Here is a 71155-nt window from a genome sequence, read left to right on the forward strand (position 1 = left end):
AAACTAGAATTGAACTTCACCCTCTAATTGGAATCAAGTGACCAAGGAATTAGCAGTTGATGAAGGTTAGAGGAGACTAAAAAGGTCTAAGAAATTAGGGTTTAGTCACATATAGTTTTCCATGAATTGAATCTTGCATGATTAAAATAGTTAGTAAGAAAAGTCAATCCGGAAGATAGATATCTCTGAAGCCTTAACTTTTTTTTCTCCATATATATTTCACCTCAATTTGCTGCTTGTTTTTTGATTCTCTAAACTACTGTTTGATGCACTTGAACTCTCAACACTCTTTTCTGTTTGTGTAACTAAGTAAATCACTTAACCATTGTTGCTTAATCCATCAATCCTCGTGGGATCAATCCTCATTCACTTGAGGTACTACTTGGTACGACTCGGTACTTTTGCTGGTTAGTTTGTGGTTATAAATTCCGCACCATGCTTCCCATAAGTTGACAAGGAAAAGTGAGATAATAACATACTAAATTTTTGTAAGATAATAACATACAGAATACGACATACATATTTATATACTAAGATGAGATGCATGATAGTAAGTTGGATGTTTTAATATTGGTATTGTTTTAATATTTTAATCCACTTGCTCATAAGATATTTGTGTATTTGTCTGTGTAAACTTTGGAGAGGAATTAATACCAATATTTTATTTTGAATCATTAATTTTCTTTTTTTTCTTAGATGCTGAAAAAGTTGTGGATACTGGGGGTTGCCATCGCAAGTGTGAGATGGAGTGGTTGTTCTTTCAGGTGTTGTTGCTTAGGAATGCAACTGTTTTGACTCTTTCATGAGAGCTAATACTCATTCTGTTGTGTTTGCTACCCAGTAAAAGAGAGGCTCAGCAGTGTTGGTGTTGCTACTGGAGTGTCAAGGCAACAGCTCTGTAGCAAGATAGTGATGTCGGAAAGCTAATATTGGGTAACTACATTTTCGCAGACCAAGCATTTTTATTTTCATGTAATTTCATATTTTTCGTAATTTGCTAGCAGTTTTAATTTGATTTGAGTTAGTTCAACATTTGTTGCAATCTGCTGAAGCCATTAGAAAAGATTATCCCAATGAAGATTGGTTACATTTTACTGCACTCATCCATGGTACATTAACCTGGATATTTTTTTTAAATATTCTTTTTGTATAAGTTTTGCTAAAAGAGTAATTAAAGGTCTTCATCATAAGCATACATATTTTTATTTCTTTTAATATGGTGAATCCCACTTGCTTGAATATTTTGGATTCCACTATACATGAAAACTAAGCTTTTTCTGTTTACTAAGAGAAACATTCCATTTTAGACCTATATAAATTTACAAATGATAGTTAATTTATTTCAGATCTTAAAAAGATTCTTCTCCTTTCACAATTGGGTGAACTTCTTCAATAGGCTGTTGTTGGTGAGCATTTCTTTTCTTAGTACTTCAAGAGATTTTGATAATTTTTTTTGTGTTAGCAGAAAATGCTAAAAGATCATAAGAGAAAGGTGGTTTTTTGTGTGTAATTTTTTAGCTGTTCTTTTTTAAAATTATACAATTGAGATTGGAAAAAGTAGTAATTGAAATTGTTCAAAGTAAACAGTAATTTTTTCATCATTAGAAAGTTAAACAAGCTTAGTCATCTTTAATGAATATTAAGATGAATATTATTAAATGTGGTGGCTTATTTGAGGGTAAGGAAGGGAGATGGGAGAAAAAAAAGTGGTGAATAAGTACTACTAATTTGATATGTTAAACTATATATTGATAATATGAAATGAATTTAATTTCATTGGTATCATCTTAAACCTATTGAATTCTTCAAACGATGTAAAAGAAAAATAAAGTCATTGAGTTTGGGGTTTAATTTGAAGTAGTTTGATTATTGATATATTCCCTATGAAAAATGTGAATATCTTTTAGATACTTAATTTGTTTTTATCCTTAATTTTTAAATATTGAATGGTATCTATATTATTTTTGTTACCATCTTAACAAATAAGCCGAATACTTTACTCTTATTATTTTATTTGCTCTGTCTTCAAGCCGAATACAAGCACAAGGTTAGTGAATTGAAAAAATTAATACAATATCGCTTATTACTAAATGAAATTTTGAAAAAAAAAAAATTGGAAGTAAACTTTTTTACAATTTAAACTTTGGAGTATTTATTTGTAATCTTAGACTCTTGGTATAAATCATTATCACTTTTTGTAAATAATATCTATTTTAATAGTTTGCTTACTTTGTAAACTATAATATTAGCCTTAAAGCTAAGTTGAAGAGAATGTTAATTATTTAAAAGGTTTAGTTGATACACTTGAAGATCTAAAATTTTATATAGATGATAGTTATATTATTGTATTGTCTCTAAAATCTATACAAAACTAAACCTTATATATTCAATAATTATTATATTAAAAAATTTCATAAATGCTACAAATTTTTAAAAAATTATCTTTTAAAAGTATCTCTAATTTTTAAAAATTACAAGTATAAGCACATGAGCTTTTGATTTATCAAATGCAAAACGATGTGCTTATACTTTTGAAAAGCAAAAGCATCTTCTCAAAAAATTTTACTAAATTAAGCTCAAATCCGTTCAAAATTATATCTTAAAAAATTTCACAAATAGAAAATCAAATTATTAGGATAAGTATTACGTTACATTATCATATGTTCAAATTCTTCCCATGATAACAAATAGATCTAAACAAGATATTGATAATGTATCGATTGATTCTTTTTATCTATGGCATGAATATAATTATATAAGTTATTAACTTTAACTCAGAATATAAGATTAAGTTTTTTAATAGAAAATGAAAGTGTCAGAGAATGAAAAGAATTTGTCTAATGAATTCTTGATTTGTAAGATAAAAAGCTTGCACATTCAAAAGATGAATACAATGTAGTCTCTATACGACTTTGAACTCTTAATTACAAATTTTGATGACTCAATTCATGCAATCGTTGAATTAAGCATGTTTAATTAATACATTATTTAAAATTATTAGTTACATCATTGTGATCATATTTCTCAGCTCAATAAATATATATAACAAATGTACTATTATCCAACTTCTATGTGTTTCTCTCATAATTTTGTTATTAATTTCAGAAAATCCATCGCCCACCGCGCGTATGCGCGGGCCTCTTGCTAGTTTAGTATAACAAAAGGATTGTAAAGTCCAGTACCAATACCACATTGACACGTTTACCACATATCTATCCATTCATATAACTTATTTGGAAACAAGATTCCTCCCATGAAATGAAAAAATATATATTTGTTAACTAGAGAATTGAATGCAGTGTATCAAATCACAGAAATCTTATCAGTTTGTAGTGCTTAATTCTGAAATGAAATTAAACTTTCCTCCAAATCCAGTTCCAAATGTATGATATAATTCAATTAGAACACAAAGGTATAGAATATACAATAAGTAAGAGAACAATTCATAAGCAAGAGAAGCTCACAAGAAGAAGTACTGGACTATAAAAACTGAATCAAGATAATTCATGCAAATTAATGAAGTCCCAACTAATCAAAAAGTGAACCACTTATCAAAAACAAACAACACTACTCACATTGCAATAAGAATATAAGATAGAAAACAGAATTCATAAATTAAACATCCAAACAAAAGAAAACAGAAAAACCCAGATAATAGAAAATCCAAAACTAGGGGTTCTTCAAACCCAGATTTAATAGAACATAAAAAAATAGAAGAAACGCAGATAATAGCAATAGAAAATAGAAAAAACTCAGAACTCAGAAGACATTTGATCCATCCCTATAAGTTCGGGCTCTAACGTCATAAGCTCGGTTTGACCAACAGCACAATGAGGCGATAAATCAGGGAGCCATATCTCGGAACCAACAAACCACCACACCCTAATCTTCGGGATACTGGCTCACAAAACTGTTACACTGCCTCCTTAAATAGAGGTCAAGTCCGATCAATAGCACATACTCAAAACTAACTTAAGCATCGAAGTCCCTTTTGCAAGTACTTCCCATTGCTCGGACGAGGCTCGCACTGGTGGTATAAACCTCAGCAGGAGTAGCCGCGCAAGAACCCTTGTAGCCATCTCCGACCAATACCTCGATCTGAGCATCAGACAGGAACATTTGGCGCCAGAAGGAGGGCCGAAGAGTTCAAATTCACCCCCACCCCATTATTTTAACTTATATCCATATTCTCTTTGTACACCTTTTTCATTACAGGAAGAGAAGCATGACTGATCACTCAGAAACTCAGCAACATTCCCGAACTAATGCCGCCCTCCTAGCAGAAAATCAACGGATGGCCGAGCTGTTGGTAGCAATGCAGAACAATGGGGAACAAAAGGTCGACAGCATAAAAACAAACACTGACCAGCACGAAGAATATCAGTCAGAGTCCAATGCAAAGATAGGGGAGACACCCCCCCAAATCCGGAAGACAATGAACCAATCCATTTTTCGAAGAAATAATGAATTTCAAAATGCCTAAGAACTTTACACTCCGTATGACTCTAACACCATACAAAGGGATCGGAGATTCTAAAGTTCATATCACAAAATTCGAATCTATGATGTTCCTCAATAGTGACTCTAATCCCATCCTATGCCGATCTTTTCCACCCTTTTTAGATGGAGCTGCCTTACTGTGGTTTTCTAACTTGCCTGCAGGATCTATAACCAGCTTTGACGAGTTTGCCAAGATGTTCATTAACCACTTTGCGGTGTCCAAAATCTATGTGAGAGATTCGGACTACCTCAGTACAATTAAACAAGGGCAGCACGAAAGCGTTAAAGACTACATGACATGTTTCACGACGGCGGCCATGAAGATCCCCGACCTCAACCCAGAAGTGCAGTTGCATGCAATAAAAAGTGGTCTCAGACCTGGAAAATTACAGGAAGCTATCGCTGTGGCAAAACCAAAGACGCTTGAAGAATTCCAAGGCAAAGCAACTGGACAAATCGAAATAGAAGAACTCCGTGAAACTCGGAGGAATGAGAGACTACCGTCTAGAAAGGAAGAAGAAAGACCGTACAGGTCCCAGAACAGAGATCCCAAAAAACCTTTCAAACTAGTTCCGAAGTTCGATTCATACACCAAGTTCAACACTAAAAGGGAAGGCATAATCAAAGAAATCCTTCACAATAAACTCATAAAACCACCGAGCCAAGCAGGTACGTACCAAGACCAGAGGTACGTTGACAAGGCCAAACACTGTGCCTTCCACCAAAAATTTGGCCCTACCACGGATGAATGCATGGTGGCCAAGGACACATTGGAGAGGCTAGCGCGACAAGGTCTACTGGATAAATACATTGGTAGGCAAGTACAGAAAGATCCGCTAACTTCGGACGAGGTAGAACACCCAAAAACAAACAACGAAAAGCCTCAATGGCAGAATAGTCAACCACCCAGGAAAATCATCAACCACATCTCCGGAGGATTCGCGTGCGGCGGAGAAACGAGCTCGGCCAGAAAAAGAAGTTACAGAACAATGTTAACAATGCAGGATGAAACACTATCTGATACACTCACACCCAGAATCCCTGATATAACATTCATGAGCAAAGGACTTCGAAACTAACACTCCCAACTTGGACAACCCTGTCGTAGTCTTGATAACAACGGGAGACCTCCTAGTCCAGAAAGTCCTAATAGACCAAGGGAGCAGCATTGACGTCATGTTTCTATCCACCTTCAAGAAGATACAACTAAACGAAAAAGTATTACAACCATCCTCCGGCGAACTAGTCAGATTCTCAGGAGAGAGAATCCCCGTAACAGGTTATGTATGGGTGAGGACGACCTTAGGGGAACACCCTCACTCAAACTTTGGACATACAGTATTTAATTGTTGACTGCTTTAGCCCTTATAATATCATTTTAGGCAGACCATCTTTAAATACTTTCGAAGCTGTAGTCTCCACTATTCACTTATGTGTTAAGTTCTGTTCAGAAATAGGAACTATAGCAACAGTACACTCTGATAGGAAAGAAGCAAGACAATGCTACAACGTAGGCCTCAAAGCGCAGCAGGCACGTACAACAAGGATAAACTCGGTATACAACACCAGCGACATACCAGACCTCACCGAGCTAGATCCAAGAACCAACCATGAACAAAGGCCCACACCAGCAGATGACTTAAACAAGGTAACATTAACAGAAGACAAAGATCAATACACTAACGTCGACTCCACTCTACCTGCAGGATACACACAACAGGTAGCAGACCTACTCCGAGCCAATGTCGATCTATTCGCATGGACCTCGGCTGACATGCCAGGGATACACCCAGATGTCATGTGCCATAGACTGGCTTTGGACCCCAAAGCTCGGCCAATCAAATAGAAGAAGAGATATCTCAGAACGGAAAGAGCCGAAGCAGCAACAAAGGAAACACAGAAACTTATAAGCGCAGGGTTTATCCGAGAAATACAATTCACCTCATGGCTGGAAAATGTCGTAATAGTCAAAAAGAGCTCCGGAAAATGGCAAATGTGCGTGGATTTCACCGATGGAAATCGAGCATGCCCAAAAGACTTGTATCCCTTACCGTGCATCGACAAGCTAGTAGACAATACTTCTGGCTATCAAATACTAAGCTTCATGGACGCGTATTCGGGCTACAATTAGATACTCATGCACCCTGCCGACGAAGAGAAGACAACCTTTATAACTGACCAAGGCAACTTTTGTTATAGGGTCATGCCATTTGGCCTAAAAAACACAGACGCAACCTACCAACGACTAATGGACAAAGTATTCCAGAGGAAAATCGGGAGAAATATGGAAGTATACGTGGACGACATGGTGGTCAAATCAAACACCAAGAAGGAACACCTGACCGACCTCAAAGAAGTATTCGACCGGCTAAGAGAATACAATATGCAGCTCAACCCAGAAAAGTGTGCATTCGGAGTTCAGGGAGAAAAATTTCTAGGGTTCATGCTCACTCAAAGAGGTATAGAGGCAAATTCTGACAAGTGCGACGCAATCCTGAACATGAAATCGCCATCAACAGTCAAAGAAGTGCAGCAAATCACAGGACGGCTAGCCGCCCTATCGAGATTCCTACCAGCAATAGCAACAAGATCAGATCACTTCTTCAATACTGTACGAAAATAAAAAAAGTTTGAGTGGACAGAGCAATGCAAAAACGTATTTGCCGAGCTCAAACGGATACTATCATCACCTCCCATACTAACAAAACATAAACCTGGCAACCCGTTATATTTGTATATTTCAATATCTAATAATTCAATTTCATTCGTGCTTGTAACAGAAACAGGTCGGCAATAAAATCCAGTATACTATGTCAGCAAAATTCTCTAGAACGCGTCCTTTATGACAGCTGAGGGTTATTCTATTCATGTGAAAGGGCTATCACCCAACACTACACCTTCCCTCCTGGAGAGTGTGTTCAAGAAGTTTGGACCTATTAAGAATGGTGGTATCCAAGTTAGATCACAAAAGGTATAATGCATATTCATTCAAAGATTTTCGAGTTCTTATTATCAGCTTCTAGCTAACACCTATATGCATATGGATGAACAGGGATTTTGCTTTGGCTTTGGGGAGTTTGAAGTAGCAAGTGCTGCCCAAAGTGCACTTGAGGTAAAAAAAAAAAAGATATAAAAAAATGAGATATACTCCTTGGATTTAAGAATTCCATATACAATTTCAATTTGCATAGCTCGTCATCATCTTCTAATACGTTTCGATATTCTTTTAAAATCATGGTTTAAAAGAATGTTCAATCAGGTTATCTTCTAATAATTTTTTCTAAAAATAATTTTAAAAGAAAGAAATGTTCAACCAACAAAACTTTGGGAAAACTTGTTGCATTATGAATTTATAACTTTATGTCTTTAAATGATTAACAAGAGATGCTTATAGTTTTGTCTTTTTAAGGTATTATTATATCCTTAAATGAGCTACTAGTGATGGTTACTTTTGTACAAAAGAAGAAAAAAAGTGGGCCACTAAAGTGATGAATTCTATTTCTACACAATCATATTAAAGGCTCTGTGTTTGGGTATTAAATTTACTTGGATCTCGTGTAAAAATTATTCTTTGTCCTCAAGAAAGAAAATATGCATAGTGTCATGTCACTTTTGCAACTTCTTATGCAGTTGCTTTGACATATTTTATTTTTGATATATCTCCTAATGAGCTTGGCTGGTATTCATTTTCCTAAGCTTGTTATTGTCTATGTTGAGTATGTCTAGTTAATATTGAAGCTCTGGCTTATTTGGTACTTCAATCAGTGAATTGACTCTGATTCAAAAGTTTGCCGTGGCTAATGCTGTCGTTCATGATTTATCTTGGGAGTAGATGGTTTTTGTTGTGGTAATAGCAGTGTCAATATAGCAGAGGTTAGCTTTTGACCTTTTGTTGCTTCCAGAGTTCTTTAAATATTTTTGGAAGCATGATTGCAATTTTGTGAGAAATCGTCTATTTATCATTTCTGACAGGACAGGCTGATAGTGGCATTATACGCAAAATTCCTTTGTGTAAAACTATCTAAGAATTAAATTTGATGATATTAGAACAAATATTATTGAGTACTCCATTCGTTTGGCATGTTATTTAGTAATGGTTCCTCCATTTGTTTAGGCGTTAAATGTTAAGCATTATGATCAATGTTTTAAGTTCTATATGCTGCATTTGATGATTAGCATTTTATGAAATACAAAACATCATTCATGAACTTCTTGTTAGATGAATACCAACCATAGCATTTCCTAGTAGAAATGGATGTAAATCCCATTCATGTAGGGGTGAAAATTAGGTGGCAACGTGGATGGGCAAGTTAATTTTGGATTGGTGAAAGATTGATAAAAAAAAAACTAATTTGTTATTTCATAAGATTTATTGAGATAATTATTTGGGCTTAGATATTTGTTAGTAGAACCTTTTAATTTATTAATTAGTCATTCAATTTATACTCAATGCACGCATTGAATTGAGTTTATTCGACGAGAATTGGAAAACAAATGGGTACATCAGAGTGGGTTTATATCTGATCGATTGGATTTGATGAATGATTGAACCATGTTATAAACTTGTTATGGTTTATGAGCTTTGTATATAATTAAAATTAACACTAGATTTATTTAAAATATACATAGACAAAAGAGTTGTTTAATATATATTTATTGATGTATAAATTTAGTGAAATTTGACATAGATGAATTTTGTTATAGGTTAGAAAATGATATTTGCACACTAAAGAGGTGTTTCTCATCATTATACTTTTTCCATCACCATGAAATTAATTATAGACTCCATTCAAATTTCACCCATCAGATATTTCTAAAAGTGTTTAAAATAAGAGTTTAATTTTGATGCATTCTTGTCTCAATGTAAAAAGTAGTTATTTTGATTGATGTAACATTACATAATTGAATGCACGTGTAAAATTATTATATTTTTTTTTTGCAAAATTAATGTATCTGATAGGTTATGAATTAAAAGGTCAGGGGTTTGAATCTCATCCTATGCATGCAGCAACTCATTGGCCAGTGACAAACCCTTAAATAGAGCTCAGTACTGCGGCAGATTAGTCCTTGACCTGCCGAGTTGGGGGATACCGTGAAAAACCAAAAAAAAAAAAAGATGATTTACAAAATACACACATATATATAGTGTAACTTTGGTTAAACTTAAATCAACAAATGCCGTTTAATCTTAAATCTACATGTGCGTTTGAACTCGTGTGCATGTGTATATGTCCGTATCTAATGAGATTGCATATAGAATTCACCATTTATTATACTATTACTAGTGGTACTGCGTAGCTGTCTCACCGTTATTCTATTTTTTGTTGTAGGGAGTAGAGACAAAAGTTTACATATTTTTTAATAATTTCTAAAATTGAGAACAGAAAAATGTCTCCTATTTTTTCTTTGGGTTAGATTCTCCATTAGTAATTTTACTGATTTTTTTACGGGAAAAAAATAAAGTTTTAAACAAGAAAATTAGGATAAGAAAAGAGAAAAAAAGAAGAAAGAAGGGACGAAGAAGATTATGGGTGTGAAACGGGTAAGAGAAAAGAAAAAAGAAGAAATGGTGGAGCAATTTCTTTTGGTAGAGAAGTTATTTCCTTACTTTTAGGGATGAAATAATGCGATGAGTTAATAAAAAATTAAGATCAGGAGTATATAAAAAATGATATTCTCATTATTATTTGCACAGATGACAGATCATACTTGTTACAAAATATCTATTGCTTAACACTAACCCTTGAGACCAAAACATAAGGGGCATATATGTTAGTAAAAAAATATCATGAATACACGAAAAGTTAATTATCAAATCAACTACCATATATCTTGTGTTGAATTGGTGATTTGTAGTATATGGCTGACCGCCACAATTTTGCCTAGAAATTTTTTCGGTTGGGGCAGTGGCACTTTCACTAATTTTGGTTTGGTTGAACTGTAACAAATATTTGGTTGAATTTGAACCAAATATTTTATGAAAAGAAAACACGAGATATAGTATGCTTTGAACTCCAGCAAAAGAAAGTTCCTTTAGTAAAAAGTTATATTAATCTTCTATGTTTTAGAGAGCATAAATCAACTCTAAAAAGCTTTCCACAAGAGCTCTCAAGATCACCATGTCTTTTAATGCCGAAGAAAGGAAGTATGTTTACCAAATAGAAAGTATCAACTTATACTGTTATACATTTACAAATGATTGACGAATGATTACTCAACTAAACACGTTAATATAACATTTTCACATTATTCTAGAAATTAATGAATACAATGCCTATAAGGTGACAAATGTGATATTTCTCACTTTGAGGAAAAACATTTCAAGGCCAATTGTAAGCTACAACATTCATTTACTTCAGAATCAACATCCTTTAAGTAACAATATTTCTTCTTGGAAAGGGGCATGGATTTTCCAGCCCCACCAAGGAATTCCTTTAACTAACTGTATAATATAAGCATTAGGGCATCATAATTCATAAAAACTAATAAGCAGATTAAGAGCTCTTTGTCGAAGAAGCCATCCTAACCAAATTTAGAGACCAAAATTGCAGGCTTGAACAAACTCTAACTCATAATCAACAAACTTTGACCAAAGTGGCTTAAACTGATTCATAGCAATGTCAAGCCATGGTTTCATGTTACCATTGAAGTGCACCACTGCTGCATTCTTGATCTCTTCCATGCTGATGCTTGGGTTATAACCAAGCCCAAGAACATGCCATGATTTCTCTAGTGGCTTTGTGGTCGAGTAGAATGTGATAAGACCCAGAGGTAATGTCCCTAGTTTCCATAATGTCCGGTTCTCATTCTGCAGCAACATCAGCATAGACCAACTTAAATATGGTAAAGAATCTTGTAAGGCATGATTCTAATGCAGAAAGATTAAAAACAAAATATTAATGTATCCTAGCTTCTGAAGATGCAACCTCTGGCACATTAAATAATATTCCAAGACATGGGATCACATGTAGTAATACTTCATTAGATTTGAGATTTAAGAATGCAATTGTTTTAAACAGTTATGGCATAGTCAAAGTAACAAATAATCTCATAGTCTTACCAGATTCTGCCAATAATGGTACTCTTCTGTGCACTTTTCCCTTCTCCAAGCATCCAAATCAAAGAAATTCATTCCATACGCCCATGCACAAGCCTTCGGATTGAATTTCGCTTTAATCAATGGGTGTGAGAAATTCATGTACTGTGCATATCTATAGAATGACCCAAAACATGTTTCTACAGCTCCATTCACCTTGCCATCCATATCAATCTTCCATAACCCGGTAAGGTCCTTCTGAACCACTATGTCATCATCCAAAAACAGAATCCTATGGAGCTTCGAATACATCTCTGGCAAGTAGAATCTCAAGTGGTTTAGTATAGACAAATACTTCGGATTCCTGAACTTCATATTTGTTGTGTCCTTTGTGGCATTCTCAAGCTTGTTTTCAAAGTAAAATTTCTGCAGGTTAGCAGACTCCAGCTGTCGAAGCACCGGCACATATGATGAATTCAGGAACTTGTAGTCTTCAACTGCCTTAACCTCGATATGCGCCCCATTGTAATTCTTCAGCTTAAACATCACTTGCATCGCTCCAAGATTCATCTTATCGGTCATAACATGAAATACATGCTTCCACGGTTCCTTTGCATTCTTTGTGGCTGAATTGACCACCACAGATGCTGCAACGACGTTGTCCGAGAATATGGCATAGTGATAAAGTTTAGGATCTTCGAGTTCTGGAGCAGTAGGCTTCCCCTCATCAGAATACTTCTCTGGATGTGCAATCCTCTCCTCCATCAACCTCATTGAGATACAGTGCAAGCTCTTCGGGATTGACTTAGCTGCAATCAAGCTGGAGAAGGCTCCTTGCTTCTTTGCCTTGGTCAACTGCTCATTCACGGAGAAAATTGTGTCCTTCAACTTCTGAATCTTGAGCTGATTATCAAATGACTCTTTGGCTTCGCCAATTACTTGGCGAGCAGTCTTAATCCGCTCCTTCACTTCGTTTTCCAATTGGCGAAGCACTGATTCATCAATTGCGCCATCAGAGCTGAAGAGGGCAGTGTATTGCGGTTTGTTCACTAGATCCGAGAAGTCCCTTGAGAGTTCGGCGAAAACTCTAACAACCTTGGAGCTCTCAAGCTTGAGCTTCCTTGCATAGGATGCATACATCAATGCAAGCATGCGGTGATCCTCGGCTTGCTTCTTGATGTGGTCCAACCGAGGCTTCAGTGGATCTGTTTTCAGAGCTAGAATGGATCTCCGTACGGATTCAAATCCATGAGAAACTCCATCAGAACCCTAGTTCATAATCAAGTCATCAGATTAGTTAAAGATCTCTTTTCATTTACCAGACAAATTGGAAACCAAAGGATTTATTTCTAAAAAATTTCCCCTATTTAGTGGCATTTTCTTTTCACTTGGATTTTCCATCTGTTTCTCGAGAAATATCCAACCAACAAAGGAATCTGGTTCTGCCTTAGCTGCCTTACACATCTCAAGTCAATTTCACCTCCCAAAAGTTAAAAGAAAGATTGCAAAAGAAGAAAAAATCTCCCCTTTTAGTAACATCTCCACTCAATTTCTGTTAGTTTCCCGAGAAAATAGCACACCAACTAAGAACTAATACAGAATACAGCTAGAGTCAAATCGTTGCTTCCACTTGAACTCATGTAACAAGATCCAACTTTCGGTTGAATGTCGCGAAGGAGGAGCATAAAACCAGTAACATAATCACAAAAAAGAACTAGAACAAATCCGTTGGTTTAAAATTACAAGGAAAATAGAGAAAAAAAAAAGAGAGAGTGTTAAAATAAATGAAGCTTACGATTGTGTTGTGGTGGTGGTGGTGGTGAGTAGTGAAGAAAATGCAGAGAGCAAGGGAAATAGCAGAGGCTAAGACTCTGAAAGAGAAAACGAAACACATGTTTCGTTTGGTTGGAGAGTTCACCATCAGCGCTTGCGAATTTAGAAGAATCGCGGCTTGAGTCTGAGTGTGTTAATTAATGCGTTTGTTTGGCAGCCATTCGGGAGTTAATAGCCAACTAGCGATGACGGTAACGCGGGATTAGTGGCAGTCAGACTCGGTGTCGGCGCATTACTTTAACCATTTTTTATTTTTTTTATCAGGCATTTTTGCTAGCAGAAGTGAAAATGATTGAGAATAAATTGTGTCAATTTTTGCAATTAAATTAAAACTGATTCTCATTTCTCATGAGGATTGTTTAGCGAATTAACCAAAACATTTGTTACAGTTTAATTGCAAATTTTGTTTTCTAGGGATTTTGTTACGAATTTGATCTTATTTGTGAATTTATTTTCATATTTATGTATTTTTTTTTTGTTATTCCGGTATTTTGCTGCATGTATAAAATAGAATGTAAATATTTTTTTTTGAAACCAAAGAAGCTCAACATCAAAGTGGAGCAAAAGAAATAGAAAACCAAATAAAAAAACAACACATATTGTAATTACATAGAGACCTGTTGAAGATTTCCTCAGCACCTACTTTAGTATTCTGAAACAACCTTTTGTTCATTTCCAACCAAACGTTCCAAACAACTGCGAAAAAGCTGATGAACCACTTCTTGCGCTCCTCCTTCCTCATTGTAGCACCTGTCCAACTTTAAAAGTATTCCTTTAATGTACCCGGACAGGACCATTGTCTACCAAAATCACATAGTCAAGCACACCACACCTGCCAAGTAAATTTACAGCCAAGAAACAAGTGGTGAATATATTCTATATCCTTATTATATAATACACACAAATTATCATTCTGATAAAAAATTCCAAGTCGACACAGCCTTTCCTTTGTATTCACCCTGCCTATCAAGATAAACCAGGCAAGCAGCTCTACTCTTGGAGGGACCAATCCTTTATAAATAGTTTTAGTGAAACTATAGCTTGTTACGTCATCCGGAAGCGTTTCTTCCTGTAACACCTGCACAAAAGAGTTAGTAGAAAAAACATCTTGCCTGTTAAAATTCTAGATAACTATATCCTCTTTGTCAAAGGCTAGTTTGACCGGCCTCAAAGTCTCATGTAATTGATTCACAAGTTCCAACTCCCATTGGAATAGCTCTCACCTCCATTGGAAGTTCTATATCCACTCTAACCCATCCCAGAACCCACAAACCCCTATGACAGAGCCTTTTTGAATTGAAACTGAGAAGATCCTTGAAAACCTATCCTTAAGAGAACCACAACTTAGCCAGTTATCTTCCCAAAAACGAGTTCTTCTGCCATCACCAACCTCTATGGACAAGCCAATTATCATCTTCTCTCTTATATGTTGCTCCTTGATCTGTATTTGGCAAATATCCTTCCATGGACCCCCTCTAGTAGGTAGAGCCAGATAATAAACCGGCAGGCTATTTAATATTGCTTTGATGAGCACCAACTTCCCCGCTTTGTTGAGAATCTTCGATTTTCACAAGCTGAGCTTCTCTTCCACTTTGTCTATAATTGGCTTCCACGTCTTGACCAGTCTCGGATTAGCTCCTAAAGGAATTCCAAGGTATCTGACTGGAAGAGTAGCTTCCTTACACCCCAATAAGCTACACATACTTCGAATCCACTGTTGCTCACAATTGATTGGGATCAGGTTGGATTTGTCAAAATTGATACTTAACCCCGATATCAACTCGAAGCATCGTAAGAGTCTCTTGTAATTCTTAATAGACTCCTCCTCCAGCGGACAGAACAACACAGTGTCATCGGCAAACTGAAGATGCGACAATTCTATATTATCTCTCCCAATAAATAAAGGGGCTATTCAGGCGTTTCTAACTGCCTCTCCAATCATTCTATGTAGGACATTAACAACGAGTACAAACAAGAATAGGGATAGGGGGTCACCTTGTCTCAGGCATCTTTCCATATTGAATGGCTTTGTTGGTGAACCGTTTATCAACACCGACATAGAAGTAGTGTCTATACACTCCATAACCCACACCCTCCACTTTCGCCCAAATCCCATCTTCTGTAAAACAATATCCATAAAGCTCCACTTGACCCTGCCGTAAGCCTTTTGAAAGTCCAGTTTAATTATTACCACTTTCTTTTTTCTCATTTTAAGCCAGTGTACAATTTCACATGCAATAAGAGCCCCATCTTGTATTTTTTGACCCTTAACAAATGCACTCTGGGTCTCTCCAACCAGGCCTGACATGACTGATCTCATCCTCCTAACCAATACCTTAGAAATCACCTTATACACACAGCCCATCATACTAGTTGGTCGAAGGTCCTTAATCTCCTTAGCTCCAATGAACTTTGGCGCTAATGCAACCCATGTGATATGTGATATTAGAATTTGTTGGTAACCTAGAAGTCTAAAAGAACCCCTGCACAGCTGCCGTGAACTCAGCCCCAACCTCATCCCATCACTTCTTGATGAAATTCATGTTGTACCTATCGCTTACAGGCGCCCTCAATGATTCACAATCCCACACTGCACCTCTGATCTCCTCAACCGACGGTAGCACTTCTAAAGCCACAACGTCCTCCTTAGCTATCCTATCTACCAGTCCATCCCGAAAACCCACCAAAGGAAACTCCTCTTGATGATATAACTTCTTGTAAAACTCTCTGATAGCTACTTTTATTCTTGCTTGATTTCTTACTAACCTTCCATCAATTACTAATGCATCAATCATGTTATTCCTCCTTCTTGTTGAAGCTATGTTGTGGAAGTACCTGGTGTTTTTGTCCATGTCCTTCGCGAGACGGGATCGTAGCATCTGTTTTCAATGCAATTCTTTCCTCACATACCACTTTTGACAACAAGTCACTAACGCCTTCCTCCTTGTCTCCATCGTTCCATCATATACCCCATTGGTAACCATGTCATCGATCTTCTTGATCTCTTCCTCCAACATCATAATATTCTTATCCATGTCGCCAAAGTTGTCTCTGTGCCATCTCCCCAGTGGAATCGTTAAGGCCTTCAATTTATCTGTGAACTGTATCTCCCCTAACCCCCTCCATTACTCTTTCACCATTGTTAGAAAATCTGTGTGTGTAAACCATGAGTCAAGGCTCTGAAACGGTCTTGGTCCACATCTCAACCTTGTATCTTCCATTATCATCGGGCAATGATCTGACAGACCCCTTGGTCATCATCTCAAGCGAATCTCTGGAAACTGCTCAACCCATTCCAGACTAAGCAGAACTCTATCAATCCGACTACATGAAAGACCTCTGAACCAAGTAAACTTCCGGTCATTAAGAGGTAAGTCCACCAGATGCATATCCTGTATCCAATTCTTGAATTCTTCAGTAGATACTGTTAAACTAGCAGCACCTTTTCTTTCCTCTACCTGAACAATCTCATTAAAGTCTCCCATGAAACAACAAGGAAGCTGGCATAAGCCAGCTGTATAGCTCAATTCTTCCCACACAACAAATTTCTCATCTCTAGTATGAGCACCATAAACTAGTAAAAAAGCACAGTTAAAGCTATTCTTTAATATAGCCCCTTCCACACACAACTACCTCTCTCCTTTATAACAATTACTCATTTTAAAAATCATTTCATCCCATATTAACAATAATCCACCAGATGCATCCTCAGCTTCAACAAATTCCCACCCAGCACTCTCACACCCCTAAATTCTAGCTACATGAAACTTCGTCACTATATGCCTTTTAGTCTCAATCAAACCTAACATATTCAATATAAATCTTTGCTTTAGGTCCTTAATCATTCTTAATTTTCCATCCCCACTCAATCTCCTAACATTCCACGAACTAAAGATCATTTTAAAAGATTGTTACACACCTTATTTTTATTCTTAGGTCTGCAACGTCTTGCTTTCGCTTTTTGTTTTGCCTGCCTTTTTCCTGAGCAATTTCTTCATTTTGAGCTTGAAAAATAGCCATGATATCTTCTTCTTCGTTGTACAACACTGCACCAGATTCCACTGCGAGTTCCCACGCTCTCCTGTTTTCCAGCATTTGCTCCTCCAAGGTTGAACTCTGGTCGTCACCAATTTCCTCATCATTTTCATATCCGTGTTTTCCCCTTTGAGTATCTCTGATTTCCTCCCCATCCTGCACCAATATCCTCCTACATACAGTCGATCTGCCATGTCCATATCCAGCATCATCAACCTCGAAATCCTTATTTGGCCAGCTTCTATCTTCGGCTTCACTTACAGCGTTCATCTCCTCTTCTAAACCATTTTCCCTGTCGATATCCCCAAAATTTCCGTCCTTACTATGCTCCCCAACACCACCATTTTTACCTACGACAGCATCCGCCGGAACCCCATTGTTTTTAGCCACCTCACTCCCTAAAGGCCTTCCTTCCTCCAGCACCGTCGCATCTGCCATTCATTGATGTCTCTATCACAGACCCACCTTTCTCCACCACCCCACGGACCTCGATGCCATGACACCCACGGATCAGCCCTCGCCCTTCTCCCATTTGCCGTGCTCGTGCCGCAAGGGAAGCTGCCTCGCCTCCATCTCTAAGCGCATTGCGCATTGTTTTTGCGCTATGACCGGGTCGGCTTTCCCTTAGGGGATCGCACTCCACCCGACCCGGATGACCACCCCCAGCTGCCCTGATCCAGCGCCCTCCAACTTTGCTCCAACTGAATGACTTGGGCTTGGCAGCAACGTGAAGCCCATATGAGGAGTACTAACAGTTTCGGGCCCTGTTCTCCTAATGTTAGTGTTTATTATTCTCCCCTTTTTGGCCTCCCCTTACAGCCCACAATTCAAATTGCCCAAAGTCCATGATATAGTTTTATCTGAATCTTCTTCATTACTCATAATGGCTTCTCCCACCAAATCAGCACTCCCTTCATTATCATCATTATTTGATTTGTATGTTACAAAATTAAGATGATTCTGTTTTAAATTTTCATTAATCCACTCGTTCAAAATACTTTCTGGAATTACCATCCTGTCCTTTGCTTCTTCACCATCCCGCGTCACCACCGTTAGCGGTTCTGTCGCCTGGTCTACGCATTCCGGAAGAGTTGTTCGCTCCGCCGATCTGACAGTCGCACCTGTAGAGTTACACGCAGCACTTGTCCTTCGTTGGTCGCAGCTTGTATCACCATCATCATTATTATCCAACTTACAATCTATTCCATATGTTTCGCGCCCCCACCTCTTTCACCAATACATCGAATCCGCTGATGCCTATTGTGATATGAATCCATTCGTTTATTACTTCCATAATACAGGTATCAATTTGCACTCGTCCAACACTAAAGTGATTGCATGATTCCGTCATCGCATCGCACCCAACTACTTCACCCCATTGACTTCGTATGGTTTTGAACGTTTCCACGGACTAGGCATGCAGTGGCACTCCAAAGCATTTTAACCACACTCTTCTAGTTTTACTTCCTTCCGATTCTTCCCATCTCCACACACTACGAAAAAATTGTAGAAGGCTATTCATTTTAAAAGTGTATGTCTCTTCAGCGCTTAACACACTATCAAAGGTCAGTAAAGCTTTGTATGCGCCCAATTCTCGTACTTGAGTAACTTTTTCGCAATCTGATCTTTTAGCGAGTTAAAATTCATAGCACTTGTTGTCCCTCCCACGAGGCTTCTTTGTAACCAGTCCAAATTTTTCTTTGCCACAGCTACTTCCACCTTTTTTGTCCATCTGTTTCCATGTGGATCTAGGTATTTTTCTCTTTTCTTTGTTCTATTGTATTCATCCGCGTCTCTACCTGAACCTCCTTGCGTTGTGGTCGGCCAGTAGTGTTTTGAACATCTGCTTTTCTCTGAGTTAGCTTCATCTCATTTGTACCCGACATTCTCCTGTACTTTGCTTCCCCCCACAAAAACCACTTTCCCTCTCAACCTTAATCGATTCATTTCCCTTATAGCCTTCAATGTTCCTCCTTTCGTCGTGTAACGTATGAACGCAAATATATATATATATATATATATTGATCACTTTTTTGTTTTCGTGATAAATATATATCATTTATACGTCCCGTCCAGTTGAACAGTTGAAACAGTTCTCTCTTCGATATGTCTTCAGGAAGGTTATCCACGAAGATTGAGAAAGACTCTCTCTCAAGCCTTCGGTATTCTTCTCGATTCCAAATCCTTGGATCTCTGTCTTGTGTTCTATGTTTACTCCTCTCTGTGTTTCCCACCCACGCTCTCTCATCCACGCTCTCTCTCTCTCTCTCTCTCTCTCTCTCTCTCTCTCTCTCTCTCTCTCTCTCTCTCTCTCTCTCTCTCCCTCATCTTTTTCCTTAATAGTTATGCGACATTGATATAGAATGTAAATACTTAACCAATCCAAATTGATAAATTGATTATTTTTATGAATGTCATGACTTATGACTCAGTTGACCCAGTCCGATTGAGAGAGGAAATGAAGGTTAGCCGGATAGGTTTACGCTCCACTCCTGTTCCACATTTTTTTGCATTGTTATCAAATTCGGCTCGATTCGACTGGTTTGACTAAAAATCCGGTCACCTAACCAAACCGAGTTACTCGTTAAATCGGCTGTGTATTATAGACCCAGTAAAATTCGATTTGACCTGACAGATTTTTATTAAATCTGGTAACCCGGCCGGTTAATTTAATCCAGTCCAGGTCGTATTTATTTATTTATTTATTTTTCAATACTGAAACGGGGTCGTTTCAGCCTTTCAGGTGCCCACTTTTTCCCCCTTTCCCTCTCTGAAGCCCTAATTGCTGAAGATCACCCCAGCCCCCAACGCTATCTCCTCTCTCGACTCCTTTTATCAGTTTTTCGTCACTCCCTCCCACGAGCTCAAGCTCTCGTCAGCTCGTCTCATCTCCGGTCTCTCACCTCTCGTCTCCGGTCTGTCAAACTCTCGTCAGCTCAAGCCCTCCCTTCCCTGCGCTCGCTTCGACGGCGGCAGAAGCAGACAGAACCTGTTCAGTAGATCGGTTGCTGAACGGTTCGGGTTATGATCTAGGAGGATGGTAGGGGCTCGTCAAGTCACATACTACAAGTTAGCGGTATGCGAGGTCCCGAGTACTTCGCGTGAGAGGGGGGGTACCACCTGCAAAGACACTCCGACGCTCTTGTCAGTAAGGTGTGCAGGCGGATAGGGTGATAAAGTATGTGACGTACCTTTGGAGGAGAGCAAGCCTCCCCTTTATATATCTGTCAGAGGTGGGCCCGATGAGGACAGGCCCATGTTTCCAGGGAGGTTATCCCATAGCTGTGCATGAGCTGTCCTGGACGCGTGTCCGGGTCGTTGCGGGGCATGTGTCCGGTTCGGGTGATGTTTGTGGGAGACATCGAGGGCGCGTGATTTCCTCGTTTATGTGTTGTCGTCGGATCGGTTGTTCGTGGGAATGACGTGCCCCCTGCGCGCGTGTCTCTTGGTTGCCAAGGCGACCGTTTCGTCACTTCGTTCTTCGCGCTGAGCATTGAATGCTCATAATGGGTCACTAAAATCCTACGTGCAAAGACCATTTTACCCCTGGCCTTTTCGCGCTTCGTGCAGCGGTTTTTAAACAGTTTCTTATTTCTTTTGTTTCTACTTTTGCTATTCCCATTTTCTTTTCTCCCTGATATCCAAATTTCCTCCGCTTCAAGCGTTTTTGTGCCTCTTCAACCACTTGTTCGAGCGTCTTTGTGCTTCTCCAACCACTTTCAAGTTTCTTCGACTAATTCAGGTATTTCTAGAATCCTTCTCTTTTCTGTTTTGTTCTTGCATGCTTGTTGTATGTGTTTGCTTCGCCATTTTTGCTGCTATGTTGCTACATGGCTTTCTGATGATAGGTAGAGTATTAGGGCAGGGGTACCATTCCAGGGTAGATTTTTAGGTGGGTTGCTTGGTTCATGCTTGATTTTAACTGTTCAGTAGGACGAATTATAGCTTCTGGGTATTTTCCGGGCTCCCGATCTCGTAGACTAACGGAATGATACCCCGCTGTAGGTATGCCTCGTGTCATCTCCCGGGCTTCCCCTTCCGCGGCGAGCTATGATCCGTACGCTTGGGTAACCTCAGATGTAAAGGATTCGCCAAACCAGATGGATCTGGCGGAGTTGACGGAGTTCCGGCAGGCCGGGTACTTGTGCGGGGGAACAGACGAAGAGGCCAATTATGAGACCTTCGTGCCTGCCCCCCATGAGCAGCTGTACGAGGTCAATCTTCATTCTCCCCAAATTGCCGACTGGATTTGGTTTTATAAATCCATGTTCACCCAGGTTGGGGTTCGCATTCCATTTTTCGAATTCCAGATGTCGCTCTTGAATCGGATATCCGTGTCTCCGTCACAGCTCCATCCGAACAGTTGGGCTTCCATCCGCTGTTTTGAGATGGTTTGCGAGTATCTCGAGCTGCCGGTGTCGGTGGATGTCTTCCTTTTCTTCTTCAACCTTACCAACCCTTCCAAACAAGGGAAGGCGAGGAAAGGGTTCCTTTCTTTCCGGTCAGCCCAGGGTAGGAGAATATTTGGTCTGTTCGAAGACTCCTACCATGGGTTTAAAGATAAGTTTTTCAAAGTCCGTCCCGTTAGAGGTCGCCATCCCTTTTGATTATCCTTGAAGGGGGAGCGCCTCATCCCCACTTACTGGAGCTTTGGGGCGGGGTCAAATTCTTTTATTAAGGTGACATATAAGAGGATGTCCTCGGTAGATAAGCAAATAGCCGATGTGCTATTTGCTATTTTTGAAAAGAACCCTGTAAATCCTCATCTCCTTATGGGTGAACGGGAGGCAGCCAGGAGCTATATCCGTGAGTCGTCTTGTTTTCTATTTTTGTGTTGTTTATTATTGTTTGCTTTACACGATCTAACGGCTGATGTGTTTGTTTGTTGCAGTGGAAATGTCTGCTACGGTGACGGGTCTCGAGAACCTGATGAAGACCTTCTTTTCAGAAAGTGACGACGAGAAAGCTGAGGAGAAAGATGCCGGGAAGTCGGTTGGACCTTCTGGGGAGAAGGAGGACCAGACTGAGCCCCCTCCCCAGGATACCGATATGTCCGGTGTGAACCCAGAGGGGGCGCAAGTTTCTCCCCCTCCCGAGGTCATCGTTGGCGGGCATTCGCCCTCTGCTCCTCAGGTAGATAACGATGTGGAACTCATTCACACCCCTAAGAGGCGGAGGGCGTCTTCGAGCCCGGAGGGGGCTCTTACCATCATGGAGAGGAATTTCGATGCCACAACTTTTATTGACTCGCAGCTGATCCCTGGGATAGAGGAGCATTTCCACGGGACCGACCTAGCCGGGCAGGCGAGATGGATGTACCGGACTTTGCTCCGGGGGGCCGTGATAGCTCGAAAGGCTGAGTTCGAGTTGTCGAGAATACAGGCCCTCTGGAGGAAGCTCGAGTCTTCTGTCAAAGCAAACAATGACTTCAAGGCGCAGGTTGAGCTGCTTCAGAGTCAGTTGTCTGAGATGGGGGAGAAGCTCAGGGCATCCGAGGAAAAGACGACATCTGCCGAGGAGAAGTTAAAGGCTTCTGACGAGACGGTGGCCCGTTTAGCTGAGCGAGAGATGACCTTGGAGAGCCAGCTGAACACCGCCCAGGGGCGTGTGGTAGCCTTGGAAAAGGAGCGGGACCAAGCTGTGTCGTCGGCTAAAGCCGATAGGGTCGAGGTCGAGGGGCTTAGGAAGAAGCTGAAAGCGACCAAAGAGCAAGGGAAGAATGCGATTTCTATGACTGAGGACGCTCTGAAGGCTCAGGTGAAGATCGTGGCACCAGACTTTGACACCTCGGCTATTGGGGTCTTCAAAATGATCCAAGACGGCAAGATTGTCGACATGCCCAGGAAGTGACTTCTTATAACTTTAAACATTTTGATGTGGATTTGTTGAACGTTTGTTACGTGTTTTGTAATTTGATACTCCGTAACATTTATGTTAGGTTAGCCGTTTGGCCGATTGGCCGTTACTATCTTTCGCCTCCGTAACATTTATGTTAGGTTAGCCGTTTGGCCGAGTGGCCGTTACTATCTTTCGCCTTGCTCGTCGTATTATTTTTGTTACCGCCTTTTTTGTGGTGGGCTTATTGCTTGTACCCGTTTGTCGTTTTTACGTTGGTAACGATTCGGACCGGTTTGGTCGTGTTGTCGCCGTGTTAATTATGGCAATGGTCCGCCTGGCTCTCGGGGTGATCAGTCCCGGGCTGCCGTTTTAGGACGCAATTGTGTGAAGCACGTATTGGGAAGTAACAGATAAGTAGGAGAATATTTTGACAAGTGAGAATTAATTGTCAGCTAGGCAAGCTTGTTAATATGGTGAGTATTCAATAAGAGTAAATAGCTAGAAAGTGATTAAAAATTAACATGTGAACAGAACAAGCATGCATAAGTCCGTTAGGCCTACTGATCGGCTTACCCATGTCAGGAGTAGAACCTTCTCAGGTTACCTGCATTCCATGTTCTAGGAATTTCTTTGCCGTCAAGTCTCTCGAGCTTGTAGGCACCCTTGCCAAGCACTTCTCTAATTCTGTAGGGACCTTCCCAATTTGCCGCCAGCTTTCCTTCCTCGGGGGTCGGCAGACCGACGTCGTTGCGTCGCAGAACGAGGTCTCTTTCCCCAAAATCCCTCCTGAGGACTTTAGCGTTGTATCGTAGGGCTATTCTTTGCTTCAACGCTGTTTCTGACAAATGGGCCATCTCCCGTGTCTCCTCTACCAGGTCCTTTTCTACCGCTTCGTCCACACCTGTGAGCAGTAGCCGCGGGCTCGGTTCACCGATTTCGACGGGTATCACGGCGTCGACCCCGTACGTTAGGCGGAAAGGGGTCTCCCCCGTAGCGCTTTGCTCGGTCGTTCGGTAGGACCATAGGACCGAAGCGAGCTCGTCGGCCCATGCACCTTTCTTGTTGTCTAGGCGTTTCTTGAGGCTGAGTAAGATGACCTTGTTTGCGGACTCCACTTGTCCGTTTGTCTGGGGGTGTTCCACTGAGGAAAATTTTTGCTTTACCCCTAGGCCGGTGAGGAACTCCGTGAATTTCTTGTCAGTGAATTGTGTTCCATTATCCGAGATGACGACCTCTGGGATGCCGAACCGTGTTATCACCTGTCTCCACATGAACTTCCTGCAATTAGAGGAAGATATGCTGGCCAACGGCTCAGCCTCTATCCATTTGGTGTAGTAATCGATGGCCACTATGAGGTATTTGACCTGTCCTGGGCCAACCGGGAAGGGTCCTAGAAGGTCGATTCCCCATTGAGCGAAAGGTCGTATAGTCGTTGGAAGGCTCAACTCGGAGGCCGGCGCCTTGTGGAAGTTGGCGTTTTGTTGACATTTTACGCACTTTCTAACGAATTCCCTGGAGTCCTTCATCATTGATGGCCAGTAGTATCCAGCTCGGATGAGCTTTGCCCCCGATATGGTGGCCGCAACATCCTTCGTGGACTTCTCTAAGTACGTAGTCCGTCTGGTCGGGGTGCAAGCACTTCAATAGGGGCTGGCTGAGCCCCTTTCTGAACAGTTGCCTTTGTATGATTGTATATCTGGCCGCCTCCCTTCTCAATGTTTTGGCCGCCTTCTCATCGTCAAGCAATTTGCCGAATTCCAGAAAGTTTATGATGGGGTCCAACCACGAGGGGCTTGACTCCGTCAGATGGAGGGCGACCGTTGGCTCCTTCACCATGCCCTGGATGAGAGACCGGTTACCCGCTCCTGGCTTCGTGCTCGCTAGTTTGGACAGGAGGTCCGCCCGTGTGTTCCTTTCTCTTGGGACGTGTTGGACCGTGACCTCTTGGAACTGACTTGTCATTTCTTTAACCTTTTCCAAGTATTTTTGCAGGAGGGGGTCCCAGGCTTGGTAGCTTCCGTTTACTTGCGAGGTGACGACCTGTGAGTCACTGCATACTTCGACCTTCGTTGCCCCGACTTCCCGAGCTAGTATTAGTCCGCTTAGGAAAGCTTCATATTCCGCCTGATTGTTCGATACAGGGAACTCGAACTTGGTCGATTGCTCGTAGATGACTCCTGCCGGGCTTTCTAAGATGACCCCGGCTCCCCCGGACGTTTGGTTGGAGGCCCCGTCCACGTGGAGCCTCCACCGTGTGCCCATTTCCTCGGGGGGATCACCCGTGACCTCAACCAAAAAGTCTGCCATTGCCTGGGCCTTGATTACGTGCCGGGGCTCATACTGCAAGTCATACTGGGAGAGCTCGATGGCCCAGGTCATCATCCTACCAGCCAAATCAGGTTTTTGGAGTACTTGGCGAATTGCCTGGTCCGTCCTCACGACTATACGGTGACCCTGGAAGTATTGCCTTAACCTTCGGGAGGAAGTTAGGAGTGTCAACGCCAGTTTTTCCAGTTTGTTGTACCTCAGCTCGGCTCCTTGTAGAGCCCTACTCACAAAGTAGACCGGCTGCTGAGCTTTCCCTTCTTCTTTTACAAGCACCGCTGCAAGCGCTTCCTCTGTTACTGCCAGGTAGAGGTAGAGTGGTTCTCCGGCCCTGGGCTTCCCGAGCACCGGAGGGGCTGCTAGGATCTCCTTGAAGTGGTTGAATGCCTCCTCGCACGCCGGGGTCCATTCGAATGCTATTCCCTTTTTCATCAGATTGAAGAAGGGTAGGGCTTTTGCTACCGATGCGCCGAGGAGTCAGTCTCCCCGCCAATCATTGGACATCTTTGATACAACCCGGGCTCTTCATCTAGAGAATCGCTTGGCACTTCTCGGGGTTGGCTTCTACTCCTCTTTGGGTGATCATGAATCCCAGGAACTTTTCGGCCTCCATGGCAAAGGCACATTTGAGCGGGTTAAGCCTCATGCCGTGTTGCTGGAGGGATGCAAATACGCCTCCCAGGTCGCTCAGGAGATCGTCTGGTCGTGTGGTTTTGGCGAGAATGTCGTCCACGTAGACTTCCACTGTCTTGCCTATAAGCTCACTGAATATCTTGTTCATCAATCTCTGGTATGTGGCGCCAGCATTTTTCAGACCAAATGGCATTACTTTGTAGCAATAGGTCCCTCCTGGCGTTATGAACGCCGTTTTTTCCTCGTCGGGTCGGTGCATCGGTATCTGGTTGTACCCAGAATAGGCGTCCATGAAGCTCAGATACCGGTACCCCGCCGCTGCGTCGACGAGTGCGTCAATGTTGGGCAGGGGGTAGCAGTCCTTAGGACATGACTTATTGAGATCAGAGTAGTCTACACACATTCTCCACCTCCCATTGTGTTTCTTCACCAAAACTACGTTCGACAGCCAGGTCGAGTAGTCCAATTCTCGGATGAACCTTGCTTCAAAGAGGCTGGCCGCCTTCCTGGCCACCTTCTCTGCCCTTTCTTGTGACATCTTTCTCTTCCTCTGGGCCACTGGCCTGGCTTCTGGTTTGACGGCCAGATGGAGTGACATGAGCTGGGGATCTATCCCTGGCATGTCGGCTAGCGTCCAAGCGAAGAGGTCGGCATTGGCTCTGATCATCTCCATCAGAGGCTCCTTTAATTCATGGGGAAGGTTTCTATTTATAAACGTGAACTTCTCGTCCCCATCACCAACCCTGAATTTTTCCAAATCCCCTTCTGGCTCAGGTCTGGGCTTATCTTCTATCCTGGCGTCCAGGTCGGCGAGGAAAACTCCTGAAGCTTCTTTGGATTTTTTCCTGAGAGAGAGGCTGGCGTGGTCGCAGGCGACCGCCGTTTCCAAGTCTCCTCTAATGGATCCTACGGATCCGTCATCAGCAACAAACTTCATCACGAGCAGCTTCGTACTAATGGCAGCCCCCAGGTCGTTGATGGTTTTCCTCCCCAAGATAATGTTGTAAGCTGTGGAATCTCGTAAGATTACAAAATCGGCCATCACAGTCCTTCGCCTTTGCCCTTGCCCCACGGAGGTCGGGAGCGAGATGATTCCAACCGGCTTGATGAAGTGGTCTCCCAATCCTACTACACCGTGCTGGTGGGTCGCCAGATCGGTATCTCGTAGTCCCAGAGGCTCTTGTCTCCCTCCGTCCTGCCCTTCAAAGGTCGGGGTTTCGTCAGTATCCCCTTCTCTGCTATCTGTTGGTAGACTTCCGTGATCGGTGCCGTGAGGGGGTGTAATTGGTGAATTTTCCGACTCGGGGGAATGGCTTCGAGGCTTTGCTTGGGCCACCGTCCCTGGCGTGTTCCCTTGGTTTCTCTCTGCCTTCGTAGTGCCGGGCTTGGTTGTAGGCGGGCTGCCGTTTATTGGCAGCCACGACCCGGCTTACTTCCTCGTCGTTGATATACTCCTTAGCCACGCACTGGATCTCCTGCATTGTCCAGACTGGCTTTGTAGTAAGGTGCTTCCTGAAGTCCTCATTCAGGAGCCCATTCGTCAAGCATAAACTCGCCACTGAGTCCGTCAAACCGTCAATTTTCAAGCACTCATCGTTGAAACGGTCCAAGTATTTTCGGGTCGGCTCCCCGGCTCTTTGGGTCACCCCTAGCAGATTGATCGGGTGCTTGGCTTTTGCGATCCTGGTTGTGAATTGAGCCAGGAAGGCATGGCTGATGTCGGAGAATTGGGTCACCAAGCCCTGCGGGAGGTTATTGAACCACCGTATTGCAGGCCCCGCCAGAGTGACCGGGAAAGTGCGACATCTTACCTCATCTCCTACTCCTTCTAAGTTCATCCTGGCCTTGAAGGCCGTTAGATGCTCCAGGGGGTCCTGCGTTCCATCGTACCTCATGTCCGTCGACTTGTCAAAATGCTTTGGCAGCCGGACCTCGAGTATGGAGCGGTGGAATGGGGTGGCCCCTATTATCACGTGTCCCCGGGTGTTCGTTCTCCCTTCGTTGTTCTCCCGACGGGCGTCTTCGTCCCCTCAGTTCGTGGTACGCCGCCCTTCGCGCCTGGCGTAAATGACGGGGTCATGACGCCTTCTCGCGCGTCCTCTCTCTCTAGTGCTTTCTGACTCGCCCTGGGGGCTAGGCGTGCGCCGGGAGCGGCTCTTAGAGCGAGAACGGGAGTGACTCTGTTCTGGGGTGCGCTGGTCGCGTTCTCTGTCTGCTAACCGGCGCTCTAAGTCTTGCATTCTATGGCGTAGCTCTTGCATTATCCTGGCGTGTTTGTCGCCAGTCCCCCCGAAGGGGCGTCTCTCGTGCGCCTGGGTTGCGTCCCTCAGAGGGGGATCTCGGATGTTGTTGGGTTCCCGTCCCGGCGGCGTCGCCTCCAGGTACGGCCTCGCGGCTCGCCTCCGTTTCGAGTAGCACGAAGTCCATGGACGAGTCCCCACAGACGGCGCCAATGTTCGGTAGATCGGTTGCTGAACGGTTCGGGTTATGATCCAGGAGGATGGTAGGGGCTCGTCAAGTCACAGACTACCAGTCAGCGGTATGCGAGGTCCCGAGTACTTCGCGTGAGAGGGGGGTGCCACCTGCAAAGACACTCAGACGCTCTTGTCAGTAAGGTGTGCAGGCGGATAGGGTGATAAAGTATGTGACGTACCTTTGGAGGAGAGCAAGCCTCCCCTTTATATATTTGTCAGAGGTGGGCCCGATGAGGACAGGTCCATGTTTCCAGGGAGGTTATCCCATAGCTGTGCATGAGCTGTCCTGGACGCGTGTCCGGGTCGTTGCGGGGCATGTGTCCGGTTCGGGTGGCGTCCGGGTCGGGTCGACCCGCAGGGACTCTGGGCCAGGCCGTAACAGAACCGCATCTGGTCCCTCGGCCGTAACTATAGTTGAATTTATTGTTGAAATGATGTTTATGCTCTCTGCAATTGTTTAGTTAAATTGTTGTCCCACACTTTCTGTTTGTATTATTATGAATTATTTTTGGTATTGATTTGTGAAAGATACACAAATGTAGATATAGATGCAAATCAAAATGAAGGAAATGTTGGTCAAGCTTCAAACTTGATTTATGAAGATATAGATATCGACTTTTAGATCACCTCTTGAATTTGATTTACTGATTGTGTTACCTTTTGTTTTTTCTTGTTCTTTAAATTGAGAAAGTATTTTGTACTATTGACTAGTTTATTTTATTTTTTTTGCATCATTTGTTACGTCTAAAAATTGATATTTGATTGTTATTAATATATTTATGAAGACATATATTTGAAGTTTTAACTTTTGATTTTAATTTTATTTTTATAATTTTATATTTTTATTTAATTATGACCGAGTCAACCGAGTAAATTAGTAACCCACTGGTTGAACCAGTGATCCGAGAACCCAGTCGTATGACCTGGTCAATTACCGGTTTCTGATAACTATGTTTTCTTGTACTTCTTCATACTGCACCTGCCTGAAGCCTTAAGGCATACCTGAATCTCTCTGACCTTCTTGTCGCCGTCAAGATCTCACGCCATCTCTCCGAGCTCTGTTGATATCTCTATTACAGCGTTGCTTGCCGTCATCTGCCACCTCCTCCATCCAGGTCAGAAAACCCTTGATAGTAATAAAAAAACAATGCACTAGTCTCTGCCTCCATGAGAAATGTAATTGTTTGTTATGTTAGTTCTTATGACCAAATATTTTAATTTTGAAATACTAGAGAGTTGAGAATGAGTTCGTTGAGCAGTGCGGTGCGAGATCTTCAACGCGAATTAGAGAACAAAACCAATGATCTCTCCAAGCTTCAAAAGGGTATTCATTCGTTATTCCTTTGTATCCCCGTCTCTTTGGTTTTTGATATATTAATATTCTTCCAATTTCAGATATTGCAAAGAATCACCAAGTTAGAAAGAAGTACACTGTCCAACTTGGAGAGAACGAATTGGTCCTTAAGGTATAACCTATCCCTAATCCATTCCTATTCCCAATTACCTCAGATACTATATTTTTCATTTCTTTTCTAACTTTATGTTTGTTTGTTTTGTTAATTAAGGAATTGGATTTATTGAACGAAAATGCAAATGTTTACAAGCTGATTGGTCCAGTGCTGGTTAAGCAAGATTTGGCTGAGGCCAACTCCAATGTCCGCAAGAGAATCGAATACATCACTGCTGAATTGTAAGATTCTTCTCTCTTTAATTTTTTCTCATGTCTATTCCTATTGTTTGCGTTGCAATAAAAAGATTGGATTGGACTGTGTTTTTATAGCGTTTGTTAATTGTATTTGGAGATACAAGTTAGCTATCCATCAAGTTTATTATTTAAGGAACTCACTAGCTAGTTACATAATCAACTTAGTTGTATAACTAACTCGTATCAACAATACATTGCAGTTATTGGTTGATATCTGCCAATAGCATTTGATTGTGAAAACTGGAAAGTGGAAACCAAAATGTTGGGCAACTAAATACCAATGTACAACAACTACCATACCAGATATGTGTCTGTGCAAATTCACTCATCGATCAAAGATATCCAAAATATGGTGTCCAACCGATGTATAATTCTATTGCTAAACTGAAAATTTTCCATGTAAACACCATTTATCACTTTTAGCAAGTTCGGAAGTGAAACAAGAATTCTTTGAAATGCTGTTCAATTTATTATTTTATTTAGCTGAGCGAGAGTAAGTGGTGAAATTTTGTTGTAAAAGTTTATCGATACCAAAGCCTGCCATATCTGATATCTGCCAATATCTATTCTCTCTGCTTCCTCCATCAACTTCATTTGTGATGCTGCTTTATTGTTTATGGCTTGCCGCGTGTTTTCTTCATCATTTTCACTTTGTAAATATTTCGATTGGGTTATCTAAGTTAGGCATTTTATAACATTACTTTTGTGAAATATAAGTGTTAAATGGTCTCTGCTTGACAGGAAGCGTCTCGATGCAACTGTTCAAGATTTGGAAGAGAAGCAGAATAGCAAGAAAGATGCGGTTTGTACTAGCTCTTCCATGCTTATTTGTGTAGTTCTAGTTTCATCTTCCTTATGGTTTCTTTTATTGCACTTGGATTGTGATACTTAACTCAGATAAGTTGCGTAGCCTCCATCTCAAGATCATAAAGTTACATTTATTTAAACCCCTTAAAATTGCCCTTGATTAATACAGCAACAACTACATTAGTTGTTGAGAACTTAGAAACTCTGAAATAGTATTTCAAAATAACAATGTTTTGTCTCAAGGACTTGTGTAACCAACACTTTTAAACACTGTATTGGTAGTTTAAATTTCTCAGTCCTCAGAGTTCCGAGACTAGTGTGTCTGATATTGTTTTATTATTCAGGGATTACTCTCTTACATGACTATTCCCGTTCTTTTATAAGGAATGATAAAAATTTCAATTATTTATTATATGTAAAATGATCTTTTGCGAAAAGAATAAGAGATTCTAGTAGTTAACAAAATAATATTTGGTGATTCATCCACCTTATCCAGTGGGAGTTCCAACCCTGTTACTTTGAATTGGGAGGCTTAGTGAGAAATAAACTAAAATGAATAATGCTTGAGGATTATTTTCTGGATGTGATCATTCATTGCTACTTAAGAGGACGGACAATAAATTGTGTTTTATTTGTGTGTGAACATGCTTGGATTGATTTGTTATTGCTCACTTGATGTTATATGGATTCTAAATAATGATTGATTGCATATTTTTCTTCATTTGCCATCTTGTTGTAGATACTAAAATTGCAACAGAGAATTCAGTCCCTTCAGACTTCGAAAGCCAAGGCATAATCCTCGCCGACAGATTGTTTTAGCGTTGTAATAATTTTACTCTGCTAGGGTTGTATGTGCTTTTGTGACTCTTGTTTTGGACTGAAGTTGCATTTTAGGGGTGTTTTATAAATCCTTTTGAAGTGCTGTTGTTAGTTAATACGATATCCATATCTTTGTTACTACGAGAAAAAAGTTCCAACCAATCTATACAATCGTGATCATCACAATAGAAGAAACATCAATGCTAACTTAGTAAGGTTGTTGATCGTCGATGATTGGATTGAACCGGCCAGTTTGACAAAAAATCAACAGTCTGTTCTGTTCGATTTTCTGTCAGGACCAGACCTAGATATGATGAGGCTACTACGAAATATTTACTCATGGATGGGGCAAGTTTTTTTAATCTGGTTCATGGTTTCTCTTGGCTCTATGGTTCATCTGGGGGACAGATCGAACTTCAAGAAATAGTGAATGGTCTTATCAATATACAAATGTATAACTCTTCCGGAATCCTAATTGTGCTTATATTCATCATTCTAGAAATTGGGTGAATCGGTCATTGAGGGTCAAACCTAGTAAAAATCGATCAGTTCAAAGTGAACTGCTTGCAGACCCGTGCGGGTCCATGGTGCAAGGGTGCACCTCTGCAAGTTCACTGATGGAACCGAGACGCTTACGCTATTGCTGCAGTGCACTTTGTCCCCTCTCAAGGCTGTTATCTATCATTCTATTCTATAGCCTTGCTTCCAGACCAAGTTTACACTTATTATGATGTGCACTAATATACATATTTTTAAAATCTTCAATCAAATGTTATTTTTGATTTTTTATTTTATATTCATTTTTTCTCAAATCAATAGTATTTTTTAATTGTACACAATTCTTCTATTTTTATAATTATATGATATTTCTTAATATTTATTTTAATAAATACTTGAAAAATAAACTAATTATTTATATAATTATTTAATTATAATTAAGTCAATTAGTTTAGATGACCTGTTAAAGTACTCTGATCAAATTAATTTATTTTTTATTTTTTTATTTTTATCAAAGATAGGAGACTCGAACCCGCAACCTCTTAATTGAGTATGGGAAAATTATGCCCGTTGAGCTATTATTCATTGGCCTCTGACCAAATTAATTACCAATTTAATTTTGATGATTATGTATAAAATTTTGAACTTGTTATTTATTTATAAGAATGTGAATGAATAAGGTACATAGAATTTAAACTCTATTCCAACCTTATTTGCATCTTAATTTTTTCAACCTGATCATATTCGATTCAATCGCTGAAAAAATTTATTTTCATTCAAATATAATTTTTAGTTTTTCAATATTTCATAGTATCAAATAATATTTATATGTTATTATTAAATTAAATTATTAATTCAGTCAGACTATGTTGTACAAAAGAAAAAAAAATTATAGTTTAAATTTTCACTTATTCATTATATGGGGAGATGACTGGTGCTCCACTCTGTTTCTTATTGTCTTGTTCACAAAACCTGTGTCACTGCATTTGGCACTGTAACGCAAAACCCGTGGAATCAACAAGAATTGCAGAGTATATTCGAAATGGGCGCTGAAAATGAAGAAGCCCCTGAGAGAGAGCTCAACACTTTGCCTCCTTCTAATGGATGGAAAAACCGCATCTTAATCCCAACCCTTCTTGCAGGTATCACTCTATTCTTATCTTCCTTCTATCATGTTCTCTATGATGAATATTTACTCACTTCTGGTTTAATTTTATATTTATTTTTGATATTTGGAGTTTTACGTGTTGTGTGAGAGAGAGAGAGAGAGAGAGAGAGAGATCCTATTTATTTCTGTCAATCCCAGTGCAACCTATGTGTTTGATTGTGAACTTTTATCATTCCTTTTGGGTGTCTATCATGCCTAATTAATTAATTAATCTAAACTGCTTAAATTGGAGGATCATGCCTAATAGTCTATGATGAATCTTTACCCATTTCTATTTTATGTTTAGTTTTAATGGGAATAGATAGAATGCTACAGAGTGTTGATACTGGTCTCTATTTGTTTTTGTTTGTTACCTTTATGATTGTTTTTGGGATTAGGGGTTGCTGGTGCTGGAACTGGATTAATCTCGAAGCATCGGAAGAGTCTTGGTCTTGCAAATATTACTGCCAGCTACGCTGCTAATTTTGCCATCGTCACTGGTTGCTATTGCGGTAATTGTTTGATTTTCTTATGATCAGATCCTTATCAGTTAAGAGTTTTGTAAATATGTTTTCATGTATTGTGTTTGATTATGTTGTTATCATAGATTATGACAGTTTGTTGCATTATACTATCTTATACTATTGTATGGACTTCGATCCTTCTTAATTTTCACATAACAGTATCATGTGATAAGAGAAAAAGATAAAAGTTTCAAGTTTCATTGCTAGCAATACCATTACCTGTGCAAGACAACTTATTTGTGTATTTGTCACTTTATTATATCTTCTTTCTATGATCAATGTCATTCTAAATGATGGTGCTGCCCTCCTCTGCTTTTGTCAAATTAGTTTGACTTCAACTATCAATTTCAAGGGCTCAAATTTGATACATTTTTGTAAAATATCAGCATGTTTGTTTTCAGTAAGAATAAATATCGTAAATCTTCAATTATCTGTGTTAGAACTACATCTTTTAGTCAAATATCAACATTAGAAGTGTGGATGGAGCATGAACATTTGATAATTCAGGTCATTATTTTGGATTAAATTGCAACTATGGTTTGTCTACATTGTCAGGGGCACGAGAATTTGTGACAGAAACTAGAAAAACAGGACCTGATGATTTATGGAACTCTGTAGTTGCTGGATTTGGAACAGGTGCTCTTCTAGGGCGTCTGCAAGGTCTGGTTCTGCTTTTTGCACTCTCCCTCTTGGTACATGCTGTTTTTTGTTATTGTAACAATGATATAAATTTCATGTTTGCTTGACAGGATCACATATTTTATAGAGAAAAAGATTTACTTTCAACTTTTCCACCCTATCCCCTTAACTCTTTTTTAACGATTCCAACATATTTATATAGTTTGGCTTTAATAACTGGTTTCAAAGATGATTAATCATGTTGCTCGTGAACATAGATTTGCGAGTATCACTCTATTCGTGCTTAGGGTAATATGTTTAGAATTTAGATTACATTCAAACTTCCTTTCACAGGGTTCATCTAATGTAGAAAAAAGTGTATATTAAAGCAGATATGTTTAAGTTTAGATGTTGAAAATGGAAATAAGGATGAACCAGTTAGACCGAAAGAGAGGAAATTAAAAAATAATGACACAATTCAATGTTGGAGAGTAGAACAAGAATCAGAGACACACTCAAGCAAAAGAACTCAAATTCAATAGATAGGAGCAGGGATAGCAGTTGACGTTGGTAGAAATCCCCGCCACCTCATTTGTTCATCCTTAATCTCCATTTCAGGATGTCTCTGAACTAGAAAAATAATGTTACTAAAATTTTAGAAAGTTAAACAAAGAAAGTAAAACGAATATATTTCTATAAGTGAGCTCGGACAGAGAGAGAGAGGGCTTGATGACGAGGACAGAGAAGACGAGTTCAGGGCCGACGACGGAGACTGGCTTGATGATGACGATGGAGACTGCGACGCCAACAACTTCGAGCAGACCTTCTGGCGACGTCGAGGAGAAGAGGATCCAGGAGGCTAGGGCCGATCAGACCTTCGAGAGGCGACGACGTCGACCGCTGTCTGTCACCGCCGGCGGCGAAAGTGGTGGCGTTCTGATAGGGTTTAGCATGGGCAGGTGAATTGTGAGAGAGAGATAAGGGGGGCTTTCGTTGGTGAATTGTGACTTGCGAGAGAGAGAAGGCGTGTTCTGCTTTTGTTTTTTAGTAATTCAAAAAATCGAAAATAAAAGTGTGTTCGAAATACCATTGAATAGAATTCTCAAACAAAAGAATTTTTTAGTTTGGAATACAATAAGCCGAAAACTCAGGTGAAGTTGATTATATCTGAAAATGAAAATTTAGTCAAATTAATTAAATCATTTAACGGTTCTTATATATCAACTATACGTAAAATTGATTGTATCTAAATTTTCACCATATAATAAAAATGTTATTTTCAATTTTTAAGAGAATTTTAATTTTCACGTGTTCAAAATAAATGAGACAAAAAAAATTGATTTGCAATTCTAGCATTATGAAAGATTGAAATATTAAAATTATTCTTAATAAATACATATAAATAAATAAAAAATTACACAAACAAAATAATAAAAAACACACTATTCATTTCATTTATCAAATTAATTATTTTAATTATGAATTTAAATCTAAAATAAAATTAAAATTTATTTTTAAAAAAATAGAATCTTTAATACTTTTTAAACACGAGGAATTGATTGGTTCAATCGGTTTGATAGATTTTTTTACCAATCTTTTCTTCTTTTGTCAGGTGATTTTTTTTTTTGTCTCACAAGAGACCCATTTACACTTTTTAATTTTAACATGAAGATTAGAATGGAATAGAACTCTGTTATGGAGACGTGTGGTGTCAGCGATGGAGTAATCGGATGGTGCAAGTTGGAGATGACTTATCGGACGGTCCAATTTCCTGGTGACAAAATGGACTATTCGAATTGTTCCTCTCCAGCCATATGTCGCATGCGCGTTGCTCCCCACAAAAAGGTGCCCCTTTAACCTAACACACTCACTTTACTACATTTACACCCACCTTCCGAGTCACTTTCACCTTCATCTTCACCCAATAGGCATTCTCTCTACTTCTTCCTCCTTGAACAAGTTCTGCTTCATCTACTTCATTGAAAAAAAAATTAAAATGTCAAAGAAACAAAAATCTAGAGATGTTAATCGTCCTAAACTTCATGTTGTAAAATATTTCAGTCATTCTGATTATATAAGTTTATTAATTAAATTTTTTTATATTTCAAAATTATAATTATTATTCTTAGAAATTTAATTATAATTGTTGTTGTTAGAAGCTGAACTGAAAAATAGATATATGGCAGAATTATTATTATTATTGATAGAAATTTAGGAATATATGTTTAAATAATAGTTAGAAATACGTATGTTTAAATGTAGTTAATTCTTGTTTAGAATTTTTTGTAATAATTTTATAAATTATAATTAATTAGTTAATTGTTATAATTAATTTTAGAAATTTAGGAATATATATTTAAATAATAGTTAGAAATATGTATGTTTAAATGTAGTTAATGCTTGTTTAGAATTTTTTGTAATAATTTTAGAAATTATAATTTTATAAATTATAGTAATTTTTCGTAACAATAAATAAACTAAATCGGTATATAATTTTTTTTGGAATAATGTTGATAACTTCGATTAATAATTAGGATTTGTAAAATATAATGTATTTGCTTTTTTGGTAATAATTATTTGTTTATTGTTAACTTTTTAATTGACATAAATATGTTATTATAGTTGAGGTTTTAATATTATTACAATAGAATATTATTAGTTAGATAAAAATTGGAAGTATCTATTAGTTATTATTATTTGTAGTAAGTTAGAAATAATCTCTAAGATTATTAATTAAATTTAGAAGTTAAAATATTATTACTTAATAAATTTGATTCAGTAAAATTATTTGTTTTAATTAGATTTAGTAAAATTATCTATGATAGTTGTGGAATTTTAATTAATATTTCTTGTTTAGTTAATTGTGAAATTTTTTCAATAATGTAGTTAATTAATTGATAGGTTAACATAGTAATTACTAAATTTAGTAATTAACAAAAAGTTTAGCATGAGATTAATAAATTAGTTGCTATAGTTAGAAAATTATTATATTTTAGTAGTAAATTAGTAATTGTTAATGATATGACCAATAATTTGTTATGTTTTTGACTTTTGTAGAGTTTATGGATGTTGACATGTGATCACTATGTCCCTTCGGATCGGTACAACGGCACTTCGTTTGCGAATGCATTTGCCACGTCTATCACATTTGGAGCCATAGTGCCGTCACCTTGATCTTCATCTCCGATTGGAGTAACAACTTCGTAATTGCTTTCGAACTCCTCCTCACTGTCACTATTGTAATCTTCCCATACAATATTTCGGTCGGCCTCAGATTGTTCGAATTCAATGTACAACTCGATGAACGAGATTTGAGCACGACTTTCAATATACGTTGAAAACATCTCTTGCATACTCGCTTCGTCCGTTATATATTTAGTTTGAAATTGAACGAATTCACCAAATACTGGTATGTGATATCTATATAAAATACATGATATTTTTCTTGACATCTCAGAATCTATCTTCTCACAAATCACACCTTTGAGCTCTTCAAATGAGATTGTGAAAGGAATAACATCTAACGGATCTTCACAAATAAATTTTACTCCTTCAGATGTTTGTAATAAAATCTGACCAAAATAATACACTTTTAAAAGAACTCTATCATCTATTTCTTTCACTCACCTAAACAGAAACAGAAACTTTACTATCAATTTTTTTTCTTCATACCAAAGAAGAGAGATACGGGAGCATAAGAAAGAAGAAGAACAAACCGAAGAAGAAGAGGGATCTGATAAGTAGTTTACGCGTTACACACACACATATATTTATAAATCGGACCAGCGATCATTAAAAAAAAATATAATAATCAATTCGAACCGTCCGATTTGATTTTCAAAAAATTTAAAAAAAAATTAATACATATAGAAGACGGATGGTCCGATTAGCTTCTTCTATCAAAATTCAAATCTTCCCTCCATGCAAAACGGATTCGTCCGATTTGTGAACAAAATTTTTCACCCAAAAAAATCAAATGGTCCAATTTCTTCATACCAAAACTCAGAAAAAGCTCTCCCACATATTTGCCTAGCACTTCCAAAATCCATAACAAAACATAACACATGCATAACTTCCATAACCAAAAAAATGACCCACCAATTCACACTAAACTTAATTGAATAGATCGGTCCACATCAATTTTCAGAAGATTATGAAAATCTTCGCGGAGTTTATTACGAAAAAACGTGTTCATCACTTCACCCAATCATATAAAGCATATTGCAATGACATTTATTGAAAGATGAAAAATAAAGTCTGACAAATAAACTCAATAATCACTGAAGAATAAATCTCCTTAATCACAAATCAGGCAAATAATTCAACTTTATCGTTCTTCAAGCGTGATCAATAATCACTGAAAAATAAATCTCCTTAATCACAATCATATACCAAAATAGCTCAAGAATAAATCTCCTTAATCACAATCATATACCAAAATAGCTCAGAAAAACTTTGCCAAAATTTGAAATTTAAAAAATTTAAAGGAAATAATTGATTAATCGAATATGAAGGTATCATAAAAGTAGAAATAACGTAATATTATTGTCACTTCGTAGCAATCATTTAATATTGTCTTGTTGAATCATTAGATACTTCTGTTTTTTTTTTCATTTATTAAAAAAAAATTAATGCAATTTCAGCCTGCACACCATCTTAAGTTTGCAACTATAAATGGCCACCCATCGAATACAAAAACATCAATATATATATATATATATATATATATATATGTAAAAATGAATTTGAACACTACACCTTGATCTGTGCTGGCATGTTTTAACACAACATATACTCTAACAGATATCTAGTGTAGATTACAACTCAGTAGCCTGTAGAAGGAATGTGCTTCCACGTCACTGGCACTGCTCCCTTGTAAACATTTATATGTACACAGACAGAATGCAAGTCTTACATGAGTTGTGTATGGAGTATGGACTAACCACCATGAACTGAACTAGCATTCATTGAAAGAGAATGAACTGTCCTCAGTGCTATACATAGAGTTATCACTTAAACTAAAGTTTAGTCGCTCTTGATTCCATTTTACAATCTCTAGCATATTTAAGTGCTGCATCAACTTAACTGCTATGTGATGGGACGCTAGCTGAGCAAGAGAAGAGTTATTGTTAATGCTGTTTTTGTTGTTGCCGGAACATTGACGGCTAATTACAGGGTGAAAATCAGCGAACCATTTGCACCGAGTTGGTGGAACTTGTTTTATTTTCTCCTCAAACTGATCTAGTTTGTTTAGTATCAGCAGGAAGTCCATTTTCTCAAAAGTTGGATGAGTAACAATGGTTTCAAAAAGCTTCCTGCTTGATAACATCTTGTTAGTGATGCAACCATTTCCTTCCGCAGAAAATTGATCGTAGTCACTCAAGGCAACAGAGAAGACGACCATGCCAACATCCTCTAACATCTCTAGCCACTTGCAATTTTCTCCTATTCCTCTTGCATGCGCTGTAATTAGTTGATACCTGTAAACCAAACAATGAATGAAAAGCACACTACAGATCAGAAAGCTTTCATATCCGCTCTGCACATGTCATTCTTTCCACTAAAAAACTTTTCATTTATGAGGGCATATTTAAGTTCATAAAAGTAACATTTTTCAGATGTTTAAAGATAGTTTTCCAAACATATGAATGCATCATTCTTGGAAACATATGTCAACTTTTACACAATAAACCTGACTGTTGCATTTTGATAGCATGCCTCTGTGATCTAAGCATCAATGAAGTAAAAGAAAAAACCGTTCACCAGATGTCATTTGACTATAAATACATTCATGTTGGTAGAAAGAACCTCCATTTTGTTTGATAAACATAACAACAGCAATAGCAGAGAACCAGAGCATAACACAATCACTTTCCGATGCATTTATGATGGGGATAAACTTTTCATCAACTTCATAGACACCCTACTCCTACAGTAGGTACGCTGTATTATGCTAAAACATGATAACAGCAATAACAGAACATTTCTCACATATCATAATTGGCAACTAGTTAGCCACAAAACTTTTGGCTTACCTAGCAAAAGAATCATGTAAACCGATGGTATCAACAGTTTCCTCAGGAGTTGATGTGGGAAATGAGAACTCCACACAAGCCAGTCCATTGGATGAAGTAACTCCTTCAGCATAGAGAGTATCTAAATCTGATGGCTCATAATCAGCCCTCAATATCTCAACAACCTTAACAAAGATTTTACATGTCATAAACATTGTCCTTGGGCAGCACAAGATTCTCAAGCCACTCATCAAGCAATAATTTTCAAAAGAAAAGTAAAGAAATATATGCAATAATTATAATAAATAGATAGAAATATGGCACAAGAACTTCATAGACACTCCTGATGAAAAAATATTCGCTTAAAAGGAGAATAAGTTTATTGGTTTGGCATCATATAGATTATTTAGCTAGCATAACTAAAAGCATAAAAGAAAGGGGTTGACGACCAGCCAAATAATTGACCTAAGAAAGTATAAAGCATATGCTAGGCTCATATAAACTCTCTATATGGAACTTAAATGCTTTCTATAGCACAACCGTCACTTCCCTTGATTAAGGTTCTCTATAATAGAATGTTCTGAATGCAGTAACCAAAACCTTTGATTAGAATTAACCTAAGCAACAAGTAAAAATCATTATCCCTACCCTCCATCAGTTTGCTCATTTTTTATTTGCACAGGGTCCTAATTGATTAAAGATAAATCTGTTTGATATAATAGATAGAATTTCCTAAACTACCAGAATCAGACAAGATATTTATATATTCAAATAAATAATAATTACTCTTTGGAACAAAATAAACATTACAAAAAGATTATGTTGTGAAAAGTTATTGACATTTTGAGATTTCTTATACCCAGAATTTTAACACTATCATCCATAAGAAATTCTTGCCTAAGCACAAATTTACCAGCCTGGAGTTCTTAAAGAGTGCCTTAATTAGCTGTTCCCTTTCATACATATCATAGAGTTAAATATTTATTTATCCTACTCAATAGAGGACTCCAGTATCTAGTCACAAAATCCACCCATGTCTTTCTTAAAGTTCTCTCACCGCCACCAACTCAAAAGACATCCTGCTCTTAGCATTTTCATCCATAAGCAAGCAATTATATAAATATGTAAATGTCAGCCATACGATCATATGGAATCAAAGTGTCAAGAGCACATGTACACGAAAAAAAAAACAAAAAAAAAAAACAAAAAAATGAGCTCATACCCGCTCTAAGAAATAACTAGCAACACTTGGTAGCATTTCTATTTCTCTTCTTCTTTTGTAGGTAGCCTTAATGGCTGCACTACTCCACATCTCCTCAATCAATGGTGCATATTCACGAGTAGTTGCAGGAAAGATGGCATCAAGTTTGCCCGAAGCCATAGTTCTCAGCAGCCAATCAGAGAAAGCTTTTAGCCTTGTGCCAATGGAATAGATCGTCTTGTTGTTTGAACTGTTGTTAACCACAATGGAATCATCCAATCTTTAGTACAAATGGACAAGCAAAATTTGATATTTCTCTGCTTGATATACAGTATTTCCTTTTTACAATTCTAAATTTAATTTGAGCAGCATCCCATAGTAGTAAAGTCCTATGTGTGTGTGTGTGTGACAATTTTCAATGTTCAGTCTACAGTTGTCACTTTGGATGGAACAAGGTAAGATATAACTATTTCATTTTAGTACACACTAAAAGTTGTGACCCATAATGGCACTTGAAGACATTTTAGACACTAATAATACACACCAATTCTGCACATATACAAGCTTGCTGCAAACCATTTTAATAGGGCTGAAGAAGGATTGAGTTGAAGCAAAACAGAAAGAATGTGAAGTTGAGATAATTGACAGAATTGAAGATTTTGTATATTGAATTGAATATGGGTTTTCAGCATATGACCTAGAACATTATGATGAATTTATATACAATTAGAGGTTACACACTCCACACGCATATAGTCTTGCATAACTTAAGTAACTACCAATTGCTCAAAACAGAATTGATAACAGATTGAAAACAGAATTATGGAATTGGTAAGCCTCAGTTGCTTGTCTGTGAAGGAAGTCTCTAAGCTTCATTACATTTGGATGACCAACTAGATGGTGACCATTTGATGCATATTAAACCATGTCTATGGTGCTTTAGAAGGAAGAAAGCTAGGCCAAGTAGTCAATTTAGTAGAAGAAAAAGGAGAAATTGAACTCATACCTGTAGAATCAAGTACATCAGATTGTCTTTTCTTCATATTCCACAGACTTTCTTCCTCAAAACGCTCACACCTTCAAGTAGTAAACCAATATAAGAATATACGTTCGTTTGAATGGTCAACTTTATACTTTCACGTTCTTCTTTTGAGAAAGGGATGTCTTTGTAAAGTATCTTGGCCTGCCATAACCATTTACAATTCTCTAACTATATTTATTTCTTAGCTTTTAGCAACAGATATCTTATTCGAGAAAGAATCAGTACAAAGTAGGAAACTGTTGCCCAATCAACTACACTACAACATATCACAAAAAGAATTATGACTAAGTTTGTATTTATGTTTAAACTTTAGACTACTACTCCCAAAAGCATTTCACATGTCAGTTTTATAAGTTACATGAATTATCATTTTGTTGAGCACACTTACCACCCACATTTGTCCAACATAATCTTCCCAACTAGTAACTAACAAATGAAAAATCACCTGCTTAAAAATAGCACTTGTTCCAGATCCACCATAGCCAACTAAGAGGAGCTTCTGAACTATTCCATGCTCAAGGTAATCAGGAACTCTTTTGCTAACTGGACTGGAGGTTCGTTCCCCACACAAAATTAAACATTTAGAAGGAACTGGCAGGGACAGTAAAGCACATACAAGCTTCGTTCCAGACTATACAAGCAACAGAATACTGTGTTATAATGAAAGAAAACAAACAAAATAAGACAAATAGTCTTCACAAAACAAAAAATAAATAAAGAAATAAAGAAAAAAAAAGGAACATCACCTTTCCCCATATATTCCCTCTTATATTTTTCTGTCCCTCTTCTTGGTATGAACCATCCTCATTAACCCAAAAATGTGGGTTACCAGCGCATTGAACTCCTGCCAACTGCCAAACAACAACAATTTTGTTCAACAACGAACAAGTTATTAGGAGTTTAAGGCACATCCTTCTAAATTCCTTCAAAAAATATTTTCCTTTCATATAATTATGGAATATAATTTTAACCTGCAACATTCGGAGCTCGACTTCTGTTATTTCCCTGCCATTGATGTAAACCTGCGTGTTCCCATTGCTAGCATCCGGCTTGATTGGACCCCCAACATTCAGATGGGGACTGATAATTCTGCAAGGCTTCTGTCCTTCCTGTGAAATTCACAGAAAACAATCATGATCCACAACAAATCACAAGCAGTTAACCAATAATCAATGATACAAATGCATATAAAAAAACAGAACAAACATACCTCTCCCCAAAGACCAGATACTTTATCATACCAATAACTCCCCGGCTTAAGCTTCTTCGGAGGAGCAGCGCAGTTCTGCAACGTAACCAGTTCCTCAAACGAAAGTGGCCTCCCATTGACACAAATATACTCCGGAGGAAGTTGATTCACCTCACAAAACCTCTCAGCCTTCATTATCTGCCGAACCTCCAACTCATTAAGCAACCTCCTGAAAATCCTAGAGCACTTCCCTAAAACTCTCTCTTTTAGACTCATCAATTGGATACCCAATACAATCAACACACTTTCTTCCTTCAGGCATTGAACCCATAGCATCAAGCACGCAATTCCCACAATACTTTGCAGAACAAACCAGACACACCTCTTTCTCCGTGAACCTGCTACCCTTGAAACACCGGTAGCACAAACCTTTGTTTCCATTAGTCACAGGAGCCGGCTTAACCGGTTCACATTCATCGACCAAAGCTTCATTACGATTACCATCACCATCAGCATCATCATTATCTGAATCATTATTAACAGTGAAAGTAAGAATAGGTGCACGTTTAACATCACACGCATATTCACGTTCGTCGTTAAAATCTGCATTCTTTGCAGATGAATGACTAGACGATTCGAAATCCAAACTCAATAAGGAATCGGTGAACGCCCAATTTGAATAGTTGAAATCTGAACTCTCCTTCACGCCATGCAAGTTTCTCAACTCGTGCGATTGTTCCTCGCTGCTGAACTCGCCCGCGTCGTTGCTCCGACCGGCGCCGTCTTCGAAGGCGATCACAGAGGTCGTAGACACGGTGGTATTGCTGTCGCCGGAACCGACATTGCTGCTTCGGTTGAAAGCTCTCATGGAAGCAGGAGAAGACGCTGGTCCTGTGCCGTGCGGTTTGAGCTCCTTGTTGAATCTCGTGCTGCAGTTCGCCGGCGCCGGCATCGGATGCGCCATCGGAATAGACATGTCGACGCTTAGCGACACATCCCGGGGAATATCGAGCCAAGATTGATGAACGTAACGGAACCGTCAACATGGAAAATAAAAAATGGAAGCTCTTCAAGCACATCTAAGGTTCGAACCAAAACCACAAATTAACATTTCAAAATAAAGGGAAAAAGTGAGTTTTCTTTCTTTCTTTCTTGCTTTCTTTATTTCTAAACCAAAAAAAAAAAGGTCGCCTAGGAGTTTGGAATCTGATGTAAACAAAGAAAAAGAACACCGACTGTAGTAAGAAGAAAGGTGATGAGTGAAAGTGAGAATGAGATTTACTAGCAATTGTTCCCCTAAGCCACGGCTTGATGGTGAAGCCAAATGCGACTCACCCCTCTGTGTGTTGTCCTCCGTAACAGGTAAATTGGTGAGTTGGTGAGTTTGGGTTATGGGTCTCTTTGTTCGTTCGTTTTTGGGCCATGGGGATAGTCTAAAAAAAGGTGTTGGGTTGGGTAGGAGGATAATTGATGAAGTCACCGTCGTGTTTCGTGGATTAAGCAGAACCGCCAGCATCATCGCCGTTCTCTGCAGGGGCTCTTCTTCTCCCTCCTACATGGATACACACCAGAACTTTCTGTGTCGGAGGAGACCATACCCGATGACTTGGAGCATCATCGAAAGACCCATCTTTTGTCATGTTCAACGTTGACATTTCCGGCCTCGCGGCGCAAATGATGAGAACAGTCAGCAAATGCGGAGCAGATTTGGTGGCAATGGAAACTAAATCAGAGCTGCTCCTTCTTCTGCGTTGTGAAGACTGACAGAAGCGCGGTGAGCGAGAGGAGCAAATGGAGTTGCCAATTGAAGGAAGAGCGAGCAGTCATTGGAGCGCATCAGAAGAGGCAAGGGGAAACTGATTATCTGGGTTGGGATGAGTTTGTTGGGGATGGGTCTTTTTGTCCGGGTCGGGTTCTTCTTTGAGTTGTGATCCGGTTCAGTTGGGCTTCTCTAATTGGGTTGTACAATTAATGCTTATTGTGTTTAGGGATGGAAATAGGGCAGGTCTTATGGTCTGTCATGTACTCATTTGGCCTAAGCTTGGTCTACAGCTTGTTATAGTTAATTTGTAAATAGATTGTACATAATAATAGTCAATTTGCAAATAGATTGTATGTATAAGTAATGACTTATCAACAAAATAATATCATACTTTAATTAAATTTTGCATATTCATACTTACAGAAGGTGAATATCATACTCTAAATCCTTACATTTAGCCATGAACATTTTACTCTCAGTCATTATAGTGAGTCAGCATGCTTGAGATCGAAATTAACTTCATATAATTCAAATTCTACATTTCAAATGGCACTCAAATTTATGCTATATGAACTTTTATCCAAGGAGGAGATATTATTGGTTTGCTCTCTTTATATAAAAAATGTTAATAATTTCAAATTCTTAATCATTGTCACCACCACAAAAAAATATGTAAACAATTTCAATGTCCATCCATATTGATTACCAAACGAGCTTTTAGAGAACATGATCAACAGGGAAGAATAAGTAATCCTAGCAAAGAATCATTGTTCAATATAGATATTCTACTTTCATCTCTCAACAAAAAATACTCCATTTTATGCAATTCCAATGAGTCTATAGAGAAGTAATCTCCACATCTGCACTGATAAAACAGTTCCAATGCTTCTCCGTCATCTTCAGCCATCATATCCTCTAAGCTTAAATCTTCTGCAACATCAATAGCTTAGACATCACGCCTTGAACTTCGAAGCTCATTATCATAAAATAAACAAGAGCTTGAATCGCCAAGAACTTCACACGCCTTTTGTACTTTGAGAAATCTATCTCCACTAGTTTGATTGCTGCCGGATGCATCAGAAGATTTCAATAGCTTATCAGGATGCAAACTGAGTATGGCGGAGCGGTAACTAACACGAATTTCTTATTATTTATGTAATTAAATTACTTTTCAATATTTTTGCTTCTATATTAAATTACTTTTAAATTCTTTAAAAAAAATACAATTTAAAACCATATAAAAGAGCCGTTATCGTTCTCATAATTTATCAACTATAATATTAGTTTCCAAAGACAATTAAAAATAACCTAATTATCTATTATGTAATGAATGACTACAATCGGTTACAAACAAATAATATAACCCGTCACAACACAAATAATATAAATTTTAAATACAATTAAAACTAATATAATTGTTTATTATGTAATAATATAATAAATGACTACAACGATTATAAATAACATAAAACAATATAAATATTTATATACCTAAATGTATACTTCTAATTCTAGAATATTCATTCACATTAATAGTATAACTATTTTAAAAAGTTAAACTTTTGATATATTAAAAAATCGTTTGAGATTTATTCTCAAATATTTAAATTTTTCTATTTTTTTACATCATATTTTTATCCAAAATGGTATAATTTAGGTTCATTTTTGTACTATAACTTAAATTTTTTCTTCATTTTCTTTCTCCTTCTCATGACATTTATTTTTTTTAGGTTACTCAATCAGATTTATATTCTTTTACTCTTTATTTTTATATAGGTATGCCTTCAATGTTAATATTATTTCTTGTTATCAGATATAAATTTAGCACTAAATTTTATTTCATTGCTTTCACCTACATCTGCATTCATTCACGGCACTACTAGACTACACTTAAGCTGTAACATAGTAAAATTAAGGATTTGATCAAAGGCTGAGAGAGTACCTTATCATCCTCATAAACCACAGTAGAAAAAATTTTCTTATTGATGATCTTGTCAAATCTGTCCATCGCAAAATAAAAGATAAGAATTTAACCACTTAAAAATTAAACCTCAAGCACAAAAATAAATTGATACAACGATATAATAACCTAAAATAATAGCATAATGATATACAAGTCCCAAGAAAGGAAAAGAATAAAGAGAACAACAAATTAAATCAATTAGTTTTAAATACAAATACAATTCATCTGAAACTATTACAAATTAAACCAATTAATTTTATATACAAATACAATTAGCATCAATACATTAAAACAGCAAAATTCTAGTATAAAAAATTAATTAAGAATAACTAAAAAAAATCTCACCTACAGTAGAAGAAAAAAGTCAGAAACAATCAGGGACGATTTTTCAACTTGGAGTCGTTGCCGTATTGCACCATTATAGATCATACCGCCGGCGAAAAAGAGCGGAGCTTCGACGGAGAAAGAGCTTCGAAGAGGACTAGAGCAGAGCCTGCAGAATAGCCAACACGATGACGATGGAAGAAGCAGAGCCAAATGAGGCACGAGGCTGAGGCTGAGGCAAAGACAGGCGAGTCACGGCCAGGATGACACAGTCGGAGGAGGCACATGCACGGAGGAAGCAGAGGCGAGCAAACATTGACGGCGTTTGAACAAGGCAGAGGAGCCGGCGAAGAGAGTGACGGGTGATGATCGGCAGCAACCGTGCTATGAGTGAGAGAGGTGAGAGTGAGTGTATGAGTAAAGCTCTGTGAGTTGCGGTGAGTGAGTCGAAGCTCTGAGCATCCGAGTGTGACTTAAGGTTGGAAATGATTTAGGGGTGCCATTGAATTAGGTTTCATTTATTCATACTAAAATGGCAGTCGCATTGGGGGATTTATAAAAAAAAACCAAAAAATTTTTTTGATCTGGTTTGGGTTTTAAAAATGGCCTCACCAGTTTTTCATGAAACCCAAATGGTTCAAATTGGTTCTTACCGGTTCTGATCGATTTTATGCAAGATGGTTGGATGAGAGATTTTTCGGTCCAATTTTATAATTATGATTTAAAATAATTATTGTCTTTGTTCTCCTTGTTATTAGCTTGGACGAGTATTGTTGATACTACTACTACTACTTTCGATTCGCCCGCATGCTCGTCTTTGGGTGGGCTCGAGAGTACTGCTACTGCTACAAAGTTCCATCCACCCGCGTCCTTTCACTGCCAGGGGGAGATGTACTTCTTCGGGTGAGCTCGATGGTAGTTTATTTTATTGTCTTTATTCTTGTTCATAGCTTGGATGAGTATTGCTAATACCACTACTACTACCCAGCTCAGTCGGCGTGCTCTCACTGCTAGAGGGAGATGCACGTCTTTGGATGGAGCTCGAGGGTAGTTTATTTTGGTGTCTCTGTTCTTCTTATTCTTAGCTTGGAGGAGTGTTGTTGATACTACCAAGTTCGAAGGAGATGCACGTCTTCGGGTGAGCTCGAGACTAGTTCATTTTATTATCTCTGTTCTTCTTGGTCCTAGCTTGGACAAGTATTGCTGATACTAAGTTCGATCCACCCGCGTGCTCTCACTCCCAGGGGGAGATGCATGTCTTCGGCTGGGTTCAAGGGTAGCTCATTTGATTATCTCTGTTCTTCTTGTTCTTAACTTGGACAAGTATTGCTGATACTACCAAGTTCGAGGGAGATGCACGTCTTCGGGTGGACTCGAAGGTAGTTCATTTTATTGTCTTTGTTCTTCTTGTTCTTAGCTTGGACGAGTGTTGCTGATTTTTTAATCGTGTGCGGAGTTGTTTAAAGAATATATGAAGTTTTGCCTTTAATGGATAAATACAAAAAATAAATTAGGACAATTCTATAAATATTTAAGGCAGCTCCATCAAATGTAACTCTCATAAAAATATGCATCAAATACTTTGTCCTCGTAAGTATATCACATGGATATATATGGTTCTTGTAATCTTTTCATTATTGACACTAGTTCCACAAACATTGGTGATAAATGACGGAGGAAAAGAAAAAGAATAACTACTAACCTCTATAAAGTAGTTAGGTTTATAAAGTTGGTCCATCTCCTCTGGCTCTTTCTTATGCATCATTTTCGACTTTCCTGAATTTCAAAACATGTACTCGATCAACCTGAATCCCTGGTATTCCAAATAACGGTCCGTTCTTCCATTCCTAAGGAATTGACGTTGCCGTGAGATGTGACATCCAAATTTTAAATAGCCCATAAATTATTTTTCATAACAAAAATAATTGCCAATTTCCATGAAGCTTCCATGTTAAGACATTTTTAGAAGTATCCATTATTATAAGTTCTAGCTCCGGCAAACACCAATGTCACATGAGCAGTATCTGCCTATTTTAGCCACTAGCTAACTACCTCTATATTTATAGGAGAATGCTGCACGGCTTCACCAATAGTTCAGTGTCCACGGGAACACCTTCATTGATGCAAGTAGTCCCATCAATCAAATTACACTAGTCAAGAAGACAAGAACATTTGCCTTGAGCCGCATTGTCCTCTACAGTACCTTGTGGCCTTTCTAAAGTGCTCAATCCTCATGTTGCATGTTGGGAGACTCTTATTGAGGACAGCCTGTCCTAAGACGTCCAAATGTCTCCCTCTCATAATTTTGAAATTGCTTTTGCTGAGCTGAAGGCCACTAAACTTACTATTTTTTGTTATGCATTATAATGTGTTCATGTATCTTTGCAAATAAATCATAAGCGTGTCTACACTTCACAGATAGAGTTTTAAACATATTTGCAACTAAAAGTGAAGCTATCCAACATGGGGGACAAAAATCTGCATTAAGATGCTTTTGGATTGGCTCGTATCTTCCTAATTAAGTAGTTCTCCAAACCAATGTCAGCATCCACTATACTAGTATGACCTGTTATTTCAATCTTGAAAACATGCTCTATAACATCTCTGCTCCTCACACCATCGTCCACTTCACATATTAAAGGTATTATGATCACTCAGGTATTCATATGAAGAGATTCCCCATTCTCAAGCGATTTGGTTAGAACTCCACAAACTTCTTCAATCTTACCAACAATGCAGAAACTGTTTACTAGGCCATGAATAACAGCAAAATTCGGAGAAAAACCTTTAGACAACAACTCCTTCATGTAGTTATTTACCTCATCAAATATTCCTTTGTCACATAACCCACCAACCAAAGTTCGATATGACACAACATTAGGCAAGCACCCATTGTTCTGCATATCAGTAATAACTCTACAGGCATCATGGGCACACCCATCCCTGTAGAACCCCAAAATAACAGTATTATAATATACTATGTCAGAATTGCACTCATTGATCTTCAACCTACAAAGAAGCTTGTAAGATTCTCTAAGCTTCTTCTTCCTACCCAAACTGGTCAACAAAGTGGTGTAAGTCAAAGAGTCAGGAACAAACCTTTTGTTCAACATATCCTCCAACAAATCTACAGCTCCATTCACTTGACTCTTCCTATACATCACCAGCATCAGAATCCGGTAACATTCGATATCAGAAAAAATATCTTTCTTAAACATTTTGTTGAACAGGTGGTAGGCAATGCTAATATCTCCATTCGTACAGAAAGCTTGCTTGAGAATATTGTAGGATTGAATATTGGGTGAGACACCGTGCCTATGAGCATCCCTGAAGAGATCGAATGCAGGTTGAACAAAGTTGCGGTGGGATACAAGAATCTCAAGAATGCGGTTGAGGTGTTTGAGCAAAGGCTTAAAACTGTATTGAAGCATAATGTAGATGGTTTTTAGGGCCTTGTCGGGTAAGTTAGCTTCGCCATAGACTCTCATCAAGTAGGAGAGCAGGGTAGGAGTGATTGGGTAGGATTCAGATTTGAGGTGTCAAACAAGGTCATCGACAAGGGAGAATTACCTTGAGCGGCCCAATTTGAGGATGAGAATGAGGTAGGTAGAGTAAGAATGGCAAAAATTGGGATGGTGAGAGGCACATTTGAAGATTTTTTTTTTGCGAGAAGAGGGTCTGATTGGAAATCTATGAGCTTCTGGACTCTAGATGGAGACCCAATGAGGAATTGGAGCGAGAAGAATAGAAAGATTGTTGGTTTGGGTTTTGTGAGAAATTGAAGGAGATGATGCGATGCGAAGACAGGGTTTTGTGCACTAAATGAGTTCTGCAATTCCAATAAACAAAGAAATGTCTTTTATTCAGTGGCTCAATAAGTTATGGTCTAATTAAAAAATTATTCAAAGTCAAACTCAAGTAGTTATTGTTGCCATTGATGATATGATTTCTGTATATACCCGATCATCCTCTCTTCTTGAATTCTTGTTTCAATGCCTACCATCAAGAAAGAAGTTTTGATCAGGTAGTGATTATCTCAACCAGGTTCACTAATATGAAGACTTAACAAATCCTCCTCAAAGACAAGTTCATCATAATTAACTAGACATATTATTAGAGAAGGAAAATTCACAGCAAAACAAGAGAACAAATACTACTCTCCAGTAACAGGGTTTCACAATAATTTTGACTAAATAGACTATTCAATATTCTAAATGAAGACTATAAAAACGTGTTATGCAGATTGCTTAAAACTTGTTGTTACAAAGTGCATCTGTTTTGCTTATCCAAAATTGAGAAATCAGAAGAAAAACAATAGCATAAATTAAAACCCATATACTATATCAATTAGGCTAATATCAAGAAGAATATGAACATAGATTCAAATTTCATGATAAGTAAGAACATTGAAGGTATTATTCCAAAAGCCAATTAATTTCATTCATTAAGATAGGAAAACAATAATAGTAATTTGAAAAAATTCTAAAGTATTAGAATTTATAAATAACTAAAGAAAAAATAGCTTTAAAACGGAGACTATGATCGACCCATGGATCGAGATTGACATAGGTACTACTACAACTACAACTACTAATGCACGTCTTCAGGTGGGCTCGAGGGTAGTTCATTTTATTGTCTCTGTTCTTCTTGTTCTTAGCTTGGACGAGTTTTGCTAATACTACTACTACTACTATAACTTTCGATCCTCCCGCGTGCTTTCACTGCCAGGGGGAGATGCACGTCTTCGGGTGGGCTCGAGAGTAGTTCTGTTTTTTGTCTCTGTTCTTGTTCTTAGCTTGGACGAGTGTTGGTGATACCACTACTACTATCCCGTTCTACCGACGTGCTCTCACTGCCAGAGGGAGATGCACATCTTCGGGTAGGCTCAAGGATAGTTCACTTTATTGTCTCTATTCTTCTTGTTCTTACCTTGGAGGAGTGTTGCTGATACAACCAAGTTCGAGGGAGATGCACGTCTTCGGGTGGGTTCGATGCTAATTCATTTTGTCTCTATTTTTCTTGGTCTTAGCTTGGATGAGTGTTGCTGATACTAAGTTCAATCTGCCAGCATCCTCTCATTGCCAGGAGGAGATGCACGTTTCAGTTGGGCTCGAGGGTAGTTCATTTCATTATCTCTATTCTTTTTATTCTTAGGTTGGACAAGTGTTGCTAATTTTGTAATCATGTGCGGGGTTGTTTAAAGAATATATGAAGTTTTGTCTCTAATGGATAAATACAAAAAATAAATTGGGACAATTCTGTAAATATTTAAGGCAGCTCCATCAAATGTAACTCTCATAAGAATATGCATCAAATACTTTGTCCTTGTAAGTATATCACATGAATATATATGGTTCTTGTAATCTTATCATTATTGACACTAGTTCCACAAATATTGGTGATAAATGAGGGAGGAAAAGAAAAAGAATAACTACTAACCTCTATAAAGTAGTTAGGTTTATATAGTTAGTCCATCTTCTCTGGCTCTTTCTTATGCATCATTTCCGACTTTCCTGAACTACAAAACAATATTCGATCAACCTGAATCCCTGAAATTCCAAATGCTAGTCCGTTATTCCATTCCTGAGAAATTGAAGTTGTCGTGAGATGTGACATCCAAATTCCAAATAGCCCATAAATTGTTTTCCAAAACAAAAACAATTGCTAATCTTCATTAAGCTCCCATGTTATGGCATTTTTAGAACCATCCATTATTACAAGTTCTAGCTCCGACAAACACCAGTGTCACATGAGCAGAATCTGCCTATTTCAGCCACTAGCCAACTACCTCTATACTTATAGGAGAATGCTACACAGCTTCTCCAGTAGTCCAGTATCTATGGGAACACCTTCACTGATGCAAGTAGGCCCATTAATCAAATTACGCTAGTCAAGAAGACAAGAACATCTGCCTTGAGCCACATTGTCCTCTACAGCACCTTGTGGCCTCTCCAAAGTGCTCACTTCTCATGTTGCTTGTTGAGACACCCTTACTGAGGACAGCTTGTCCTAAGACGTCCAAATGTCTCCCTTTCATGATTCTGAAATTGCCTTTGCTGAGCTGAAGGCCACCAAGATAGCTTCATTTTGTTCTGCATTATAATGAGTTCATGCATGTTTGTAATTAAATCATAAACGTGTCTGCACTCTACAGATAGAGTTTAAACCCATTTTCAACTAAAAATGAAGCTGATTCAACATGGGGGATAAAAGCCTGCATTAAAATGCTTTTGGATCGGCTCGTATCTTCCTAATTAAGTAGTTCTCCAAACCAATGTCAGCATCCACTATTCTAGTATGACATATTATTTCAATCCTGAGAACTTGCTCCAAAATATCTCTGCTCCTCACACCATCATCCACTTCACATATTAAAGGTATTATAATTCCCTAGTTTTCCATATGAGGAGCTTCTCCATGCTCAAGCAATTTGGTTAGAACTCCACAAGCTTTCTCAATCTTACCAACATTGCAGAAATCTTTTACTAGGCCATGAATAAAAGCAAAATGCAGAGAAAAACTTATAGACAGCATCTCCTTCATGTAGTTATTTGCCTCATCAAGTATTCTTTTGTTACATAACCTACCAACCAAACTTCGATATAACACAACATTAGGCAAGCACTCATTGTTCTGCATATTAGCAATAACTTTACGGGCATCATGAGCGCTCCCTTTCCTGTAGAACCCCGATATTATAGTATTATACTGAACTATGTCAGGATTGTACCCTTTGATCTTCATCCTACATAGAAGCTTGTAAGATTCTCTAAGCTTCTTCTTCCTACCCAAACTGGTCAACAAAGTGGTGTAAGTCAAAGAGTCAGAAACAAACTCTTTGTTCAACATATCCTCCAACAAATCCACAGCTCCATTCACTTGACTCTTCCTACACATCGCCTGCATCAGAATTTGGTAACACTTGATATCAGGAACAATATCTCTCTTAAACATTTTGTGGAATAGGTGGTAGGCAATGCTAATATCTCCATTCAAATAAAAAGCCGGCATGAGAATATTGTGGGACTGAGTATTGGGTGACACACCGTGCCTATGAGCATCCCTGAAGAGATCGAATGCATGTCGAACAAAGTTGCAATGGGATACAAGAATCTCAAGAATGCGGTTGAGGTATTTGGGCAAAGGTTTGAAACCGTATTGAAGCATAGTGTAGGTGGTTTTGATGTCCTTATCGGGTAAATCAGCTTCGCCATAGACTCTGATCAAGTAGGAGAACAAGGTAGGAGTGATTGGCTAGGATTCGGATTTGAGGTGTCGAAGAAGCTCATCGACAAGGGAGAATTGCCTTGAGCGGCCTAATTTGAGGATGAGAATGAGGTAGGTAGAGTGAGAATGGCAAAAGTTGGGATGGTGAGAGGCACATTCGAAGATTTTTTTTGGCGAGAAGAAGGTCCGATTGGGAAGCTATGAGCTTCTGGACTCTAGATGGAAACCCAATTGGGGAATTAGAGCGACAAGAATAGAAAGATTGTTGGTTTGTGTTTTGTGAGATATTGAAGGAGTGATACGATGAGAAGACAGGGTGGTTAGGATTTTGGTGGGGCAGAGAAATGATATAGGCAGAATCGGTGAGGTCATGGTGGTGGCTCAAGAAGGTGAACAGGCGAGGGCAAGTTAATGCTAATTGTGGTTGTCGTATTTTCGTGGTTAGTGTCCTTCATTTTTGTTGAGAAGATATGGACACTGTGGGTGTTCGCTGCACGGTTTGGTTTGGTTTTTAGGGGAAAAAAAACATTCGATCCTATTGTAAAAAAATTAATTGGTTTGGTTTCGTTTGATTTTTTCAAGGTGAACCAAATTGAAATGAAATTGATTTATTTGATTTGATTTTTCAGTTTTTCACCATGACCTTCGTCAACTTTACCTTCTGTTTCACCAATGCTGTCACTTTACTATTATCAAACTGCAGAAATATCACAAAAAAATAAGATAAGAACAGAAAACACTAAACTAAAATTAGAACAATACAAATTAAAATTAAAACAACACTAAAATTTAAACAGCATAATTTGAAACCTCAAACCACAAATTAAAATTAAATAATTGAAAAACAGCAACCACAAAAGTTAAGTTAAATGAGAGAACATTAATAGTGTTTCTTTGACCCTGTTTAGTAGAAGACTTGAATATTCAACAAAGCTTAAGGGGTAATAAAAGTATCCTTGATGTGCATTTTTGCTATATAAAGAATAATGCAAATTCAATTTAATGGGTAATCCAGCATGAAATTTGGACCTTTGTCCAAATGCCAAACCATAATCGGTGTTTATATTAAAGGAATACATAAATAAATAAACTTAAAAATACTTAAATAATAATTCCATTCTTTGAACTATGGTTATATTTGTGCACTAAATGAGTTATGCAATCCCAATAAACAAAGAAATGTCTTTCATTTAGTGGCTCAATAAGTTATTGTCTAATTAAAAAATTATTCAAAGTCAAACTCAAGTAGTTATTATTGTCATTGATGATATAATTTCTGCATATACATGATCATCCTCTCTTCTCGAATTCTTGTTTCAATGTCTACCATCAAGAAAGAAGTTTTGATCAGATAGTAATTATCTCAACCAGGTTCACTAATATGAAGACTTAACAAATCCTCCTCAAAGACAAGTTCATCATAATTAACTAGACATGTTATCAGAGAAGGAAAATTCACAGCAAAATAAGAGAATGAATACTACTCTTAGCATCAGAATTTCATAATAATTTTGACCAAATATACTATTCAATATTCTAAATGAAGACTACAAAAATGTGTTATGCAGATTGTTTAAAACTTGTTGTTACAAAATGCATTTGTTTTGCTTATCAGGAAATAAAAAATTAGGAGAAAAACAATAGCGTAAATTAAAACCCATGTTCTACATCAGTTAGGCTAATCTCAAAAAGAATATAAACATAGATTCAAATCTCGTGATAAGTAAGAAAACTGAAGGTATTGTTCCAAAATCCAGTTAATCTCATTCATGAAGAAAGGAAAACAATAATAGTAATTTGAAAAAATTAATTAATTGCAACATGTAATCTGAAGTGCTAGAATTTATAAATAATTAATGCCAAAATAGCTTTAAAATGGAGACTATGCGCGGCCCACGGATCTACTATACTTCTACTACTACCAAGTTCGATCCCCCACTTCGCCCGCGTGCTCTCACTGTCAGGGGAAGATGCACGTCTTCGGGTGAGCTTGATGGTCGGTAATTTTATTTTCTCTGTTCTTCTTGTTCTTAGCTTGGACAAGTGTTGCTGATACTACTACTGCTGCTGCTGCTGCTGCTACTACTACTACCAAGTTCGATCCGTCCGTGTGCTTTCACTACCGGAGGGAGATGCACGTCTTCAGGTGGGCTCGAAGGTAGTTTATTTTATTGTCTTTATTCTTCTTGTTCTTAGTTTGGACGAGTGTTGTTGATACTACTACTACTACTACTACTACTACTACTACTACTACTACTACTACTACTACTACTTTCATCTGTCCGTGTGCTCATCTTCGGGTGGGCTCGAGGGTTCTGCTACTACTAATAAGTTCGATCCACCCGCGTGCTCTCATTGCCAGGGGGTGATGCACGTCTTCGGGTGGGCTCGAGGGTAATTCTTTTTATTGTCTCTGTTCTTGTTCTTAGCTTACATAAGTGTTGCTGATACCACTACTACTACCCCGCTCTGTCGGCATGCTCTCAATGCCAAGGAGAGATGCACGTTTTCGGGCGGCCTCGAGGGTAGTTTATTTTGTTGTCTCTGTTCTTCTTGTTCTTAGCTTGGAGGAGTGTTGCTGATACTACCAAGTTCGAGGGAGATGCACGTTTTCGGGTGGACTCGAGGCTAGTTCATTTTATTGTTTCTATTCTTCTTGATCTTAGTTTGGACGAGTGTTGCTGATACTAAGTTTGATCCTCCCACGTGCTCTCACTCCCAAGGGGAGATGCACGTCTTCGGCTGGGCTCGAGGATTGTTCATTTGATTGTCTCTATTCTTCTTGTTCTTAGTTTAGACAAGTGTTGCTGATACTACCAAGTTCGAGGGAGATGCACTTCATCGTGTAGACTCGAAGGTAGTTTATTTTATTATCTTTGTTCTTTTTGTTCTTAGCTTGGACGAGTGTTACTAATTTTGTAAGCATGTGTGGAGTTTTTTAAAGAATATATGAAGTTTTGTCTCTAATGGGTAAATACAAAAAATAAATTGGGACAATTCTGTAAATATTTAAGGCAACTCCATCAAATATAACTCTCATAAAAATATGCATCAAATACTTTGTCCTCGTAAGTATATCACATGGATATACATGGTTATTGTAATCTTGTCATTATTGACACTAGTTCCACAAACATTGGTGATAAATGAGGGAGAAAAAGAAAAAGAATAACTACTGACCTCTACTAAGTAGTTAGGTTTATAAAGTTCCTTCTCTTCTGGCTCTTTCTTATGCATTATTTTAGACTTTCCTAAACTTCAAAACATGTATTCGATCAACCCTGAATCTCTGGCATTCCAAATGCTGATCCGTTATTCCATTCCTGAGAAATTAAAGTTTCTGTGAGATGTTACATCCGAATTCCAAATAGCCCATAAATTATTTTTAATAACAAAAACAATTGCCAATTTTCAGGAAGCTTCCATGTTAAAGCATTTTTAGAACCATCCATTATTACAAGTTCTAGCTCTGGCAAACTCCAATGTCACATGAGCAGAATCTGCCTATTTCAGCCACTAGCCAACTACCTCTATACTTGCAGGAGAATGCTGCACGACTTCTCTAGTAGTTCGATATCCACGGGAACACCTTCACTAATGCAAGTAGGCCCATCAATCAAATTACGCTAGTCAAGAAGACAAGAATATCTGCCTTGAGCCACATTGTCCTTTGCAGCACCTTGTGGCCTTTCCAAAGTGCTAACTCCTCATGTTGCATGTTGGAGTACCTTTACTGAGGACAGCTTGCCCTAAGACGTCCAAATGTCTCCCTCTCATGATCCTGAAATTACCGTTGTTGAGCTGAAGGCCACCAAGCTTATTACATTTTGTTCTGCATTATAATGAGTTCATGCAACTTTATAATTAAATCATAAGCATGTCTGCACTTCACAGATAGAGTTTAAACCCATTTTCAACTAAAAATGAAGCTGATCCAATATGGGGGACAAAAACTGCATTAAGATGCTCTTGGATTGGCTCGTATTTTCTAATTAAGTAGTTCTCCAAACCAATGCCAACATCCACTATTCTAGTATGACCTTTTATTTCAATTTTGAGAACTTGCTCCAAAATATCTCTGCTCCTCACACCATCGTCCACTTCACATATTAAAGGTATTATGATCGCCTAGGTATCCATATGAGGAGCTTCTCCATGCTCAAGCGATTTGGTTAGAATTCCACAAGCTTCTTCAATCTTACCAACATTGCAGAAATACCTTACTAGGCCATGAATAACAACAGAATATGGATAAAAACCTTTAGAGAGCATCTCCTTCATGTAGTTATTTGCCTCATTAAACATTCTTTTGTCACATAACCCACCAACCAAAGTTCGATATGACACAACATTAAGCAAGCTCCCATTTGTTTCTTATCCATTTTTATTCTTCTTTATTATTTTTTTTGTAGTTTTTTTAATACATCATTGTTCTAAAAATTTATTACCATATTATTACCATTTTCAAATTGTTTGTATCGATATCATTTTTTGTCGAATTAGACATCTCTAGTCAACAAGCAAAAAAAAAAAAATATAAAATGCTACCATAGTAAAAAAGTGATATTAAGATAAATAATTTAAAAAATGTGATATTTTGATAATAAATTTTTAAACGATGACATATTAAATAGAGTTTTTTATTTTTTCATAAAATTTTTCAAAATATAAAAAATAAAGATAAGAAATAGAATGAGATAAAATAAAAGATGTAAGAGAAGGAGAAGAAAATGACCCAAAAAAAAAAAAGAGAGAAAGAAAATAATACAAAAAAAATGAAGAGGAGAAAAAGAAAAAAACATGTAAACACAGTTGAAAAACTATGAATATGAAAAATCTTAGTTTTGAAAACTGAATCGAATTATTCGGTTTAACCGAGTTAATTAAAAACCGATCATTCGATTAGTTCGAGACTTCGAGTGATGATGAAAACTGCGTTGTAAAAAATTGGTCTAAGAATCGACTGAATCGGTGATTATCAATAAATTGTCGAAATCGATCGAATTTTTTTTTATCAATAAAATTCCACATTTAAGTGATTTAACCAATCAAGTTTAATCAAATCCATTAGATTCACGGGATCCTTTTTCATGCTTTCTTCTTCTTATTCACGCGTGACCCTACGTCTGCTTCTTGGATCTATTTGGTTGAACTTAGGATAACAATAATATTCGTAGCAAATTGTTTTTTGAGAGTGACGGATACGGCACCGTTTTGAATTTCAAAAAAAAAAAAAAATTCAGAAATGCCCAATACCCAACCCACCCCTCTCTCTCTCTCTCTCTCTGAAGAACCCAACCCAATACCCCAAACCTCCTTCGAAGTTCGAACGCAGCCCGCAGCCACCATCCATCTTCAAAGTCATCGCCGAACTTTTCTCCTCCGGTAGAGGGTGCTGTCGCCGCCGGCGGGGACAGACCGTGGGTGCCGCGTCGCGTGTGGAAGCTCTGCTCGTCCCGGTTCCTCTCCTGTCATCGCAGGAAGGTCTGCGTGAGCTCGGGGCGTCGCCGTCGCGAAGGGTTGGTCGGTCGTGGTCTCTTCGAGCTCTCTCTCTCTCCCTGTCTTTGTCCGAGCTCAACGTCCCTCTTCGATCTCTCTCTCGCTCTCTGTCCGAGCTCTCTTTGGTTCCTCCATTGCCGTCAGTTCCCATTCCTCCGTCGCCGTCACTTCCTTTCCTCTCTCGCCGCTGGTAAGCACTGCTGCTTGAAATTATTTTTGCTTGTTTTGTACTTTTGTTAATAATACTGAGTTGCTGATTGTGTTAATACCTTTGTTAATAAGACTAGGTTTACTGATTATCTGCTTCTGAGTTGCTGAGTTAATAGTAGTTAATACTGATTTTGTTATTTTTTGCTTGTTCTGAGTTGCTGTTTTTCTGAAATAATAGTTGAATTGAATGATTCTGTTGAACTTTTCTTGATACTCCAGTTATACACAACTATTAAGATTGTTGCTTCTTAACTTTGTCGAACTTGTGATTCACTGAGATGAAATTTTATTTGTATTCCTTTTTTCTGAAGCACAACAAATCTTTCATTTTAAGGCTCCTGCATTTTGACTTTGTAATCAACTATCATGGAATATTACGTGTTGGAAGTTAGCTTTTGCTCTTTCATATTAGTTAAGGCTAATATTAATATATTATCCTTCTAAATGTTTATTCCATTGCTGAATTGCCACAATGCATACATGATATATCTTTTGTTTATTAAATCTACAGGTCTTGTAGCAGAAGATATGTTTTATTTAATTGAATGTGAGGGTGCCTTGATGAAGATATTTATGCTCGTGATAGAATAGAAGTGTTTTTATTTCTGAAATCTCACTCTTTTGATGGATTGTTTAACACCTCAAAGCTCAGATATAGTTGTTCAATTCTAGATTCAAGCTTCTTTAAGCTTTTCTGTTACTGGAACAACGAACAGAGTTTTTCAAAATACATGTATTTGTATCACTATATGTAATCATTGGAAAAAATTAGGGGTTGATTGTTGATTATTGTTTTTGTTCTGCTTCAATTATTGTTGATTGTTGTTAACTTTCTTACTTAATTTTGTACTGTTGTTTTGATTCTGTGTTAATATTTTAGTTGTTGCCTTGTTGATTAGAAACTGATTAAAAATTTTTTGTTTTAAAGATGAAACATTATGCATTTTAAAATTATATATTAAATTTTTAATAATTTCATTTATATTTAATTAATCCGGTTTAATTACAGTTCGCTTCGGTTAGACTATTAAATCATTAAACTAGTCACTCGACCGATTCATTAACTGGTTCGGTTCTCGCAACCTTGGTTTCAACCCATAAAACCAAAGATAAATATCACTTGTGTTGTTCTCTTCTTTTCAGTGAGTTATCCTTTGTTCTGACCAAAGCTTCAAATTTGGTGTCCCCAAGGATCTTCAATTCAGTTTTCAATCCATGCCACCATTCCAACACCATCAGGTTGCACTCTCAGTTGAACTCTCACTCATTCCAACAATGCCGTCGCCTCTACCAAAAGAAATGATAACTTCCACTCTCCATTGGTAACTAACTAATTAACTATTTTCTTCACTCTTCATTCTTCACAACCTTCTCTTTAAGTTCTTCACCCTTGTTTGTTTGTTTGTTTCTATGTGTGCTTATGTATCTTGAATATGTTGAACAGTTGATTATTAGAGTAAATTTGGAAATTTGATACATTTGTAATTCAATAAATCTGGTAATAAATTGTATAATTGACTTATGAATATTCCAAAACTTACAAAGTGATAGATATTGTGAAACAAACAAAGTATCATCTAAATATATCTCAATAAGTTGAGAGTACAATACAGTAAGCTTGCTTTTTCAAGCAAATTGGTCACCTTAAAAGATTCAAATTTCTATGCTAATAGTGTATCAAAGCTGATCTCTATGATATATATACAAAGCAAAAATTGTAATACAAGGTGGTGTCTTCCATCTTCTCTTTTTCTGCTTCATATTCTGAAGTTAGCAATTGTGTGTGATCAAACTTAGATTGGCAAGAACGCAAGCAGGGTGACGGCCGATATCATGGGGATTGGACAAGCAACTATGATGTATCATTGCAAGACCTGCAGTTACAGGATTTGATTGATGATAATGAGCAACACAAGGATGCACAACTATTCATCAAACTCAACATTCAAAAGGTGGTTCCAGAGTATTTCATTTTGATGTTTGAGTAGCAACTTAGATTCAAATTTGTTACTGACATGGTATTGAAATATGTTTACTTATGTGTTCATACATTGACCTAGAATTCATGCTCCAAAATTTTCAAATTTAGTCTGATTAGTCACTTGTCAATGCTTGTGCATGGTAATGCCAGCATGCAAGCTTTGGCTTATCAGTGGATGGAAGAGTTATGACATCATTCATTAGAAAGTGTGGCACCTGTATGTTCACAATGTGGCATTCTCTTTCTTTTTTCTTCTTTTTTTCCACTCAGATTATTATGCATGGATCATTGTTGGTTGTTATATTTTTTTTGCAGTATCTTTGATATTTTGAATTTGATCTCTACCCTCTTCTCCTTCCTTTCTAGTATTTGAGAGAGTTATAATAGAGTTTAGAGATATAATATTAATGTACTTCTTCTTATAAACTTAAACTTTTGGAAGAAGTAGTTCATGACATGGTATCAAAACTTCTATGATCTAAAGGTTTAGTCGTTTAAATCCATTGAGTTTCATCATCTTTGCGACTCCCTTTATGCATATAAATTTGAAAAGCTTGTTTTGGTTTTTCCTTCTTTGCAATTCCAAAACTTAGTAAAACTTTTCAAAAGAATATAAGATTTTATTGTCAACTTTAGGTATTATCTATGTTGTGACATACTATGCTTTGAATGGATACAGCTTTTACCACCATTATATATAAAGATTAAGAAGGATTGAAAACAATACATGTAAGTTCTTATTTTAGAAGCTTTAATTTCTTTTTTCACGTATTAATTTGCAGGATACTTGCTCTGAGTTGTGTCAGAAATCTGAGGGTACAATACTATGTAAGCACCTCCAATTTTCAAAAAGATAAGATTGAAAACTTAACAATGAGGCCACTGTTTATTGCTTTTCAAATTTTCTTACCTTTTTTATTGCTATCATACATACAAGAGGCACCAAGTAAAATATTCAACTAAAACTAATGAAAGTTTGTTTTGGTTTTTCAGTTTCAAGTGGACAAAGTCAGGCCTATGTTGATAAAAAGTGGTTCTCTAGATTACTGGAACTGAAGGAAAAAAAAAAAAAGAAAACTCATGATTTATCCAGCATGGAAATTAGAAGTTCCTTGTACATAATAATAGTCAATTTGCAAATAGATTGTATGTATAAGTAATGACTCATCAACAAAATAATATCACACTTCAATTAAATTTTGCATATTCATACTTACAGAAGGTGAATATCATATTCTAAATCCTTACATTTAGCCATAAACATTTTACTCAGAGTCATTATAGTGAGTCAGCATACTTGAGACCAAAATTAACTTCATATAATCCAAATTCTACATTTCAAATGGCACTCAAGTTTATGCTATATGAACTTTTATCCAAGGAGGAGATATTATTGGTTTGCTCTCTTCATATAAAAAATGTTAATAACTTCAAATTCTCAATCATTGTCACCACCACAAAAAAATATGTAAACAATTTCAATGTCCATCCATATTGATTACCAGACCAGTTTTTAGAGAACATAATCCGCAGGGAAGAATAAGTAATCCTAACAAAGAATCATTGTTCAATATAGATATTCTACTTTCATCCCTCAATAAGGAATACCCTATTTTATGCAATTCCAATGAGTCTATAGAGAAGTAATCTCCACATCTGCATTGATAAAACAGTTCCAATGCTTCTCCGTCATCTTCAGCCATCATATCCTCTAAGCTTAAATCTTCTGCAACATCAACAGCCTAGACATCACGCCTTGAACTTCGAAGCTCATTATCATAAAATAAACAAGAGCTTGAATCGCCAAGAACTTCCCACGCCTTTTGTACTTTGAGAAATCTATCTCCACTAGTTTGATTGCTGCCGGATGCATCAGAAGATTTCAATAGCTTATCAGGATGTAAGCTGAGTATGGCGGAGCAGTAACTAGCACAGATTTCTTCATAACTTGAATCTTCCTTGACGTTGAGAACCTCATAATGCGTTTCATAAATGACATTCTTGTCTAGAAGCATTGTTACTTGTTAGACGTTAATTTTTACTCAAAAAGGCAAGGTTCTCTGCATTCAAGAGAGAAACATCACCAACAAGGAAAATGACATATTATTATCATTATCATGTATAAAAAACTACTGTAATTACAATACGACTGCTCAAACCATATCAAATGAATTCTTTGGTTTGGAATTCTTTCTTATGCATCATTTCCGACTTCCCTGAACTTCAAAACATGTATTCGATCAACCTGAATTCCTGGCATTCCAAATGCTGGTCTGTTCTTCCATTCCTGAGGAATTGAAGTTGCCGATGTGACATCCAAATTCCAAATAGCCCATAAATTATTTTCAATAACAAAAACAATTGGCGATTTCCATGAAGCTTCCATGTTAAGGCATTTTTAGAACTGTCCATTATTACAAGTTCTAGCTTCGACAAACACTAATGTCACATGAGCAGAATCTGCCTATTTCAGCCACTAGCCAACTACCACTATACTTACAGGAGAATGCTGCACGGCTTCTCCAGGAGTCCAGTACCCACGGGAACACATTCACTGATGCAAGTAGGCCCAACAATCAAATTACGCTAGTCAAGAAGACAAGAACATCTGCCTTGAGCCACATTGTCCTCTGCAGCATCTTGTAGCATTTCCAAAGTGCTCACTCCTCATGTTGCATGTTGGGGCACCCTTACTGAGGACAGCTTGTCCTAAGACGTCCAAATGTCTCCCTCTCATGAATCTGAAATTGCCTTTGCTGAGCTGAAGGCCATAAATCTGAAATTGCCTTTGTTGAGATGAAGGCCATCAAGCTGACTACATTTTGTTCTGGTTCATGCATCTTTGCAATTAAATAATAAGCGTGTCTGCACTCCACAGATAGAGTTTAAACCCATTTTCAACTAAAAATGAAGCTGGTCCAACATGGGGGACAAAAACCTGCATTAAGATGCTCTTGGATTGGCTCGTATCTTCCTAATTAAGTAGTTCTCCAAACCAATGCCAGCATCCACTATTCTAGTATGACCTGTTATTTCAATCTTGAGAACTTGCTCCAAAACATCTCTGCACCTCACACCATCGTCCACATCACATATTAAAGGTATTATGATCGCCCAGGTATCCATATGAGAAGCTTCCCCATGCTCAAGCGATTTGGTTAGAACTCCACAAGCTTCCTTAATCTTACCAACATTGCAGAAACCCTTTACTAGGCCATGAATAACAGCAAAATGCGGAGAAAAACCTTTAGACAGCATCTCCTTCATATAGTTATTTGCCTCATCAAGCATTCCTTTGTCACATAACCCACCAACCAAAGTTCGATATGACACAACATTAGGCAAGCACCCATTGTTCTACATATCAATAATAACTTTACAAGCATCATGGGCGCGCCCTTCCCTGCAGAACCCCAATATAACAGTATTATAATGAACTATGTCAGGATTGCACCCTTTGATCTTCATCCTACAAAGAAGCTTGTAAGCTTCTCTAAGCTTCTTCTTCCTACACAAACTGTTCAACAAAGTGGTGTAAGTCAAAGAATCAGGAACAAACCCTTTGTTCAACATATCCTCAAACAAATCCATAGCTCCATTCACTTGACTCTTCCTACACATCGCTTGCATCAGAATCCGGTAACACTCGATATCAGGAACAATATCTCTCTTAAACATTTTGTTGAATAGGTGGTAGGCAATGCTTACATCTCCATTCAAACAGAAAGCCCGCATGAGAATATTGTAGGAGTGAGTATTGGGTGACACACCGTGCCTATGAGCATCCCTGAAGAGATCGAATGCAGGTCGAACAAAGTTGCGGTGGGATACAAGAATTGCAAGAATGCGGTTGAGGTGTTTGGGCAAAGGTTTGAAACCGTATTGAAGCATAGTGTAGAAGGTTTTGAGGGTCTTATCGGGTAAATCAGCTTCGCCATAGACTCTGATCAAGTAGGAGAACAGGGTAGGAGTGATTGGGTAGGATTCGGATTTGAGGCGGCGAACAAGGTCATCGACAAGGGAGAATTGCCTTGAGCGGCCCAATTTGAGGATGAGAATGAGGTAGGTAGAGTAAGAATGGCGAAAGTTGGGATGGCGAGAGGCGCATTCGAAGATTTCTTTGGCAAGAAGAGGGTCCGATTGGGAAGCTATGAGCTTTTGGACTCTAGATGGAGACTCAAATGGGAAATTGGAGCGAGAAGAATAGAAAGATTGTTGGTTTGGGTTTTTTGAAAAATTGAAGGAGATGATGCGGTGAGAAGACAGGGTGACTAGGGTTTTGGGGGAGCGGAGAAATGATCTGTGCAGACTCGGTGAGGTCATGGCGGTGGCTCAAGAAGGTGAGCTGGCGAGGGCAGGTCAATGCTAATTGTGGATTCGTGGTTAGTGTCCTTTGTTTCTGTTGAGGAGATATGGATATTGTGGGTGTTCGCAGCGCCGTTTGGTTTGGTTTTTAGGAAAAAAAAATCCGATCCAATTGTAAAAAAATTAATTGGTTTGGTTTTGTTTGGTTTGATTTTTTTAGGCCAACCAAACTGAATTGAAATTGATTGATTTGATTCGATTTTTCGATTTTTCACCAAGACCTTCATCAACTCCACCTTCTGTTCAAGAATGCTGTCACTTTACTATTATCAAACTGCAGAAATATCACAAAAAAATAAAATAAGAACAGAGAACACTAAACTAAAATTAGAACTGCACAAATTAAAATTAGAACAACACTAAAATTAAAACAGCATAATTTGAAATCTCAAACCACAAATTAAAATTAAATAATTGAAAAATAGCGACCACAAAAGTTAAGTTAAACGAGAGAACGTAAATAGGGTCGAAATAGTGTTTCTTTGACCTTGTTTAATAGAAGACTTTAACATTCAACAAAGCATGATTTGCTTTGATTAGTGTCACTAACAAATAACAACGTACTAACACAATCACAATTAAAAACATAGTTATCAAATCCAAACCAACAATCAATCCAGTTAGAGTGCTTGGTTAATGGGTTACTGATTCAACCGTTAGATAACTAGTTAAGCCAGCCATAATTAAATAATTATATATGATTTTATCTTTTTTCTCATAATAAGTTATTTTTATTTTATTGCTTTTAAAATTGAATACCACTGAACTACTTTAGATGTCTCCCTGATCAACAAAGTATAAACTAAAGAGTGCATATAAATGTTAACAAGATTTTTAAATCAATATTTTAGAGCCAGACAAAAAATACAACAGAGATCAGTTCATGAGACAACACAAAACTCCAATGCACATTTCAAGTATTTATTACTAAAAGGTTGTGAGAATCGAATCGGTCAAGTGACAGATTCAATGATTCAATAGTACAACCGAGATCGAACCATAGTTGAATCGATTTAATTAAATATACAATCAAATTATTAAAAATTTAATATATAATTTCAAATGTCCAAATTCTATTATGTCTAAACTAATAAAATTTAAAATTTTGTAATTTGACATAATAACTTATACGTATTTTATCATTAAAAATTCACAAAATAAAACATTTCTAAATAATTTCTAAGTTCTAATTAACTAATTAAGTAATCAGCAACAATACTTATCAATCAACAACAAAAATTTAGAATAAAAAAAATTTCAACGATAAAAAATATAAACTTACACAAAAACTCAAAACATCAGCAACTAAACTCACAACAAATTTCAACAGACTTCTAATAAGTATTCAACAAAAAAAACTGAGAATCCAAAAACAGAAAACTCAGCCTCCAAAGCCAGAAAATCAGAAAAATTAAGCAAAAAATCCAAACCAAGCATCCAAACTAAATTCAGAATAACATTAGTAACAACTCCAATTCAGAATACAAAATTAACAACAACCATTCAAATCAACCATCAACCCCAATTCAGAAAATTAGCAACGACAAAAATTGAAGCGTGCTTACCGGCGACAAAGGAGGAAGGAAAGTGAGCTCGGACAGAGAGAGAGAGGGCTTGATGACAAGGACAGAGAAGACGAGTTCAGGGCCGACGACGGAGACTGGCTTGATGACGACGATGGAAACTGCGACGCCAACAACTCCGAGCAGACCTTCTGGCGACGTCGAGGAGAAGAGGATCCAGGAGGCGAGGGCCGATCAGACCTTCGAGAGGCGACGACGTCGACCGCTGTCTGTCACCGCCGGCGGCGAAAGTGGTGGCGTTCTGATAGGGTTTAGCATGGGCAGGTGAATTGTGAGAGAGAGATAAGGGGGGCTTTCGTTGGTGAATTGTGACTTGCGAGAGAGAGAAGGCGTGTTCTGCTTTTGTTTTTTAGTAATTCAAAAAATCGAAAATAAAAGTGTGTTTGAAATACCTTTGAATAGAATTCTCAAACAAAAGAATTTTTTAGTTTGGAATACAATAAGCCGAAAACTCAGGTGAAGTTGACTATATCTGAGAATTTTTAGATAAAAATTTAGTCAAATCAATTAAATTATTTAACGGCTCTTATATATCAACTATACCTAAATTTTCACCATGCAATAAAGGTGTTATTTTCAATTTTTACGATAATTTTAGTTTTCACGTATTCAAAGTAAATCAGACAAAAAAAATTGATTTGCAATTCTAGCATTATTAAAGATTGAAATATTAAAATTATTCTTAATAAATAAATATAGATAAATAAAAAATTACACAAACAAAATAATAAAAAACCATTTCATTTATCAAATAATTATTTTAATTATGAATTTAAATTTAAAATAAAATTAAAATTTATTTTTAAAAAAATAGAATTATTTTTTTACTTTAATACTTTTCAAACACGAGGAATTGATTGGTTCAATCGGTTTGATAGATTTTTTTACCAATCTTTTTTTTGTCAGGTGATTTTTTTTGTCTCACAAGAGACCCATTCACACTTTTTAATTTTAACATGAAGATTAGAATGGAATAGAACTCCGTTATGGAGACGTGTGGTGTCAGTGATGGAGTAATCGGATGGTGCAAGTTGGAGATAACTTATCGGACGGTCCAATTTTCTGGTGACAAAACAGACAATTCGAATTGTTTCTCTCCAGCCACATGTCGCATGCGCGTTGCTTCCCACAAAAAGGTGCCCCTTTAACCCAACACACTCACTTTACTACATTTACACCCACCTTCCGAGTCACTTTCACCTTCATCTTCACCCAATAGCCATTCTCTCTTCTTCTTCCTCCTTGAACAAGTTCTGCTTCATCTACTTCATTGAAAAAAAAAATAAAATGCCAAAGAAACAAAAATCTAGAGATGTTGATCGTCCTAAACTTCATGTTATAAAATATCTCAGCCATTCTGATTATATAAGTTTATTTATTAAATTTTTTTATATTTCAAAATTATAATTATTATTCTTAGAAATTTAATTATAATTGTTGTTGTTAGAAGCTGAACTGAAGAATATATATGTGACAGAATTATTATTATTATTGATAAAAATTTAGGAATATATGTTTAAATAATAGTTAGAAATACGTATGTTTAAATGTAGTTAATTCTTGTTTAGAATTTTTTGTAATAATTTTAGAAATTATAATTAATTAGTTAACTGTTATAATTAATTTTAGAAATTTAGAAATATATGTTTAAATAATAGTTAGAAATATGTATGTTTAAATGTAGTTAATGCTTGTTTAGAATTTTTTCTAATATAATAGATTAGTAATAAAAAATACTTGTTTATAATTTTTTGTAGTAATTTTAGAAATTATAATTAATTAGTTAACTATTATAATTAATTTTAGAAATTATAATTTTATAAATTATAGTAATTTTTCGTAACAATAAATAAACTAAATCGGTATATAATTTTTTTGGAATAATGTTGATAACTTCGATTAATAATTAAGATTTGTAAAATATAATATATTTGCTTTTTTGGTAATAATTATTTTTTTATTGTTAACTTTTTAATTGACATAAATATGTTATTATAGTTGAG

General features: G+C 37.7%; 6 protein-coding genes, 1 long non-coding RNA gene and 3 pseudogenes across 9 annotated transcripts; 3 read left to right on the top strand and 7 right to left on the bottom strand.

Moving 5' to 3' along the window:
- Positions 1–10818: 10818 nt before the first annotated feature.
- LOC112782480 (galacturonosyltransferase 8) lies at positions 10819–13612 on the bottom strand. Its single transcript, XM_025824873.3, has 3 exons — positions 13332–13612; positions 11561–12805; positions 10819–11308 (listed from the first exon to the last, which is right to left on the bottom strand). The coding sequence occupies exons 1-3, from the start codon at positions 13455–13457 to the stop codon at positions 11033–11035; spliced, it is 1647 nt and encodes a 548-aa protein (XP_025680658.1). The 5' UTR covers positions 13458–13612; the 3' UTR covers positions 10819–11032.
- A 12590-nt stretch (positions 13613–26202) lies between these two features.
- Positions 26203–27242, bottom strand: LOC140183206 (uncharacterized). The gene is made up of 2 exons (XM_072231230.1): positions 26506–27242; positions 26203–26320 (listed from the first exon to the last, which is right to left on the bottom strand). The coding sequence occupies exons 1-2, from the start codon at positions 27240–27242 to the stop codon at positions 26203–26205; spliced, it is 855 nt and encodes a 284-aa protein (XP_072087331.1).
- A 2268-nt stretch (positions 27243–29510) lies between these two features.
- LOC112784719 (prefoldin subunit 6) lies at positions 29511–32770 on the top strand. The gene is made up of 6 exons (XM_025828021.2): positions 29511–29789; positions 29907–29998; positions 30070–30140; positions 30240–30364; positions 31121–31181; positions 31926–32770. Exons 2-6 carry the CDS (start codon positions 29917–29919, stop codon positions 31980–31982), a joined length of 396 nt encoding a protein of 131 aa, XP_025683806.1. The 5' UTR covers positions 29511–29789; positions 29907–29916; the 3' UTR covers positions 31983–32770.
- A 593-nt stretch (positions 32771–33363) lies between these two features.
- LOC112784937 (uncharacterized) lies at positions 33364–38241 on the top strand. Of its 3 annotated transcripts, none has more exons than XM_025828306.3 (4): positions 33364–33645; positions 34049–34162; positions 34730–34834; positions 37850–38241. In XM_025828306.3, the coding sequence occupies exons 1-4, from the start codon at positions 33546–33548 to the stop codon at positions 37870–37872; spliced, it is 342 nt and encodes a 113-aa protein (XP_025684091.1). In that variant the 5' UTR covers positions 33364–33545; the 3' UTR covers positions 37873–38241. The 3 variants fall into 3 exon arrangements, with proteins under 3 accessions (XP_025684091.1, XP_025684090.1, XP_025684092.1); XM_025828305.3 differs by having other exon boundaries at positions 33410–33645; positions 34730–34866; XM_025828307.3 differs by lacking the exon at positions 37850–38241 and adding an exon at positions 34924–35029 and having other exon boundaries at positions 33410–33645.
- Positions 38242–39557: 1316 nt separating this feature from the next.
- On the bottom strand, positions 39558–46391 carry LOC112783168 (extra-large guanine nucleotide-binding protein 1-like; annotated as a pseudogene).
- Positions 46392–50770: 4379 nt separating this feature from the next.
- Positions 50771–51775, bottom strand: LOC112786285 (uncharacterized; annotated as a pseudogene).
- Positions 51776–54506: 2731 nt separating this feature from the next.
- On the bottom strand, positions 54507–55614 carry LOC112786286 (uncharacterized; annotated as a pseudogene).
- Positions 55615–60256: 4642 nt separating this feature from the next.
- On the top strand, positions 60257–64447 carry LOC112784994 (uncharacterized). The gene is made up of 5 exons (XR_003194125.3): positions 60257–61203; positions 62367–62545; positions 63021–63175; positions 63987–64032; positions 64198–64447. It is a non-coding gene; the product is annotated as an uncharacterized lncRNA (long non-coding RNA).
- A 224-nt stretch (positions 64448–64671) lies between these two features.
- Positions 64672–65219, bottom strand: LOC112786287 (diphthamide biosynthesis protein 4). The gene is given in 1 exon segment (XM_072229804.1): positions 64672–65219. A coding segment is annotated over 1 exon segment (537 nt). The 3' UTR covers positions 64672–64682.
- On the bottom strand, positions 64672–69561 carry LOC112784993 (pentatricopeptide repeat-containing protein At4g01400, mitochondrial-like). The gene is made up of 2 exons (XM_072229803.1): positions 69135–69561; positions 64672–67843 (listed from the first exon to the last, which is right to left on the bottom strand). The coding sequence occupies exon 2, from the start codon at positions 67525–67527 to the stop codon at positions 66562–66564; it is 966 nt and encodes a 321-aa protein (XP_072085904.1). The 5' UTR covers positions 67528–67843; positions 69135–69561; the 3' UTR covers positions 64672–66561.
- Between the last annotated feature and the right edge of the window lie 1594 nt (positions 69562–71155).

The sequence above is a fragment of the Arachis hypogaea genome, chromosome 20 (genome assembly GCF_003086295.3).
Source record: "Arachis hypogaea cultivar Tifrunner chromosome 20, arahy.Tifrunner.gnm2.J5K5, whole genome shotgun sequence".
In the NCBI taxonomy this organism is placed as follows: Eukaryota; Viridiplantae; Streptophyta; class Magnoliopsida; order Fabales; family Fabaceae; genus Arachis; species Arachis hypogaea.

Bases quoted from the DNA above. Each gene is read 5' to 3' on its own strand.
- LOC112782480 (XM_025824873.3), bottom strand. From the start codon at position 13,457: ATGGTGAACTCTCCAACCAAACGAAACATGTGTTTCGTTTTCTCTTTC. The intron at 12,806-13,331 runs GTAAGCTTCATT...ATTATGAACTAG, and splicing joins ACCACCACCACAACACAATC to GGTTCTGATGGAGTTTCTCA. The intron at 11,309-11,560 runs GTAAGACTATGA...ATGTTGCTGCAG, and splicing joins ACCATTATTGGCAGAATCTG to AATGAGAACCGGACATTATG.
- LOC140183206 (XM_072231230.1), bottom strand. From the start codon at position 27,242: ATGGCCGATTTTGTAATCTTACGAGATTCCACAGCTTACAACATTATC. The intron at 26,321-26,505 runs GTATCTGAGCTT...GTGAGCTTATAG, and splicing joins GACGCAGCGGCGGGGTACCG to GCAAGACAGTGGAAGTCTAC.
- LOC112784719 (XM_025828021.2), top strand. From the start codon at position 29,917: ATGAGTTCGTTGAGCAGTGCGGTGCGAGATCTTCAACGCGAATTAGAG. The intron at 30,365-31,120 runs GTAAGATTCTTC...TCTGCTTGACAG, and splicing joins GAATACATCACTGCTGAATT to GAAGCGTCTCGATGCAACTG. The intron at 31,182-31,925 runs GTTTGTACTAGC...ATCTTGTTGTAG, and splicing joins AGAATAGCAAGAAAGATGCG to ATACTAAAATTGCAACAGAG.
- LOC112784937 (XM_025828305.3), top strand. From the start codon at position 33,546: ATGGGCGCTGAAAATGAAGAAGCCCCTGAGAGAGAGCTCAACACTTTG. The intron at 33,646-34,048 runs GTATCACTCTAT...TTTTGGGATTAG, and splicing joins AATCCCAACCCTTCTTGCAG to GGGTTGCTGGTGCTGGAACT. The intron at 34,867-37,849 runs GTACATGCTGTT...TGACTTTTGTAG, and splicing joins TTTTTGCACTCTCCCTCTTG to AGTTTATGGATGTTGACATG.
- LOC112784993 (XM_072229803.1), bottom strand. From the start codon at position 67,527: ATGACCTCACCGAGTCTGCACAGATCATTTCTCCGCTCCCCCAAAACC.